Genomic DNA, 72,089 nt, shown 5'->3' with positions numbered 1-72,089 from the left:
CATATTACATTTATTTTTCAATAGTTGATTTTTTACCACTTATCATTTGGATGATCGAAAATCTCAACTTTTCTCAATTCTTGAACACATACATCTATCATCTGTGATATTACTTACCCGGTAATGATTGCTTCTCACCAAACACCTCCACTTCACACAGGTGTAGATAGTTGTTATGATCTTTCAGTTGTACGGCAACATAACGTCCGTTTAGTTGACATTGAAATGTGATCTTTTCTCCATACGTGTTTGCATTCCAGTCTATTTGATCTCCACATTGGACATTTTGGCTTATATCAGAATTGTCACCAATTAACACCACTGCTCCATCAATTCTTTCAGCTGAAATATATAAATGTACGTTCTTCAAGGAGTACTGCATATACAAATGTTATTGGACAAGGGTATAAGGCATCGTTATGGGTGTGTGCTTGATATAAAGTGATTTTTTTTTTAAATTCAGTAATTTTATTTACTTCACAACATGACATATACTGAATTATATGCATTGGAAAATTCAGAATATGCATTTATAACCTGGATAATGTCATGTACACAATTTCAATGAATTTCTGATTGGATCAACTGAACATATTTCATAATTAAGCAAATGTGTATTATGCACACAACAAAAATTAAGAAATATAAATATATTATATATATATTTGTCTGTGATTTACATTGTATACATTTGTATTTTAAACACGGGGCGAAAAATAAGTTCCGAAATAACATTATTTCATTTCTTGTAATATTATGTTTAACTGGTATATACTTACAACAACAATCTTGTCGATTGGTTATTACCACTTGAGATACAGTGTATGATTCTTCCAAATCTAGTTTCCACCAAGCGCCCTGTTCCTTTGCAGTATGGCTACAACTTTTATCACCGTATATGGAATCATCATTTCCATCATTAGCATAGTTAGCTGGTCCATCATAAGCAGTGCTGCTTTGGCTTGCCGTTCCTTTTAGTGCAATATTTTCTATTTAAATGCAACATAGTATAGAATTGGTTAAATCTTATAAGAATGTCACATTTAACCAAACATACGTCTTGTCATGTTTGTGCTATTCTTCATATTACATTTATTTTTCAATAGTTGATTTTTTACCACTTATCATTTGGATGATCGAAAATCTCAACTTTTCTCAATTCTTGAACACATACATCTATCATCTGTGATATTACTTACCCGGTAATGATTGCTTCTCACCAAACACCTCCACTTCACACAGGTGTAGATAGTTGTTATGATCTTTCAGTTGTACGGCAACATAACGTCCGTTTAGTTGACATTGAAATGTGATCTTTTCTCCATACGTGTTTGCATTCCAGTCTATTTGATCTCCACATTGGACATGTTGGCTTATATCAGAATTGTCACCAATTAACACCACTGCTCCATCAATTCTTTCAGCTGAAATATATAAATGTACGTTCTTCAAGGAGTACTGCATATACAAATGTTATTGGACAAGGGTATAAGGCATGGTTATGGGTGTGTGCTTGATATAAAGTGATTTTTTTTTTAAATTCAGTAATTTTATTTACTTCACAACATGACATATACTGAATTATATGCATTGGAAAATTCAGAATATGCATTCATAACCTGGATAATGTCATGTACACAATTTCAATGAATTTCTGATTGGATCAACTGAGCATATTTCATAATTAAGCAAATGTGTATCATGCACACAACAAAAATTAAGAAATATAAATATATTATATATATATTTGTCTGTGATTTACATTGTATACATTTGTATTGTAAACACGGGGCGAAAAATAAGTTCCGAAATAACATTTTTTCATTTCTTGTAATATTATGTTTAACTGGTATATACTTACAACAACAATCTTGTCGATTGGTTATTACCACTTGAGATACAGTGTATGATTCTTCCAAATCTAGTTTCCACCAAGCGCCCTGTTCCTTTGCAGTATGGCTACAACTTTTATCACCGTATATGGAATCATCATTTCCATTATTAGCATAGTTAGCTGGTCCGTCATAAGCAGTGCTGCTTTGGCTTGCCGTTCCTTTTAGTGCAATATTTTCTATTTAAATGCAACATAGTATAGAATTGGTTAAATCTTATAAGAATGTCACATTTAACCAAACATACGTCTTGTCATGTTTGTGCTATTCATCAAATTACATTTATTTTTCAATAGTTGATTTTTTACCACTTATCATTTGGATGATCGAAAATCTCAACTGTTCTCAATTCTTCAACACATACATCTATCATCTGTGATATTACTTACCCGGTAATGATTGCTTCTCACCAAACACCTCCACTTCACACAGGTGTAGATAGTTGTTATGATCTTTCAGTTGTACGGCAACATAACGTCCGTTTAGTTGACATTGAAATGTGATCTTTTCTCCATACGTGTTTGCATTCCAGTCTATTTGATCTCCACATTGGACATTTTGGCTTATATCAGAATTGTCACCAATTAACACCACTGCTCCATCAATTCTTTCAGCTGAAATATATAAATGTACGTTCTTCAAGGAGTACTGCATATACAAATGTTATTGAACAAGGGTATAATGTATGGGTATGGGTGTGTGCTTGATATAAAGTGATTTTTTTTTTAAATTCAGTAATTTTAATTACTTCACAACATGACATATACTGAATTATATGCATTGGAAAATTCAGAATATGCATTCATAACCTGGATAATGTCATGTACACAATTTCAATGAATTTCTGATTGGATCAACTGAGCATATTTCATAATTAAGCAAATGTGTATCATGCACACAACAAAAATTAAGAAATATAAATATATTATATATATATTTGTCTGTGATTTACATTGTATACATTTGTATTGTAAACACGGGGCGAAAAATAAGTTCCGAAATAACATTTTTTCATTTCTTGTAATATTATGTTTAACTGGTATATACTTACAACAACAATCTTGTCGATTGGTTATTACCACTTGAGATACAGTGTATGATTCTTCCAAATCTAGTTTCCACCAAGCGCCCTGTTCCTTTGCAGTATGGTTACAACTTTTATCACCGTATATGGAATCATCATTTCCATCATTAGCATAGTTAGCTGGTCCATCATAAGCAGTGCTGCTTTGGCTTGCCGTTCCTTTTAGTGCAATATTTTCTATTTAAATGCAACATAGTATAGAATTGGTTAAATCTTATAAGAATGTCACATTTAACCAAACATACGTCTTGTCATGTTTGTGCTATTCATCAAATTACATTTATTTTTCAATAGTTGATTTTTTACCACTTATCATTTGGATGATCGAAAATCTCAACTGTTTTCAATTCTTGAACACATACATCTATCATCTGTGATATTACTTACCCGGTAATGATTGCTTCTCACCAAACACCTCCACTTCACACAGGTGTAGATAGTTGTTATGATCTTTCAGTTGTACGGCAACATAACGTCCGTTTAGTTGACATTGAAATGTGATCTTTTCTCCATACGTGTTTGCATTCCAGTCTATTTGATCTCCACATTGGACATTTTGGCTTATATCAGAATTGTCACCAATTAACACCACTGCTCCATCAATTCTTTCAGCTGAAATATATAAATGTACGTTCTTCAAGGATTACTGCATATACAAATGTTATTGGACAAGGGTATAAGGCATGGTTATGGGTGTGTGCTTGATATAAAGTGATTTTTTTTAAATTCAGTAATTTTATTTACTTCACAACATGACATATACTGAATTATATGCATTGGAAAATTCAGAATATGCATTCATAACCTGGATAATGTCATGTACACAATTTTAATGAATTTCTGATTGGATCAACTGAACATATTTCATAATTAAGCAAATGTGTATCATGCACACATCAAAAATTAAGAAATATAAATATATTATATATATATTTGTCTGTGATTTACATTGTATACATTTGCATTTTAAACACGGGGCGAAAAATAAGTTCCGAAATAACATTATTTCATTTCTTGTAATATTATGTTTAACTGGTATATACTTACAACAACAATCTTGTCGATTGGTTATTACCACTTGAGATACAGTGTATGATTCTTCCAAATCTAGTTTCCACCAAGCGCCCTGTTCCTTTGCAGTATGGCTACAACTTTTATCACCGTATATGGAATCATCATTTCCATCATTAGCATAGTTAGCTGGTCCATCATAAGCAGTGCTGCTTTGGCTTGCCGTTCCTTTTAGTGCAATATTTTCTATTTAAATGCAACATAGTATAGAATTGGTTAAATCTTATAAGAATGTCACATTTAACCAAACATACGTCTTGTCATGTTTGTGCTATTCATCAAATTACATTTATTTTTCAATAGTTGATTTATTACCACTTATCATTTGGATGATCGAAAATCTCAACTGTTTTCAATTCTTGAACACATACATCTATCATCTGTGATATTACTTACCCGGTAATGATTGCTTCTCACCAAACACCTCCACTTCACACAGGTGTAGATAGTTGTTATGATCTTTCAGTTGTACGGCAACATAACGTCCGTTTAGTTGACATTGAAATGTGATCTTTTCTCCATACGTGTTTGCATTCCAGTCTATTTGATCTCCACATTGGACATTTTGGCTTATATCAGTATTGTCACCAATTAACACCACTGCTCCATCAATTCTTTCAGCTGAAATATATAAATGTACGTTCTTCAAGGAGTACTGCATATACAAATGTTATTGGACAAGGGTATATGGCATGGTTATGGGTGTGTGCTTGATATAAAGTGATTTTTTTTTAAATTCAGTAATTTTATTTACTTCACAACATGACATATACTGAATTATATGCATTGGAAAATTCAGAATATGCATTCATAACCTGGATAATGTCATGTACACAATTTCAATGAATTTCTGATTGGATCAACTGAACATATTTCATAATTAAGCAAATGTGTATCATGCACACAACAAAAATTAAGAAATATAAATATATTATATATATATTTGTCTGTGATTTACATTGTATACATTTGTATTTTAAACACGGGGCGAAAAATAAGTTCCGAAATAACATTATTTCATTTCTTGTAATATTATGTTTAACTGGTATAAACTTACAACAACAATCTTGTCGATTGGTTATTACCACTTGAGATACAGTGTATGATTCTTCCAAGTCTAGTTTCCACCAAGCGCCCTGTTCCTTTGCAGTATGGCTACAACTTTTATCACCGTATATGGAATCATCATTTCCATCATTAGCATAGTTAGCTGGTCCATCATAAGCAGTGCTGCTTTGGCTTGCCGTTCCTTTTAGTGCTATATTTTCTATTTAAATGCAACATAGTATAGAATTGGTTAAATCTTATAAGAATGTCACATTTAACCAAACATACGTCTTGTCATGTTTGTGCTATTCTTCATATTACATTTATTTTTCAATAGTTGATTTTTTACCACTTATCATTTGGATGATCGAAAATCTCAACTTTTCTCAATTCTTGAACACATACATCTATCATCTGTGATATTACTTACCCGGTAATGATTGCTTCTCACCAAACACCTCCACTTCACATAGGTGTAGATAGTTGTTATGATCTTTCAGTTGTACGGCAACATAACGTCCGTTTAGTTGACATTGAAATGTGATCTTTTCTCCATACGTGTTTGCATTCCAGTCTATTTGATCTCCACATTGGACATTTTGGCTTATATCAGAATTGTCACCAATTAACACCACTGCTCCATCAATTCTTTCAGCTGAAATATATAAATGTACGTTCTTCAAGGAGTACTGCATATACAAATGTTATTGGACAAGGGTATAATGCATGGGTATGGGTGTGTGCTTGATATAAAGTGATTTTTTTTTTAAATTCAGTAATTTTATTTACTTCACAACATGACATATACTGAATTATATGCATTGGAAAATTCAGAATATGCATTCATATCCTGGATAATGTCATGTACACAATTTCAATGAATTTCTGATTGGATCAACTGAACATATTTCATAATTAAGCAAATGTGTATCATGCACACAACAAAAATTAAGAAATATAAATATATTATATATATATTTGTCTGTGATTTACATTGTATACATCTGTATTTTAAACACGGGGCGAAAAATAAGTTCCGAAATAACATTATTTCATTTCTTGTAATATTATGTTTAACTGGTATATACTTACAACAACAATCTTGTCGATTGGTTATTACCACTTGAGATACAGTGTATGATTCTTCCAAATCTAGTTTCCACCAAGCGCCCTGTTCCTTTGCAGTATGGCTACAACTTTTATCACCGTATATGGAATCATCATTTCCATCATTAGCATAGTTAGCTGGTCCATCATAAGCAGTGCTGCTATGGCTTGCCGTTCCTTTTAGTGCAATATTTTCTATTTAAATGCAACATAGTATAGAATTGGTTAAATCTTATAAGAATGTCACATTTAACCAAACATACGTCTTGTCATGTTTGTGCTATTCATCAAATTACATTTATTTTTCAATAGTTGATTTATTACCACTTATCATTTGGATGATCGAAAATCTCAACTGTTTTCAATTCTTGAACACATACATCTATCATCTGTGATATTACTTACCCGGTAATGATTGCTTCTCACCAAACACCTCCACTTCACACAGGTGTAGATAGTTGTTATGATCTTTCAGTTGTACGGCAACATAACGTCCGTTTAGGTGACATTGAAATGTGATCTTTTCTCCATACGTGTTTGCATTCCAGTCTATTTGATCTCCACATTGGACATTTTGGCTTATATCAGAATTGTCACCAATTAACACCACTGCTCCATCAATTCTTTCAGCTGAAATATATAAATGTACGTTCTTCAAGGAGTACTGCATATACAAATGTTATTGAACAAGGGTATAATGCATGGGTATGGGTGTGTGGTTGATATAAAGTGATTTTTTTTTAAATTCAGTAATTTTATTTACTTCACAACATGACATATACTGAATTATATGCATTGGAAAATTCAGAATATGCATTTATAACCTGGATAATGTCATGTACACCATTTCAATGAATTTCTGATTGGATCAACTGAACATATTTCATAATTAAGCAAATGTGTATCATGCACACAACAAAAATTAAGAAATATAAATATATTATATATATATATATATTTGTCTGTGATTTACATTGTATACATCTGTATTTTAAACACGGGGCGAAAAATAAGTTCCGAAATAACATTATTTCATTTCTTGTAATATTATGTTTAACTGGTATATACTTACAACAACAATCTTGTCGATTGGTTATTACCACTTGAGATACAGTGTATGATTCTTCCAAATCTAGTTTCCACCAAGCGCCCTGTTCCTTTGCAGTATGGCTACAACTTTTATCACCGTATATGGAATCATCATTTCCATCATTAGCATAGTTAGCTGGTCCATCATAAGCAGTGCTGCTTTGGCTTGCCGTTCCTTTTAGTGCAATATTTTCTATTTAAATGCAACATAGTATAGAAATGGTTAAATCTTATAAGAATGTCACATTTAACCAAACATACGTCTTGTCATGTTTGTGCTATTCTTCATATTACATTTATTTTTCAATAGTTGATTTTTTACCACTTATCATTTGGATGATCGAAAATCTCAACTTTTCTCAATTCTTGAACACATACATCTATCATCTGTGATATTACTTACCCGGTAATGATTGCTTCTCACCAAACACCTCCACTTCACACAGGTGTAGATAGTTGTTATGATCTTTCAGTTGTACGGCAACATAACGTCCGTTTAGTTGACATTGAAATGTGATCTTTTCTCCATACGTGTTTGCATTCCAGTCTATTTGATCTCCACATTGGACATTTTGGCTTATATCAGAATTGTCACCAATTAACACCACTGCTCCATCAATTCTTTCAGCTGAAATATATAAATGTACGTTCTTCAAGGAGTACTGCATATATAAATGTTATTGGACAAGGGTATAAGGCATGGTTATGGGTGTGTGCTTGATATAAAGTGTTTTTTTTTAAATTCAGTAATTTTATTTACTTCACAACATGACATATACTGAATTATATGCATTGGAAAATTCAGAATATGCATTCATAACCTGGATAATGTCATGTACACAATTTTAATGAATTTCTGATTGGATCAACTGAACATATTTCATAATTAATCAAATGTGTATCATGCACACATCAAAAATTAAGAAATATAAATATATTATATATATATTTGTCTGTGATTTACATTGTATACATTTGCATTTTAAACACGGGGCGAAAAATAAGTTCCGAAATAACATTATTTCATTTCTTGTAATATTATGTTTAACTGGTATATACTTACAACAACAATCTTGTCGATTGGTTATTACCACTTGAGATACAGTGTATGATTCTTCCAAATCTAGTTTCCACCAAGCGCCCTGTTCCTTTGCAGTATGGCTACAACTTTTATCACCGTATATGGAATCATCATTTCCATCATTAGCATAGTTAGCTGGTCCATCATAAGCAGTGCTGCTTTGGCTTGCCGTTCCTTTTAGTGCAATATTTTCTATTTAAATGCAACATAGTATAGAATTGGTTAAATCTTATAAGAATGTCACATTTAACCAAACATACGTCTTGTCATGTTTGTGCTATTCATCAAATTACATTTATTTTTCAATAGTTGATTTATTACCACTTATCATTTGGATGATCGAAAATCTCAACTGTTTTCAATTCTTGAACACATACATCTATCATCTGTGATATTACTTACCCGGAAATGATTGCTTCTCACCAAACACCTCCACGTCACACAGGTGTAGATAGTTGTTATGATCTTTCAGTTGTACGGCAACATAACGTCCGTTTAGTTGACATTGAAATGTGATCTTTTCTCCATACGTGTTTGCATTCCAGTCTATTTGATCTCCACATTGGACATTTTGGCTTATATCAGAATTGTCACCAATTAACACCACTGCTCCATCAATTCTTTCAGCTGAAATATATAAATGTACGTTCTTCAAAGAGTACTGCATATACAAATGTTATTGGACAAGGGTATAAGGCATGGTTATGGGTGTGTGCTTGATATAAAGTGATTTTTTTTTAAATTCAGTAATTTTATTTACTTCACAACATGACATATACTGAATTATATGCATTGGAAAATTCAGAATATGCATTCATAACCTGGATAATGTCATGTACACAAATTCAATGAATTTCTGATTGGATCAACTGAACATATTTCATAATTAAGCAAATGTGTATCATGCACACAACAAAAATTAAGAAATATAAATATATTATATATATATATATTTGTCTGTGATTTACATTGTATACATCTGTATTTTAAACACGGGGCGAAAAATAAGTTCCGAAATAACATTATTTCATTTCTTGTAATATTATGTTTAACTGGTATATACTTACAACAACAATCTTGTCGATTGGTTATTACCACTTGAGATACATTGTATGATTCTTCCAAATCCAGTTTCCACCAAGCGCCCTGTTCCTTTGCAGTATGGCTACAACTTTTATCACCGTATATGGAATCATCATTTCCATCATTAGCATAGTTAGCTGGTCCATCATAAGCAGTGCTGCTTTGGCTTGCCGTTCCTTTTAGTGCAATATTTTCTATTTAAATGCAACATAGTATAGAATTGGTTAAATCTTATAAGAATGTCACATTTAACCAAACATACGTCTTGTCATGTTTGTGCTATTCATCAAATTACATTTATTTTTCAATAGTTGATTTTTTACCACTTATCATTTAGATGATCGAAAATCTCAACTGTTTTCAATTCTTGAACACATACATCTATCGTCTGTGATATTACTTACCCGGTAATGATTGCTTCTCACCAAACACCTCCACTTCACACAGGTGTAGATAGTTGTAATGATCTTTCAGTTGTACGGCAACATAACGTCCGTTTAGTTGACATTGAAATGTAATCTTTTCTCCATACGTGTTTGCATTCCAGTCTATTTGATCTCCACATTGGACATTTTGGCTTATATCAGAATTGTCACCAATTAACACCACTGCTCCATCAATTCTTTCAGCTGAAATATATAAATGTACGTTCTTCAAGGAGTACTGCATATACAAATGTTATTGAACAAGGGTATAAGGCATGGGTATGGGTGTGTGCTTGATATAAAGCGATTTTTTTTAATAAATTCAGTAATTTTATTTACTTCACAACATGACATATACTGAATTATATGCATTGGAAAATTCAGAATATGCATTCATAACCTGGATAATGTCATGTACACAATTTCAATGAATTTCTGATTGGATCAACTGAACATATTTCATAATTACGCAAATGTGTATCATATGCACACAACACAAATTTAGAGATATAAATATATTATATATATATTTATCTGTGATTTACATTGTATACATTTTTATTTTAAACACGGGGCGAAAAATAAGTTCCGAAATAACATTATTTCATTTTTAGTATTATTATGTTTAACTGGGATATACTTACAACAACAATCTTGTCGATTGGTTATTACCACTTGAGATACAGTGTATGATTCTTCCAAATCTAGTTTCCACCAAGCGCCCTGTTCCTTTGCAGTATGGCTACAACTTTTATCATCGTATATGGAATCATCAATTCCATCATTAGCATAGTTAGCTGGTCCATCATAACCAGTGCTGCTTTGGCTTGCCGTTCCTTTTAGTGCAATATTTTCTATTTAAATGCAACATAGTATAGAATTGGTTAAATCTTATAAGAATGTCACATTTAACCAAACATACATCTTGTCATGTTTGTGCTATTCTTCATATTACATTTATTTTTCAATAGTTGATTTTTTACCACTTATCATTTGGATGATCGAAAATCTCAACTGTTCTCAATTCTTGAACACATACATCTATCATCTGTGATATTACTTACCCGGTAATGATTGCTTCTCACCAAACACCTCCACTTCACACAGGTGTAGATAGTTGTTATGATCTTTCAGTTGTACGGCAACATAACGTCCGTTTAGTTGACATTGAAATGTGATCTTTTCTCCATACGTGTTTGCATTCCAGTCTATTTGACCTCCACATTGGACATTTTGGCTTATATCAGAATTGTCACCAATTAACACCACTGCTCCATCAATTCTTTCAGCTGATATATATAAATGTACGTTCTTCAAGGAGTACTGCATATACAAATGTTATTGGACAAGGGTATATGGCATGGTTATGGGTGTGTGCTTGATATAAAGTGATTTTTTTTTTAAATTCAGTAATTTTATTTACTTCACAACATGACATATACTGAATTATATGCATTGGAAAATTCAGAATATGCATTCATAACCTGTATAATGTCATGTACACAATTTCAATGAATTTCTGATTGGATCAACTGAACATATTTCATAATTAAGCAAATGTGTATTATGCACACAACAAAAATTAAAAAATATAAATATATTATATATATATTTGTCTGTGATTTACATTGTATACATTTGTATTTTAAACACGGGGCGAAAAATAAGTTCCGAAATAACATTATTTTATTTTTTGTATTATTATGTTTAAGTGGTATATACTTACAACAACAATCTTGTCGATTGGTTATTTCCACTTGAGATATAGAGTATGTTTCTCCCAAATCTAGTTTCCACCAAGCGCCCCTTTCCTTTGCAGTATGGCTGCAACTTTTATCACCATATATGGAATCATCATTCCCATTAATAGCATAGTTAGCTGGTCCATTATAAGCAGTGCTGCTTTGGCTTGCAGTTCCTTTTAGTGCAATATTTTCTATTTCAGTACAACATAGTATAGAATTGGTTAAATCTTATGACAATTTGGATGATCGAAAATCTGAGCTGTTCTCAATTCTTGAACACATACATCTATCATCTGTGATATTACTTACCCGGTAATGATTTCTTCTCACCAAAAACCTCCACTTCACACAGGTGTAGATAGTTGGTATGATCTTTCAGTTGTACGGCAACATAACGCCCGCTGAGCTGACAATCAAATCTGATCTTCTCTTCATATGTATTTGCGTTCCAGTCTATTTGATCTCCGCATTGATCATTTTGGCTTATATCAGAACTGCCACCAATTGACACCACAGCACCGTCAATTCTTTCAGCTGAAATATCGAATATGCATTTTTTAGAAATATTGCATGCATTCAGGGATATTGAATCAATAAATTCAATAAACTATAATGAAATGAACAACTCAAAGTCTGCGTTATTTAGACATGATATCACGATCACCATTTTATAAAAAAAGCAACACATTGATGAACACATTGCCCCAATTCAAGAAATATGGCATATAATATATTTCATTTTATTGTTAATTTCAAATAACATAAAAAGAATGAAATAATATGAGATAATATTATTGCGTTCCGTGTATTATTGTTTAACTGGTGTATACTTGCAACAACAGTCCTGTCTATTTGTTAATACCACTTGAGATATAGAGTATGTATCTCCCAAATCTAGTTTCCACCAAGCGCCCCCTTCCTTTGCAGTATGGCTGCAACTTTTATCACCATATATGGAATCATCATTTCCATCAATAGCATAGTTAGCTGTCCATTATAAGCAGTGCTGCTTTGACTTGCAGTTCCTTTTAGTGCAATATTTTCTAGAAAATATATATATAAGCATTATATGTTCGATTATTTGTTACTCACTACTTTTTATGTAAACTAAGTAGAAAATAGATTTTTCAATATGAGCAAGTCAAATAGCATTACCACCAAATTAGAAACGAGTTTAGAAAATGTACTGTTAACAGGTCAACTCCTGGTACCGGTGAGACAAGCTGTATGGGTAATTTTATCGAGCGCAGAGTCTGATAAAAAGGGATTCTCGCTGCTGCTTGCAATACAATACGTTGTTTCTGGTCCCCTGTGAATGTCTTCTTTACCATATATTCAATTCCATTAGTATTTGTAAAGTGAGCAGTAGCGTGGGACCAGTAAAGGACCATTGGGAGCAGAAAGATGTGCTCAAGGTACAAGCGTTGACTGACTATTGTCATTGGTGGAATGCTTCACACTAAGTCATTGAATGTGTTCTGAGAATCGCAGAACGGTAACTATATTGCGTGTACTAATTGTAACATTAAATAAGCTAATACTCAATATGGTAATTACAGTAAAAAATGTAAGAATTTGAATTGATTCATTATTAAGTAGTATAATAATGTAAAATTTCTGAATGTTGGTGTTGAAGTTACCGCCTACTGTGAATTATATATAACACAATTTGAGTAATTTTGAATGATCAGAACTATAATTAACAATGTGATTGACTTTACAGTAATCCAAAGTCACCTAAAATTTGGCAGCTGTGAGGGTGTTATTTGACTAATTCTTATATTTGGAAATGATAATCCTATACCATTCGAAAAAATATATAAATCGGATATTAACGGCGTAGTTCTTACGATAATACACAGGGAACAGCAACGGAGATAAGTACGTTGAACTGTTAATTAAAATAATGTAGAACTTGTTGTTCGATTTAAACAGGTTTTGGCGCATATTAAATTGCACGAATTAAAAACATGGCAGCCAAACATAATTGTCTTCCTCTCTACTATTATATATATATAGTTTTCGTCCGTATATTACTAGATAAATGAAAAAAACGGCCTTAGAATTTGCTATGTTGGTGTATTTTGAATATATGGATATTCAATGTAAAATAAATTGTTTCATTTGTTGGTGGCATGAAGCTACGATCAAACGTGTTCATCTATAGCATATGCGTATTTTTGAAAGAATTGATATTCTCATTTTAGCATTTGTTAATATATATATTCTGACATTCAATACTGTGTACTTTTGAACAAGCACATGTTTCATGAAAAAAGGCCAGTGTTAAGATACACGCTGCTTAGAGCATGTTTGGCAGTCATTAGACCGATAACCACTTGATTATACAAAGTACAAAACATTTTCAGTTGATCATTGTCCAGGTTTTGCATCTTTTTTCCCTCCTCCTCTTCTTCCATAAACTTGAATTGTTTTTTGGTAAACTACGTCAACTACAGAATGGCCGCAACCAATTTTAACAGAACAAATACGAACCTTCGAGATATGCAAAATTATCCTTACCTTTAGATTTTGCCAGCGATAACAAAACAGCTGTAACAGTTATCGAACATATCCACATCAGCGACATCGTCATACTCACTCAGTAGTGCACAGGTTTATTGAAAAGTAATACCTGGCTAGTATTCAATATAAACAGGCGTTTCGGGAAAAACACAGTAGTATCTGTATAGATATGGGCGTGACCAACAATCGCTTGTAATGCACATTTATATAGATGTTGTTTAATTTATTATCCCGATACTGACAGTGAGGTGACAATTGATATTAATGATTTATTACATGGGAACGCTCGCATCGGCCTATGGGCATGTTTACCTTAATTCCAAATTCATAACGAATTAGATTGAAATGGGATTCGCCTACTCGTGTATGCGTCCTAATTGTAATTTTGGTTACATGTGGTTCGTTTAAATGCGGAATATCCCAACTAGAAAGCTGTGACCACACTATTCAAAACAAAAATATCGGCGAATTTGGTTTGTGGTAATGATTTATCACATCTCACATCTCACTGCATGCCGTGAATATAACATAATGCTCGAAGAATGCTCTACGAATGTAGAAGAATATAATGTTTTTTTGTATCACTGGTCATTTTGTATTTTTTCAACTTTTAATCAGCACTTTGCAGTCCACCATTTTGACTCTCTAGAAAAGGATTATGGGTAAAGTGTGATATCATAGCTGTTGTTGTGAAAATTTCAGAAATGTTTTCATCTTGTTACTGTGCAACGACGCATATGCACAGCTGCTGTCCTGGTCCCTGATGTTCCCAAGCACAAAGATACATTATCCATCCGAACTAGTAAGCGAACGTGCCGGAATGGATATTAAATAAGATATAACGCTGTTTTTATGTTTAGGGTAATATTATATGAAGTAAATAAATACGACGGTGCAGCCACCACTGAAACGTCGCGTCTGTGAAGCCCGGGTGGTCTTCTCTGTGTGCGTTCATCGTTTGTGCGCTTGCGCTTATCGCGTGACCTGGTTTCAACAAACCGGAAAGTAGGACAGATTTTGAATATTTCGAATGCGCAGCATCGCAATGCACCAAACATCACAGTTTCCAACTCACTACGTCAAAATTCTCCTGAAATAAAATTTCCACCATCTTTCAACTTAGCAGCCTTTGAAAATTTGCACACTCTTCAGACTAAGCAAGATTAACGAGCATGCAAATTATCTTTGGCTATAGCGTAATATTTTCATATTTTTTTTCGGGTATTTTTGTCACGGTCATATTTAACTCTGTGAAACAAACGTACCATTGTCAGTCCAAAATCATCTGTTTCAACTGGAAATCCAAGTTTGTCAGCTGTTTTAAATAGTTCTTCTAAATGCCCTCATTTTCACCCACGCACATGCACTCCGCTATCTTTAAAAAAACGTTTAAAATATGTCGCTGACTTCTTCGGTGTTGCATGTCGTCCGGTGCTCTTTTGACTTTTTATATTTATGACCTACCCTCGCATTTTACTCGGTAGGTTATGCGCAAATAGAAAAACATCTCGTTTGACGGTAATTCGGGAATTAAAATAATGTTATACTCGTTACATTGATACTTGCTCATGTTTTACACATGTTTCACACCATTAACTGTGTAGTTCATCTGGGGTATTTCGATGTATTTTCGACAGCAGACAATGTATGTATAAAAACGCATGTCAATAAAATAATATATAAAATAAAATATTACGTACATCAAGTATAAATTTATTCTTAGCATGGGAGAACGGATGGGTGCGATGCACGTTAGATGTCTTCGATGTAATAAAATAATAAGCTATTGTCATTCGGGAAATATCACAACCATGTGATATTATTTAATAATGACAAAAACATGTTTTTGCACTTGAAGAAATACTCACATTCCAACGATTTAAAAATAAAAAGATAATCATCCTAAATTTGATTTTGTTATATAGACTTGTAAAAACTGTCAAGTTTATTGCACAGATGTAAGCAAAAGGCAGAAAAAGCAAATTATGTAGTCCAGCTAGACATGTCATTAAAATATAATTATGAAATTGTTGATGTAAAGTGCATATCTGGATGTGATTAAAGTGACCAAGTGACTTTCGCATAACTATGAAATGTTTGTAAGTTTTGGTGACGATTATTCTGTAAAGAAATTGCTGGAATTATTTCATCTGTTCGTAAATGGGGCGTTGTTGCTTTGATGATGGGTTATAAAAGACGGACATCGTATAATTTCATTCAGATTGGATGGCACCCTCTCGTGCCAATCCCCCCTGCTTTGTGCAGTGATGATAAATAACTTGAACTGTGCGTAGTTCGTCATTAGATATAAAGCTCATGGAATGAGTTAACAGTTTCCTCCTCAACACGCCTGAGCTGATTCTCGTTGCCATTGACAACACATACACAGAAATAGACATATCTGTAATGTTATATGTATACTAGAATTGAAATGAAGTGAAATCGGATACAAAATGTTCCTGTCTAGTTTTTCGTAGATGCTCAGCACACTGATCACCTAATCGACGAACTGTAGAACTAATACAAAGCTTCCCGCATTTATTCTATGAAATGCAAAAAAATAGCATTCCTGATAATACAACTAAAATCATTATAGACCAAAATATCCCTTTTGGACTAAATATCCGATTAGAGTCAGTAATAATATATTCTATTGTCGTGAGTGTTAAATGTATAATAACATCTAGTCAATTTCATATCGCTGACGTGTTATATTCTCATTTACATATTATTTCAAATATAGCATTTACGAGGGGATGTGACAACCCACCGATGTTAAAACTTAACAAGCACGCCAATGTTATCAGCGACACGTACACAGCAAATTTATTTGAAACCATGACTGTCAATATCTCTGTTATTTCCATTACCCAAATGAAATGACTTCATTAATACGATTTGTGTTTTCACATATTCCAATTAACATACCACAATAGCATACAATGGATAAACGATGGTTAACTATGACATCACGTATGGAGAAGAGATAATACTCGCTCCCAAAGCAATCGATGGCATAAATTTTACAATAATAAAACAACATACCAGGATATTCTAACGACACATACATTGGCGTGTGAAGGTAGATGTCAAGGAAGTTAGGGACGCCAGCAATATTAACTATAGATATTCATTTTGCATTTGCAGCAAAATACGTATTATTTGGCTATGAATAATTATACTCGATCACGACAAGCTTTTCGTGGGTTAAAGGCAGATGCAGATCTTGATATACAAACCCCGTCCATGAAACTCCTAGTTATTTCATAAATATGAAGTAAAGTGAATAACATGTATGAGATATGTATTTTGTACACCTAGTCGTATTGTTTTCGATTACATTCTGTATAATACAATAATGCTCTATCATATTAACGTATGACTTTTCACGGCTCGGAAAATTCTCAGTGACTAGCAAAACAAATAAAATGTAGCTGCATACGCTTAACTTCTACATGGCGGTATGCTGCTTATATGTCAACGTAGCATTCAGTTTACTTTTAAATTTTGAATTTGTTTTTGCTTTATTTAGTAAAAGGTTTTATTCACGAACAAATCAACAAAAAATTTTAACAAATGAAGCATCATTTTGCTTATCAGAAAACCAGCACTAAACTGTGCACTGCACTGGGAAAATTAAATAAAACGCAATACAACAACACATTTCTCGATAACAAGAACAATTTAACCTAACGCATATGCGATACACATCTCGTCAAATTACCTTGAAGAAATAAATAGAAGTACTAAACGTGTTGTTCGACCATGGTCATAATATAATATATTGACATGAGATTACGTGCGTGAAAAATTTATAAACAAAAATACCAAACGTTATAATAACGTTATCGCGATATCACCCAATGGATACATATAGTAACACAATTAGTATTCATAAAACTCATACTATAATCAAAGAAATTAAAGTAGATTAGAGAAATACGAGACATCCGTTTCAGTGACATTAATCTAATAAAGGGAAACCCCCATTCCCGTGGGTAACCGCACACATATGATTTATTGTACTAATACTTCCAATTCAGTGAACATGGAGTGCTTTTGTGATGTTTCTTTCCAAACACTTCCACTTCGCACAGGTGTAAATAGTTGTTATGATCTTTCAGTTGTACGGCAACATAACGCCCACTTAGCTCTCAATCAAATGTGATCTTCTCTTCATACGTGTTTGCGTTCTAACAAAAGCGTTCTCGGTAGTTTGACAGTGTTGTTTGGGAACACATCGAACGAGGCATTACTAGGGAGCGTCAAAAAGGAATCTTGCCCGACATGATGATCTTTGAGAAAATCGTCATACCTTCGAAACTTAATGAAATATTCCATGCTGCCTTTACATTCTCTCTTGCGCAGCACTTTCTCCACAACGTACAATGCATCATCATCCTTTACGATTTTCTGAAGTTCTTCGTAGAAAGTACCTTCTAACATTTCACCATTGTTATCTGAAATTTTGTAAACAGGTGGTTGCATGTTGAGGCGTTCAACTATCGTGAATACCTCTTCGGTCCAATTGGGCAAGCATCCTTACTTCAAAACTTGTTTAGTTTTACTGATTCTGATTCTGTCACCGAGTTTATAAATCTTCTTCTTCTTCTTCCACCCCTTTTTTCTCTGTGCTTTGATCACCGTACAATATGTCTATGACATTTTTCTGGTTCGCATAGGTAACAAGTGAGGGTTTGGTATTTATACTTCTGTGATGGGTATTGTTGTAAGAACGTACCATGTCGTCTAATACAGGCAGATAAGTCAAAGTGTTGACATCAACATTTTTTGTCCTTGATGGTTCTGTTGTACCTCTCCACACTGCTGGCGTTAGTCTCATTGCCTGTAGTAAAGAAGTTAATGTCTTCTTGAGGTAGTTTTGAAAAAGTGGTGAATTCAGATCCTCTGTCCGTGTGCAAAACGTCGGGGACGCCCCTTTTTGAGTATTTTCCGAAATACTCCGATCAAACTCGCCCCTCTCTTGTCTTTCAGAGGTACGACGAAAGCATATTTTGAAAAAAAAAAACGTTGATAGACGTCAATAAGAACTTGTATCCTCTGTTGTATCTGGATATCGAGGAGAGATCGCATAGATCGGCCTCCCACTGCTTGTCCACTTGGAAAACCACCACCCTCCTTCTGTTTACTCAACCACTCTTCACATCCGACTTGGTTATCTTTTTTCATCTCTTTGTTTTTTTTTACGGCAGCATAAAGGGAATTCAAACCCATGTAACTTCCAGGACTTTGGACATCGTAAAACAGTTCGTCTAGGACGGTGCCCGTATTCTTCGTCATTATTTATGGGTGTGGTTAATTTACAAGCGCAGAGGCAGTGGATACGTTCGATAAACAAAAGCAAATCGGGACAACGTGGTTCCATCACGACCGACTGCGCCAAAGTGAGATTGAGGGGTTGCGACAAGGTTCTATTTAATATGTCACCCAAGTGTGGCATCTGCAGATTGATTCTGGGCGCTGAGGTAAGCTTTCTCGGGCACAATTTCGATTGCATCAGGAGTCAGGAAATTCTTTCGAAATATGAGATTGCGCATGGAAGCGATCTAGTCGTGAAAGGGGTCAACTTTGGTGAGATTCATCAACATCGATCTAAATGCCAAACAACACTCCTCGAGTATGCGCATGTCGCTCCCACAGTACTTGAGCAGTTCTTTATGTAAATCATAAACAGAGTTCTTTTCTACTTCTCCATTGTACCATGTGTAGAATGCCTTTCTAGCCGCCTCTTTCATACCATCTGGGTCAAAATAACAAGCCCCGGGTATCAGTCCTCTGTAATTGTCTCCAGCGGTTCTCGTTGGGGAAAAAAGCCTATGTGTAACTTGTCTATGCCGAAGGTCCTAGGAAGTTTAGATAGAACCATGGGCAGGAAATTCAAGCTATCAATTAATTTGATATCTGCACGATGGATGTATAGTTGCATCACTTTTGAACCATTCATGATGACTTCCGGTAGTATATTGTGATCCTGGCAGTATTTCAGAATCATAATTCCATCGTACCCCTTTGAATTATGCGCGATAAAAATCATCCTATTATTCTTTTTTTCTAACAGAAATCTTCCAAGGTACGTGGACCATTGAACACTTTCTCCTTATTTGGTGGAATTCTCGCTATGCACAGATCTGGAATATGAGTGCAATGTTCGTCGGTCGTGCATTCAAAATCGTAAAAGACGTAGTTAACATGGCATCAGAGTCATCTTCCTCAAATTCTTCCAACGAATCGTCAGATTCTTGGTTCTTTATTCTATCGGTGGTTGAATGTAACACAGGTGGTCGTACGTCTGAAAAGACTTGTAGGTTTTGCCGTAAACTTCATTATATTTGTGAGTTTGTGACATTTTTCGCAACGTTTAACTGACTGGCAGAGAGTCTTTTTCCCATTAACCGACTTTTTATGCCTTTCGAAACATTCTTCGTTCTTGAGAAATCTGTGACAATTTCCGCATGTTTGCCACCATGTAACCATGCAGTCCTGTTGATTTCCACAACTCAAACACCCTGTCGAACACATGTGATCGTAACAGTGAAAAACAATAAAATAAAATAAAATAAAATAAACATACCTTACATGGTCTTTACGACCCCCTCATTGATATCCCGACATATATGGACGGTTAACAGGCTCTATTGGACTCGGAGGGTGGGTAGGCGTGTTCATTTCTCCATATAAAGGGTACAGACTTTTCATAGAGGACTTGGGTGTTGCAAACCCGGTTCTTACGTGTGAACTGGAGCCAGATATAATAAGAAATTTCAACTTCTGATTGAAATCTGGAGTAGCTATGCTGCTGTCTGAACTATGTAAAAAAATACAACATCGTATAAATAAATAAAAAAAAATAAAAAAATAAAATAAAATAAAATAAAATAAAATAAACATACCTTACATGGTCTTTACGACCCCCTCATTGATATCCCGACGTAGATGGACGGTTAACAGGCTCTATTGGACTCGGAGGGTGGGTAGGCGTGTTCATTTCTCCATGTATAGGGTACAGACTTTTCACAGAGGACTTAGGTGTTCCAAACCAGGTTCTTATGTGTGAACTGGAGCCAGATATAATAAGAAATTTCAACTTCTGATTGAACTCTGGAGTAGCTATGCTGCTGTCTGAACTATGTAAAAAAAATACAACATCGTATAAATAAATAAAAAAAATAATAATAATAAAAAAAAAAAAAAAAAATAAATAAATAAATAAATAAATAAATAAATAAATAAATAAATAAATAAATAAATAAATAAAACGAACAGTGTTTTGTGTCTATCACGTTATTTGTCAGGATCACCCTATTTCCCTTTGAATCATGCTCACCATTTGCTTAAATGCAGTAAAGTGATATTCACATAGTTTGTTATATTAGTATGGACATGGTTTACTGGTCTTAGGTTGCTGTAGTTGCTATCAAAACAAAAAATCAATTTTGTTATTTATTAATTTTAAAAAATAAAACTTATAATTAATGTTCATCTCTAAATTATACAAGTCATTTATTTTTTGTTTTCAATTTGGCACATTCGTACATATGTCTACGCTTTGACTATCATGAAAAAGTAAAACATGCAAAACTACATTTTATTCGTGACAACTATGTTGCTATAGTTACAGAGAGTTTGCCGATGCTTTGAAAACTCAAACTTTATTATAGCCCATACCATTATTAAACATAACTAAAATAAATCAAAAATCCTTGACTTTGTAGCGCAACTTACAGAGGGTAGTCATTATATTAAGCGCTTTATAGTCGTGACTAAATTATTTGCATATTTAAAAGTGTTATTATCTTTGCCAATTAATGATATTAAGACAATGTGTTCGAGATATCATTCCCTTAAATTCTCCCAAGTTAATGGAATAAATCATTTTTGAAACATGAATCCTTTTTATTTATGTTGATACATTTATCACAATTTGTGATAGACTCGTGTTAGTTCATAACCGGCACGTGACTTGCCAAAGGATGTTACTTGAAAGACAAACAGAGTAGTTACCAACTAATATCTAGTGTAGTTTCATAGAACATTCCAAGTTAGGTATGCGCAAGGCCCTCAGGGTCAAAGCCCTTAGTAGTTTAGGACACACTATAGGGACGACCATGAGGGCTCTGTTCATATTCGGATGCGATGACGTCATACGAGGATGGACGACGTCACAGTGGTGATCGGTGCATATATTAGCATAAATGATGACGTCACAATGGGAATTAGTGCATAAGTTAGCATAAATGAGCGACCATGGCCGTAAAGGGGTTAATTTGAATGAGGATGACGTCACAATGGGATATTGTGAAGACATTTGCATACATAAAATAGATTTGAATATGAGGTCGTAACAAGGTCATCGTGAATACAATTTGCATAAATTACCATCATTTTTTTTAATTATTTTTTAATTGGACGAATATGGACGTCACGAAAGATTTTTCAGAAAGTATCGTAGAGGGCGCACGCACACGCGCACATACACACACATGCTAATAAATACACAGCATTTTGAAAACTAACGGAGTTTATTACACAAAAGAAGAGTAAAACTACTAAGATTAGTTACATGGAATTTATATATATTTTTTTGGAATAGATTAAAAACTGAGTAATATATAAAAATGGTTGAAATACATAGAGTAACGTATTTGATTATGAAACTGACAAAAGATGGGTAAAACTACTAAGATCAAATACACGGAATATATTTTGTTTTTTAGTAAATAACCCGAAAATGAATAAAAAACTGAGTAACATATAAGAAGATAAAAATGACATTTTGAAATGGTTGAAATATTAAGAGTATACATTTTGTAACGCGATTAAGTATTCGATTATGAAACCGACAACAAATTGGTAAAACTACTAAGGTCATTTACGTGGAATATATTTTTTGTTTGTTTGTTTGTTTGTTTGTTTCAGTAAATAATCAAGAAATGAGTAAAAAAATTAGTAATATAAGAATGATATTATTAGGAGTATACATTTGTTCTAATGCAATAAAGTATTCAATTATAGTAAAACAATGAGAAAAAACGAGTAACATCAAAAAGTCAATACACACACACAAGCAAACTAGATTGAAAGAAATGGAATACTATACTATGAATGACTGCTAAAGTATTATTGGCATGCTTATTCTATATATGCTGTTGTATAATGTCAACGAGTTGGGAATCCATATCGCGTGTTGATAACGTAATTTCACAGCAGACTAAACACATTTCGGGGTTTGATTTAAATCGTCAAAACAGTACACGAGTATACCGCTTGGAAAATTTTCCAACCAAATGTGGGTGAATGCGTTGAAATGTTGTCCTAACACATGACAATTTTACCACTATCAATTTCAGACAAAGCTTGGTCAATGTTGAGACGAATTTCATTAATCTGACTATCTTCATCGGTGAATCCATAAGATAAACACAAATGTTGGCGTTGTGAGCCATGCTCTATAGCACACCCGAGGCAATTGGCTTGAATTATACAACGAACTTGTGTAGAGATGAATTCAGTGACGATTTTCTTTATAATAAGTTTATCCAATGGTTTCCTGTTGCCTGTGAAAAAATACATTTTACGCATAATAATGTTAATCACTGGTAAACGTTCAGCAGATTGAACTGTATTTACAGCAGTCTCAAAAGTATCAGATTGCAAACTCGCTCACGAATTAACTAAACAGCCTGGAATTCGATAGTCGCGTCCACTCTGGACTAATCTTTATAACAGTAGGGGTGAAGAGGGGTCAGGAAAATGAGCAACGAATATTTGGATTTTTGAAATGAGAATGAACATACCTAACAACATGGTTGATTTGCGGCATAATGTCATTTAATACTCTGAATTGGTTCATGGTTAATGATATGCCGCGCTTATTAGGGTAGCCATTATAGTACTCATGAAGATGTACATAAGTTTGTCTGCAAAAGGAATTCATGGTATACAACATGTCGGGGCACAGCAGATATGTGTAAATGCTCTCACATCTTTGAGTGATGACAGGACGCGTTACATGGTCGTCACAAGCTGATGGACGCATTGTACCACTGTCAGATGATTTAGGTGTAGGCAGCGCATTCATTATTTTGTGTCGTTTAATAGGACAAGTTAAACATCGGGCTGTGCTGTAGCTGTAGTAGACATACCGGTAGTTTGATCATATGTGAATGGAGTCGGGTTCTCTACGAGACTGCCTGAGAAATCATTTAGGTATGTGTTGAGCTGCTTAGGTATGTGTTGAGCCATGTTGCTTCTTTTATCCGCATCTCATTTAGGCCATTCTAATTCAGATCTCCAAAAAAATCAGAACTGTTTAGCTATCTCTCTCTATGTATGGAATCATTCACCTTAAGACCTCTGGATGCGTCATCTGCTGGGTTGGACGTTGTGCCCACGTATCTCCATTGTGACATATGAGACCCCTCGTGGTTATCTACAAAGATATGAAAGCGAGTACTTTCATTTGCCGAGTAGCAAATGGCAAACATGGTGTCTGTTCAGAAGAATGTTTCACTGAATTTGAAGTCTAGCTCTCTCTGTATCATTCTATTCATGCAAACTGAAATAGTGGCTGCAGACAGTTCCATGCAAGGAATAGTTACTTTCGTGAACTGTGCGATCATATCTCATTCAATAGGCGTAAATATGACACAGTGCCATAACCAAGTTCTCTGGCATCTGAGAAGTTGTGGATCTGGCAGGACATTACCTTACCAAAACTTGCAGGCTTGAAACACCTTGGTAATGAGATTGTATCCAGCTGTGGCAGGTCTGCTACCTATCTGTGCCATTTCTGCAGGTTTTTAAGTTCAATATCATCATCTCAACCAATACCATGATGACACATGTCTTGTAAAATTTTCTTGCCAGGTAATACAACTAGAGCAGCTATTCCTATATGATCGTAATAGAGTTTGCTACTGACAATCTACCTCTTCTAGTAGATGGATGCTTTTGAATATCTATCCCAAAAATTCGTGTACCAGATTCAACATTCCAGTGCACATGCTGAGTGGAGAGATCATCATAACTCAAATTCAACTGCTTCACAATTTTAGCTTGAATGTCCACATTAATTGATATCAAGACTGTATGACTGTTGGCAATCCACTTGATTAAGTTGTATCCTCCTTTGCAGCAGATACTAATCAGGTCTTGGACTACGGATATTGCTTCAGTCTCGGTGTCACAGCATTCGAGGCAGTCATCTACATAAAAGTTCTTTAAAACATTTAAAATTATTTACAGCTTGAATTCATCCTTATTAGCTGTAGCAGTCTTGCGTAGCGCTGTATTCGAACAACTTGGTGACGAACCGCATAAATGAACAATAATTCTATATACTTCAGGTTTGCTATCAAATTTACCACCAATAGAAACGCAGACAGTTGCTGTTATGTAGTGGAACCTTTATTTGTTGAAACATAGCCTCTACGTCTGCAATAAGTGCTACTTGTTCTTGCCTGACCTACAAAAGAACAACAGTCAGATCAGGTCCTTGTAGTAAAACATCGTTTAAGGATACACAACATTTGGCTGAACAATCAAAGACTACTCGTATCTTGTCTGGTTCTCAGGGTGGTACACCCAATGCCAGACTATAGCATCATCTCTTTCATGCACCTCCTGTGGAAGATAAACAGCATATTGCTTTTGAATAATATCAGAAATAGTCTTTGTGTAGTCAGTATGAAACTTGGGTTTTACCTTATTTTCCTTTTGAGTACTTCATGTTTCTGCATGACATAGTCTTTGTTATTTGGTAGTCTTGCATCGTCCTTAAATGGCAAACCAATCTCTTAGTGTCCATCCACATAGTGCATGGTGCTATCCACTTTCTCAAAAAACGCTCTGTCCTCTGTAAGTGTTTTCTCCTGTCATTGATAGAGTGTTAAGGAAAGTCTATGTTGATAGAACTTCTGACTTATTTATCCAATTATCTCTTGTATATCAAACTATTTTGAACTGCAAAATCTTATTGTCACCTTCCTCACAAATAACATTCCATGCCACCAATCCCAGGGGGGTCCTTTAAGCATGATGACTCTCATCTGGTCCTGTCAATATTTCTAGTGGAGTATATGCATCAGGTACTCCATTCCCAATAAGTAATCCCACATCCACATTCACGTTAGCCAGAGCACGCATGCGTGGCCATTTACTAACATCTTCTCCAGTAGGCATATGAGGATGCGAATTTTGTGTTTAGTGTAGACATTTGGTAGCTTCACAGTATTTTCAACATCCAAATCACTGACTTCAAAGCTTTTGACAATATAGGTGCTCATAGTATGAGTAACAACCATCGTGGCTAGAGTGAACTTTGTCCTATCATCATTTCGTACTATGTCTTATATCTCCAAAACTATACCACTATTCTTAGCCAATACCGGGGTTATCACCATGGTACACTCAATGTTGCTGGCCCATGTCTGATCACTCAATTCTTTGTTCACATTCGTACATGTGGCAGTGACCTTTTGGTTACCATATTTAGTGGGTGATGTGTCTTTGTTGACAACTTGCTTTGATGTACTGGCTTTAAACAGCCGCAACAAACTCCTTTATTTCTTAAGAAATTTAACTTGACATCGCGAGATTCTTTTGTTACCGCATTTATTCATAACATTGCTGGTAGTTTTGCAATAAGCACGCGGTTTTTCAAATGCCACTTGTATCTTAGTGTACTAGCCAGGGACTCTTGTCTCATTCTGTGCTTGGTCTCCTACTGAACCACTTTGAATTAGTCAACCACATTCAACTTTGGTCTCTGGTTTAACAATTGAGACATCAGTAGCAGAGCTTTCCCTTGTGTTCTTAGATTGTGTCTGTATCTTTGAACTTTTACATGAATTGCTATCATCATGCAAAGCTTTCCTTCCATATAATGGGTCGTTTGCCTGTTCAGACTCGGTGCACCATTTTTTTGAACGTGACTGGCTTCCCATTCTGCCTAGCATTATATGCTCGGCTTCTCTATTTCGCATTAAGGTAGTATGGAAGCTTCCCAACAAGTCTTTGTATGTGGCCATGGTATTCCATCGACTGCATGGCTTCAATGGTTTGTGTTGCATACTCATACTCACGCAGTTTTTTAGCATCATCTGCTTTGATAACTGCCCTGTTTTTTCGCTAGCAATCATTTGTACATCACAAGTTCTTTACATGCGACTGGATATCATTCTTCTGCATCGAGATAACTCTACTCTGTGACTATATTGTTTGCCTCCTCATAAGTGTACTGCTCGAGGTAATTTATTAGTTTCTAATTCAACCAGAACATTTTGCTGTGCATCTGACACCGCGATTTCGGTTTCTAAAACCAACACTTTTCCCTTATTTTGAATTGCATCTTTGCTTGTCCTTCTTTCATTTTATCTAGCTTGATCGTCTTGTCTCTTTGCATTCTCTGCTTCAATCCCAAGCTGCAATCGCCTGTCTTTCCCGTTCTAATGCTTGTTTTTGCTTCAACTTTGCTACTCTGGCTAACAGTTCAGCCTTTCTTTGGTCCTCTTTAGCTCTTACTATGGTCAATGAGTTCACGCGTGTTGAGGTACTGCTAGTATGCGATTTCTGTGAATAACTTGAAGGTGTCTTTCTAGTTTGAGAATCGCTGTCCTCTGGCATCACATTTGCATCACGCAGTTTTCGCGCTTCACACTCTTTACGTCTTATCCATGCCCTTGCACTTGCTCCTACACTTTCATAATGTACACATTGTGGTCTGAACCAATCCATGTTTATGTTGGTCCTCTGTTGATAGCAGTTGTTTGTATCGCAGGTAATGGGAAATTCCTTGTATAACACCATCCACTTTGTATAGGCTTGCCTTAATGATTTCGAGTCTGTCAGTGAGTCTCTCATCAAACACAAAATTGCAACAGTTTCCTAATTCAGCCGTTTACATATCTGGTTCGCTTAGCGAACATTACCTCCATCTTGTCAATTCGCAGTTGACTTATTCGTATTTACTAGTTGGACACCAGGTGTATTGCTGACTGGAATTACACTTCAGTAAAGTTAACATGTATGTCAAATAAGAACTAACCTGGAAACTCAACGGATGTTGATCAAATACGTAAATGTAAATGTAGCGTTTATAACCCGTATTCAAGAGCCCTTTGTCTTTTACTAGTAATGACAAATGTACATAGATGCATATTTCACACCGTCGTCAATGCGTGCTACTCACAATAATGAAATAAATGTAGTATAGTGTAGCTCAGTACAACCAAACTTTACAAATGAAGTACTAGTACACATATGATGAGCGATTGAAATAAATAAAAGAAACAATAAATATCTAACACACTATGGCATTATAAATCAACAATGCAATAAGTGGTAGACTGACAGCACCATCTAGTGGCGAAACAACTGACGTAATGCAGCAAAAATAAAAGCAAGAAACATATCACTAACATATCAAATGATCATTAGGCATGCGTAATCTGTGAAATATCATGAGCAAAGTTGATGTGAAATCATCATAGTAAAGTACTAAGTAAATATGATTTCAAAGCTAATGAACATTGCATGCTCCAACTTAAATACATGAATTATTACTTAAACACAATCAAATAATTCATGCTGTATTTGTAGATCTTCCCAAGCACAGTTGACCTCAGTATAGTCGTATTTCAGAAGTTCCGATGCTCATTTCTAATAATAATAATAATAATAATAATAATAATAATAATAATAATAATATGGAATGATTACGCGCGTAAGCGTCCTCTAATAATAAAAACAAACATGGCTGCCACCAGGGTTTGATCGGACTCCATACAAAGAAGTTTGCTGATTCTGTTCTAAACTTTTAGATTTCGGCATGTATCCATGGTAGGAAAAGATGTATAATAAAAAGGTTATTACGAAGATACCTCAAAGTATGCACTCCTCGTGATAACATTATATTATTATTATTATTATGAATAACTGATGCTCATTGAACACGATTCGACATAAAGTATTGGGTCAATAATTCCACGAGCTCTCGCCAGTAGATTGCAACTCTAACTATAGGTGGCGCTATACCATAAGTTAACAAATAGCACATTTATGTGAAATATAAGATAGGGCTATAGAGCCTAAGACAAAATTTCAGTGACAATACTAGGTAAATAATGCTAATAAAGCAGTAATTTGGCCATAACACCTGCGCTAAAAAAAACAGCTGTAACAGTTATCGAACATATCCACATCAGCGACATTGTCATACTCACTCAGTAGTGCACGGGTTTATTGAAAAGTAATACCCTGTTAGTATTCAATATAAACAGGCGTTTCGGGAAAAAAACATTATCTGTATAGGGATGTGCGTGAATAACAATCGCTTATAATACACCTCTATGGAAATATTGTTTAATTTATTATACCGTAACTGACAGTGACGTGTCAATTGCGGATGTTATGATATATTGTATGGAAAAACACGCATGGGTCTGAAGGCATTTTTACTATAATTGTAAATTCAGACCGCACTAGGTCGAGCGGGGCTTTGACTACTCGTGTGTGCGTCCTAATTATAATTTGAGTTACATGTGGTTCGTTTAAATGTGGAATATTACAATGAGGATTCACAACTAAAAATATTTGAGCAGACTAACAGTTCTAGACTGATACAATGTCATCCATCCTATTCAAAACAATAATATCGGTGATTTTGATTTGAAATTGAAAATCAAACCATACGTAGAAATATCGATCTTCATAAATTTGCAAATGATATCATCGTCTATGTCTGTGATGTAATGAATGAAATAAAAATTGTCATACACTTACCAATGAAGCGAGATGAAAACAGGCGATACGAACGCGTTGAATGGGCGACGCGAGAACGACGAATTGACAACTCACTTGTGATAGTTAGGCAACAAGAATGCGGGAATATGATTTATCACATCTCACTGATATTATAGCCACTGTTGTGAAAACATTGAGAAATGATTTCATCCTGTTGCTTGTTGCGATGTACGTTAGGTGTAACTATGCATGGTGGATTTCTGTTCGATGTGATAAAATAAATAATCCATGACCATTCGGACATTATCACAAACATGTGTTATTATTTAACAATGACAAAAACATGTTTCTGCACGGGAAGAAACATTCACTTTCCGACTGCCTAGGACAAAAAGAATTCAAGATCGTTGATAGTGACAAGTTACCTAACTAGTATGCATTTCGAGAAACCACAGTGTGTGTGCATGCGCAGTTTGAAATTAAACAATTTCGACCGCAATAAAATCACGCGTAAAACTCGGGCTCCAGCAAGATATTGTAGCGTCAAACTGGCTTTGGTTGAATTGTTTTGCAATATACATAATTGTAGAGCCTGTGTTTTCTATGAAGGTTTCGTTAAGATTATTCTGTAAAGAAATTGCTGAAATTATTTCACCTGTTCGTAAAAGTGGCGTTGTTGCTTTGACGATGGACAATGAACCACTGATATCGAAACGTGCCATTCGGACCGGATGGCGCCCTCTCGTGCCAAGCCCCCCTGCTTTGTGCAGTGATGATAAGTAACGAGAATCGAACTGTGCGGAGTTCAGCATTAGATAGTAAGCTCAACGAATAAGTTAAACATTTTTACATAGTTCCCTCCTCGACACGCCTGAGCTGATTCTCGTTGCCATTGACAACACATACACCAGAAATAGACATGTCTGTAATGTTATATGTACACTAGAATTAAAATGAAGTAAAACAGGATAAAATAGAATGCTCCTGTTTAGTTTGTCGTAGATGTTCAGCAAACCAATCACCTAATCGACAATCTGTAGAACTAATACAAAGTTTTCCGCATTTATTACATGAAATGCAAAAAAAAACAAAAAAAAAACAGCATTCTTGGTAATACAAATAAAAGCATTATTGACCAAAAAAATCTCCCTTGGGACCAAATATACGATTAGAGTCAGTAATAAAAGAAAAGTATTACACGGCGTTTTACGAACGGTTATATATTTTGAGTGTTAAAAGTATAATAACATCTAGTTCAATTTCAGATCGCTGACGTGATATATTCTCATTTACATATTATTTCAAATATAGCATCTACGAGAGGATGTGACAACCCACCGATGTTAAAATTGAACACGCACGCCAATGTTATCAGCGACACGTACACAGCAAATTCAATTGAAACCATGGCTTTCAATGTCTCTGTTAGTTCCATTATCCAAACCAAATGACTTCATTAATACGATTTGTGTTTTCACATATTCCAATTAACATATCACAATACCATACAATGGATAAACGATGGTTAACTATGACATCAAGTATGGAGATGAGCTAATACTCGCTTCCCAAAGCAATCGATGGCATAAATTTTACAATAATAAAACAACATACCAGGACATTTTAACGGCACGTACATCGGCGTCTGACGTTAGATATCAAGAAAGTTAGGAGCATGGTCACTATTTGCCAGCGGTATTAACTATACATATTCATTTTGCATTTGTCGCAAAATACGTATTATTTGGCTATTGATAACTATGATACATGTTGGATACTCGATCACGAGAAGCTTTTCGTGGGTTAAAGGCAGATGCAGATCTTGATCTATTATCCCCATTTATGAAATTCCTAGTTATTTCACAAACACGAATTAAAGTTAATGACATGTACAGGATATGTATTTTGTACACTTATTCTTATTGCTTTTGATTACATTCTGTGTACATGTAATACAATAATGACACCCAAGACGCTCTATCATATTAACGTATGACTTTTCACGGCTCGGAAAATTTTCAGTAACTAGCAAAACAAATAGAATGTAGCTGCACACGCTTAACTTCTACGTGGCGGTATGCTGCTAATGTGAACGAAGCATAAATTTAGAATTTGTTTTTGCTTTATTCAGTGAATCGTTTTATTCACAAAAAATCAACAAACATCTTGAACACTTGAACCATCGATTTGCTGATCAGAAAACCAGCACTAAACTGTGAACTGCACTGGGAAAACTAAGTAAAACGCAACACAGCGACATTTCCAGTAACAAGAACGATTTAATCTCACCCATATGAATGTGCGATACACAACTCGTCAAATTAGCTTGAAGAAATTAATAGGAGTACTAAACGTGTTGTTTGACCATGGTCATAATATAATATATTGACATGAGATTACGTGCGTGAAAAAATTATAAAAATTAGAAATGAAACAAAAATACCAAACGTTGTAATAACGTTATCGCGATAGCATCTAATGGATACATATAGTAACACAATTAGTATTCATAAAACTCATACTATAATCAACGAAATTAAAATAGATTAGACAAATACGAGACACCCATTTCAATGACATTAATTTTATAAAGGAAAACCCTCATTCCCGTGGATCACCGCACACATATGGTTTATTGTACTAATATTTCTAGTTCAGTGAACAAGGAGTGCTTTCATGATGTTTCTTTCCAAACACTTCCACTTCACACAGGTGTAAATAGTTGTTATGATCTTTCAGTTGTACGGCAACATAACGCCCACTTATCTGACAATCAAATGTGATCTTCTCTCCATATGTGTTTGCGTTCCAGTCAATTTGATCTCCACATTGGGCATTTTGGCTTATATCAGAACTTTCACCAATTGACACCACAGCTCCGTCAATTCTCTCAGCTGAAATATCGAATATGCATTTTTGTAGAAGTATTGCGTGTATTGAGGGGTATTAAGTCCCATAGGGCACGATTAATGCATGAAATATATTCAATAAACTATAATGGAATAAACAATGCAAAGTATGTGTTATTTATGTGTTATAGCATATGATATATTTAATTTTATGATTCAAATTGTGTAATTCAAACAACTTACAAAGAATAAAAATATGAGATAATATTATTGCGTTCCGTGTATTATTGTTTAACTGGTGTATACTTACAACAACAATCTTGTCGATTGGTTATTACCACTTGAGATATAGAGTATGTTTCTCCAAAATCTAGTTTCCACCAAGCGTCCTGTTCCTTTGCAGTATGGCTACAACTTAAATCACCATATATGGAATCATCATTTCCATCATTAGCATAGTTAGCTGGTCCATCATAAGCGGTGCTGCTTTGGCTTGCTGTTCCTTTGAGTGCAATATTTTCTATTTAAATTCAACATAATATAGAATTGGTTAAATCTTATAAGAATGTCACATTTTACCAAACATACGTCTTTTCATGTTTGTGCTATTCATCAAATTACATTTATTTTTCAATAGTTGATTTTTTACCACTTATCATTTGGATGATTGAAAATCTCAACTGTTCTCAATTCTTGAACACATACATCTATCATCTGTGATATTACTTACCCGGTAATGATTGCTTCTCACCAAACACCTCCACTTCACACAGGTGTAGATAGTTGTTATGATCTTTCAATTGTACGGCAACATAACGTCCGTTTAGCTGACAATCAAATGTGATCTTCTCTCCATACGTGTTTGCATTCCAGTCTATTTGATCTCCACATTGGGCATTTTGGCTTAAATCAGAATTGTCACCAATTAACACCACAGCGCCGTCAATTCTCTCAGCTGAAATATCGAATATGCATTTTTCTAGAAGTACTGCGTGTATTTAGGGATATTTGATTCCATAGAGCACGGTTGATGCATGACATAGATTCAATAAACTCAAAGTATGTGTTATTTAGATATGATACCATGGTCCCCATTTTTAAAAAAAGTAATTACATTTATTAACACATTTCCCTAATTCAAGAAATATGGCATATGCTATATTTCATTTTAGTATTCAAATTGTTTATTTCAAACAACTTACAAAAATTAAAATCTGAGATAATAGTATTACGTTCCGTGCATTATTGTTTAACTGGTATATACTTACAACAACAATCTTGTCGATTGGTTATTACCACTTCAGATATAGAGTATGTTTCTCCCAAATCTAGTTTCCACCAAGCGCCCTGTTCTTTTGCAGTATGGCTACAACTTTTATCACCATATATGGAATCAACATTTCCATCATTAGCATAGTTAGCTGGTCCATCATAAGCAGTGCTGCTTTGGCTTGCTGTTCCATTTAGTGCAACATTTTCTATACATTAGATATATAAATAATATCGTGTTTTACAATTTTCTATGCACTACTTTTTGATGAATTGAGTACGAATGTTTTTTTCTGGATTTAATATTAGGTTATTACGAGGATATCTCAAAGTATGCACGAATACAGTGCAGCTGGAATATCGACCGACGCACAGCGGGAGTCATTGTGCGGCGTTCTGTCTGAGTGCATACTTTGAGGTATCCTCGTAATAACATTATTATTCCAAAGATACACCATGGGAATGCCGAAATCCAGAATATTTAGAAAAGAATCAGCAAACGTCTATGTGTGGAGTACGGTCAAAGTCTGGCGGCAGTCATGTTTGTTTTTTATTATTAGATGACACTTACATGAGTAATCAATTCATATTTGGAATTCGCATTTCGTAATATGGTAGGATGAAAATACCCGGTAAAATACCGCAAAATTACGGCACGCTGTAACTTATGGCGTTACGGTGACAGATGTATAATTATAGAAATTATTATATTATGATCATGGTGTATTTTGAAAGCATCATCACCAAAACAAAGGTGCCTTCCAAATTGGTTCTCTGGAGCTACGTTTCGATTACTTGTAAGAATATACTACTCTATAGTGTTTAATATGGTTGTTGTGTATACGTTACCACTTATGAATTTCAAATCACCCCCCCATCATTTGATTCCAATGTAGTGAGTGTACTCTCCCACGCGAATGTGATATACATTCTGACAATTTTGTTTGGTAATAATAACTTCTTACTCTTTACCATAATATTTCTTTCCACACACCTCCACCTCGCACATATGTAAATAGTTATTATGATCTTTCAGTTGTACGGCAACATAACGTCCGTTTAGCTGACAATCAAATGTGATCTTCTCTCCATATGTGTTTGCGTTCCAGTCTATTTGATCTCCACATTGGGCATTTTGGCTTATATCAGAATTGTCACCAATTAACACCACGGCTCCATCAATTCTTTCAGCTGAAATATATAAATGTACGTTTTTCAAGCAGTACTGCATATACAAATTTTATTTAACAAGGGTATAAGGCATGGGTATGTATGTGTGCTTGATATGAAGTGATCTTTTTTTTAAATTCAGTAATTTTATTTTCTTCACAACATGACATATACTGAATTATATGCATTGGAAAATTCAGAATATGCATTCATAAACTGGATAATGTCATGTATACAATTTCAATGAATTTCTGAACATATGAACTGAACATATTTCATAATTAAGCAAATGTGTATCATGCACACAACAAAAATTAAGAAATATAAATATATATATATTTGTCTGTGATTTACATTGTTTACATTTGTATTTTAAACACGTGGCGAAAATATATTCCGAAATAACATTATTTCATTTTGTGTATTATTATGTATAACTGATATCTACTTACAACAACAATCTTGTCTATTTGTTATTACCACTTGAGATATAGAGTATGTTTCTCCCAAATCTAGTTTCCACCAAGCGCCCTGTTCCTTTGCAGTATGGCTACAACTTAAATCACCATATATGGAATCAACATTCCCATCATTAGCATAGTAGGCTGGTCCATCATAAGCAGTGCTGCTTTGGCTTGCTGTTCCTTTAAGTGCAACATTTTCTAGAAAATATGTATATATATATGCATTCGATTATTTGTTACTCACTACTTTTCTTGTGAACTGAGTACAAATTATATTTTTTCCCATGAGCAAGTCAAATAGAAATGCCACCAAAATACAGAACTACTGGTAGGGGTGAGAAAAGCAGAAGGGGTAGCTTGATCGAACCAAAGTATGATAAAATGTGTTTTTGCTGCTAACGGGCAATGAAGTATGTTGTGTCTGGTCTCGTATGAATGACTTCTTTACCATATATTCAATTCCATTAGTATGAACATTTGTGAAGTGAGCAGTAATGTGGGACCGGTAGTGGACCGTGAAGAGTGAAGAGATGCGTTTTGCCTCAGAAGCGCATTCTCCAAGCGTTGACTATTAGTGGCATGCTTCACACTAAGTCAATGAATATGTCTTGAGAATCGCAGCAACAGTACGCGTGTTACGTTTACTAATTGTAACTTTGAAAAAACCAATGCTCAATATGTCGATTGCAGTAGAAAATGTAAGAATTGTATTTGCTTAATTACTAAATAATATAATTATAGTATAAAACTTCTGAATGTTGGTGCCGAAAATTAACAATGGGAGTTAAAAATTATCGCGCACAGTGGATTATCCGGTATATACCACACAATGCACCTGTTCAACCCATTTTAAGAAAGTTTTGTCGGAATGATAATCCGACCAGTGGTATATTACTAGAATTACTAGAATGAATGAAAAACGACCTTAGAATTTGCTATTTTGATATATTTTGAATATTCAATGGAAAGAAATTGTTTCATATGTTGGTGGCATGGAGTTACGATCTCAAGTGTGTATCTACAGCATATTCGTATTTTCGATATAATTGATATTCGTATTTAGCATTTGTTAAAATTCAACAGCTTATGTACTCTGCTATTCAATACTGTGTGCTATTGCGCAATCGCGAATGTATCTATTTGCAAATATTACAATTCGTAATTAAAGCGCTAAACAAAATAAAACCAAAATATCGGACTTTTGCATAATTGAAGTACAACTCAATTGTTCAAAATGAGTCCGTTTTACCAGGGATTCTAATGCATAAAAGGGCACGAATACAGTTATCCAATTACACAATAAGAAAAAGTTGTCCGATCAAAAACCATTTTCGAACAAAATAACAAACTAAATAACATTTGTTTAATCTCTGACGACAAAACTTTGTAAATAAGTTGTATTTAGTATGATAACCACATGATTACGTAGAGTATAACAATTTGTCAGCTCTTCGTTGTCTGGGTTTTCCCTTCATTTTGTTTCCTCTTCTCTTCCTCCACAAACAATTGTTTTCTGGTGTACTACAACTATAGACGATGCTTATATTTTAAAAACGGCAGTTGTTGGCCGCAGCCTGTTTTCTTACTACATTTTAAACTTAGTGGGACAGTAGAATTACGAACGTTCCAGATATAGAAAAGTTTCCTTACCGTTTGCTGTTGCCTGCGCTAGCAAAACAGCTGTAACAGTTATCAACATCAGTGACATCGTCATACTCGGTAGTATTCAATATAAACAGACGTTTCGGGAAAACCCAGCAGTATCTGGACAGCGATGTGTGTGAGCAACAGTCGTTTGCGGTGCACTTTTATATTTTTAACTACAGTTTAATTTATCATACGGTGAATTGACTGACAATGACATGTTAATTAATTAATTAAGGATATTGAAGGTCAGTTATTAGAATAAACACACACGCACGCACGTACTTACACGTATGTATAATTAACTTCAATTGCACTATTTCTACTGGTATGTGCGTCTTAATTATAATTTGTTTTACTTGTGTTTCTTGAAAAATAGAATATCACAATTACTGGCGCACGCATAATGAAAACATGTGACACGGGAAAGATAAAGTTGCGGGTGCCATCAATCGGCAGTTTAACTATACCCTTTAACCTTGCATTTACGTGTTATTGAACCCTTGATCATTCTATTACAAGTTGGATTCTCGGTCCTCGTGCACGCAAAAACTAAGTAATAAAAAAAAATATTCTTATTTTTGTTAAAAAATAGTAATATTTTAGTTAAATGTAAGAAATGTAGCTACTTGTCATTATCGATTAAGGTTGCTACTATTGAATATAATGCGTTTACCATTACATTGACCCTCGAGTGCCTTCCGCATATCCAACTTGGAATATCCTTTAAAACTACACTAGATATAAGTTGGTGAACACTCTGTGCGTCTTTTTAGTAACATCCTTCGGCAAGACACGTACAGCTTACGAACTAACACGAGTCTATCACATATTGTGAAAAATGTATCGATCTAAATAAAAAAGATTCATGTTTCAACAATATTTTCTTCCATTAAATTGGGGGAATTGAAGTTAATAATATCCAGAAGGTATCTCGAACACATTGTCTTAATATCATTAATTGGCAAAGATAATAACACTTTTAAATGTGCAAATAATTTAGTCACGACCATAAAGTGCTTACTATATTGACTACCTTCTGTAAGTTGCGCTGCAAGCTCAAGGATGTTTATTTATTTTAGTTATGTTTAATAATGGTATGGGCTATAATAAAGTTTGAGTTTTCAAAGCATCGGCAAATTCTCTGTAACTATGGCAACATAGTTGTCTCGAATAAAATGTAGCTTTGCACGTTTTACTTTTTCATGACAGTCAAAGCGTAGACATATGTGCGAATGTGCCAAACTGAAAACAACAACGTAACTAGCGTGTATAATTTAGAGATCAACGTTAATTATAAGTTTTATTTTTAAAATTAACAAATAAAAAAATTGGAATTTTTTTGACAGCAACCTAAGACCGGTAAACCATGTCCCATACTAATATAACAAAATATGTGAATATTAGTCTACTACATTTAACAGAAAAGTCAGCATGATTCATAAGGAAATGGGATAATCCTCGCAAATAACGTGACAGACACACATCCATATTTATTTATTTATGTATTTATTTATTTATTTATTGGCTCGATAATTTCGAGTTTGTTCTACATGTTTTGGGTCAAGTGATATTTGTTTCCATTTACGTGTCAGTCAGAAATCACCACAGAGAAACAACGTAGCACAATCTAAAGCCACATAAATTGTTCACACAAGTATATTGTATCACGGAACTCCCGGGTTTTCACCACTGTGCATCAGCCTTTTGTATGTTTGCCGGGTTAAATTATTATTAACGGGTATTAGCATTAGCATAAAGACTAATTCTAGGTATACAGTATATCAACCTAAACATTAAACCTAATCATTATGCCAAGACACATATTTCTTTAAATTGAGTTCAATATTGTTTTTCAATTTGAGTTTTAAAGACAACCTGTATGCTTTAATATATGTTTACAGCGTATAACTAGAACCATGTTTTATTTACAATCGCTATGTTTACAAACATGTGAGGACTGAACAGCTACGACGCTGTTATGTGAATACGTGGAAATATGCAAATGTGTAAGCATTTTAATTTGGACGAGAACGTCGCTGGGCTGCCCGACGTGGCTGATGTGCAGTAATTACAGCTAATCGTCTCGGTCACGTCAGTAGATTTTCATTGGACAACTGCCCCTAGGGAGTTTACACTGCGTCAGCTCGCATAATTAATGTCTGATGACCTAGCAGTACAAATGATGGTTTCCATTAAGAATACTTTGTATTAAGAGCGAAGTATATTTCTGGGTGATGTCAATTACAGCGCGACTGCCACTCACAGTCGTCCCCGTGGGCCAGTCTATCTCATCGACTGACCAACTGCTCGCGTTCGCCGGGCTAAAAATAGTCGCCAGAAAAGTCACGAGATTTATCTTATGAGCATATGTAGTAGATTCAATACATGACTGACGTTTTGCGGGAGTATTTTGAATGGTGAACATTTCTCACCACTGCATACCATGCATATTTATTCATGATTATGTATGTCCTTGAATACCACATAGCAACAAAAATACTGAATTAAATTCACGTAATATCATATAATTCCTCCTATCGTTGCAGTTAATGTTCCTAACGAACATCCTCCACATTGGTGCGTAGTATGCGGTTAATATTACCCCCACGCACCGTATGGTCAACTACAACAAACATCATATATTCCCAAACGATGTTTGGGACTAAGTGTTATTTCGGATATTTCGAGGAATTAAAACGTGTCCGTGCCACCAACGTTCCTATACCGGACTAACCATTTTACGTCTTGATGATATTGTGAGGTTATTATGAGGATACTGTAATTTGCGGTATTCTCGTAAAAATCTTATTATTATACATTATCCTTTCCAATGATACACCATGGGAATGCCGAAATCCAAAAAGTTTAAAACAGAATCAGCGAACATTTTTGTGTGGAGTCCGGTCAATCCCAATCTGATTAAAATAAGATCCTAGTTTTGGCTATTTTTGTATATTTATTTTATTACCAAACGCTTCAGCGTGGTATTACGAGTTTGTTTTCAGGGGTGGGTGACACCAAGGTGGGAAATGGATGCACACATGGGGTTAATTCCTTGAATTGCAATATAGAGGGTTCAGGCTGAAATACAATAAATAGTGTTTTCATGTTTCGTCTGATATTTCTGTGGTATTTTGCTGCTGTAAGTAATGCACGATTTGTTCCGAAATTCAGTATGCTGTGTGCATTTCAGGGTTATTCGTTTTTTGCTGAAAACACCCCTATTTTATAATGGCAGAGTCGAATAGTTTCACTCCCACTGGGAAATCTGCATTGTTGCTTGAATGAGAGCTAATTAATCACATTTTCCAGACCGGCAAAAGAGTATGCAACAGTCAATTTTAACAGCCTGTCACATGATTTTACTCTGAATGTCAACATGAAAAGAGGCTAGTCCATTTTACGCAGGAGTAATTGGGAGTAGAATATGTGAGGGATAGTATCAACAGAGATGTGTATAGTGAAAAGTAATATCTATCCTTCTTGTGCATTTCTGTTTTTTAGTATATTGGTTTGATAATGTTGAACTTGCATGATTTGCAATGTGTTATTTTACGGAAACTCCCCTATTGATTGAATCCCGGGTTTGAACGAGAACGGCGCACCACGTGATTCGTTTGAATACAACGCTGAATGCAAAAACATGCCGTGCTACTGCGGTACTCCACTGACGGGGTAACTTACTAGTACTGCATGCTACAACTTCGCTTGTGGTGTTGCTTGTTAGCCATGGATTAAATGAATCTTGATTACCAGTTAAAATGTTGCTCATTTGGCGTTGGTAATCTTTATTTGGAACTGGGTAACGCCGCAACGTCGCCAGCAGAAACCTGCTGGTACTTCATACTATGATAAAACTCAGTAAACATACATCAAGTTCTCTCAATCGTAGTATTACATGTGATGTACACCTAATATGCCAAAAATGTTGCTGAACGATTTAAACTGGATAAAAATACTTAGGTTGCTAATGTAAACAAGCCGGTAAAAACAAGCAATATGTTTTCGGCTGTTACCATGGCAGGACATGAACGTGAAGCTAACGTCGGTTTATAACTAAAACCAGGCACCTTATACGAGGTTCGCAAAATAACATTCAGTCTTTAGAAGTCACTTTATTTTATTGCTAGGCCGTATTCAGCCGTTAAATATACTATTTCCAACCGTTTTGCGATAGTATTTTCTAGATTGGAGGCAGCATTTACATTTTATTCAAAGTTCAAAGTTGCGTTGGGATTACGTTAACAGTGTAACAGTGTCGGCGCCGGTGATCTTTTACCAGTGCGCAACGTAGCCAGAATAAAAGACATGATCATTTGGGCACTGCTATTACATGACTGGTAAGAGGTAATCAATTTGTGGCGAAAGTATTCAAAAAACAGCTTTTGGCTTTGCCATGGCAGCGGTGGGTCAGGATTGTTTTTCCAATTGGTGATGGTACGACCTGACTGTCAAGTATGAACAAAATCAGCCAGCCCAAAACAAATCACAGAAGAGTTAAAAAGCTATTTCTGGTGAACAGTTACTTTAACTTTGGGGTCAACTTTCTCATTAATGAAAAAAAATATCAAAAATTCAAATAGTAACTTTGTGCCCACACTCAAGCCGAGTACAATGAGCTATGTCTGAGGTGTTGCATCACAGGGAGTTGGACAAACTTATGTATTTTAATAAATTATTGAATAATAAAATGTTATATAACTTTTCTTTTACCCCCTCCCCTTCCTGGTATCTATTTCAAGTAATCACTATTTTTATTTTGTAAACACATTTCCGTCTGCTATTTTTGTCAGGTTCAAGTCGTTCACCAGCATTTTTGGCATGTTAGATGTACATCACATAGAATACTAGGATTGGGAGAACTTAATGTATGTTGACCAGCTGGAAACTGAGTTTTATAAATCTTGAAGGGCTTTCGGAAGATCCACCCGCAGCCTGGACCCGCAGTAAAATCAGCGATTACTATGGAGCCGCAACCATCAACATCGAGATACCAGGAGGTTTCTGCTGGCGACGTTGCGGCGTTACTCAGTTCCAAATAAAGATTACCAACGCCAAATGAGCAACATGTGACCGGTAACCAAGACTCAGTCTATCCACGACCAGCAAGCAACATAACAAACGAAGTTGTAGTGGGCAGCTCACGAGTCAGCGACGACCGATGTCAACGAAAGTCATTCCGTCAGTGGAGTACCGCACTTGCACGGCATGTTTGCCAATGCACAGATCTGTGGAGGAACTTTAAACTTTAACATAAACCGTGTATCGTAGTCGCCCAGTTTAAGTTTAAGTGGTCCCAACTAAAGGGCGACAGTCGTCGTGCTGCGTCCTGTTCGATATGGGACTCATAGCGACGTATACAGCGCGTGTAAAATACATTGTACATTGTTTATTTACATGAAGTTCGAACACGCGCTGCGCGACGACTGCCGCGCTTAAACATCCACGAGTTATTTATTCGGACAATGACTCAAATTAGACGTCTGATTATATAATTTTCACACGTACACTGACACGCGTTGCTAGGTCGCAGCACTGTCTTTGAGCATATTAATGGGCAATTGGGTTCCCCGACCTAAATTTCTAGCCCGGTTTGTTGCACGTTCTTTCTTTAATATGAAATAATCAAGTATGGGACATATGTAATAATAACAGAACCCCACACCCTCCCCGTGGCTTCGCTCGTGAAAGTACGGCAGCAGGATACACCGCATCACTCGTGAAAATAACTTCCATACGCAATGAAAGCCACGGGGAGGGTGAGGGGTTCTGTCATAATATTTCATTATCACTGAAAACATTTTTCCCCTGAAATAAGTTCCAGTGAAAATGCCATTTCCCTCACACTCTATTGAGACACAGCACAGTGAAATTGGATTCACATGTAATGCTTGAAAACATGTCAGCAAAAATAAATTAAGTGAAATTCTACGTGACTTCATAAGAGTCGGAAATGAACAAATTACACCCGACCCTACCACTCCATACACAATGTAAACTACACCCCAAAACATCCTTTCACCCACGGTTACTACCGTGTTTCACCAGTGTATTCTATTTTACTTCAGGAGAAATTGAAATAAACAAATTAATTATAATTTCAGCCTCTAGTTGAGGACTGATTAAATAAACTACCTCGTCTTTTTATGTCAACTTGAAGTTATTCATTGCCTACATCAGTGACTTCAAAATATATGTTTCAATCCCAGGAATTTCACTCGCTGTTAATTGCACGGGAGTACCAGTCTTTCATGAATTTCTATTGTCATGTCAATTTCTTGCGATTACTCGGAACATGAAGCTGTAACCACATACCGTCTAGGTGTTGTAACTAAAACCTGGTATAAGCACCGGTTAGGCAGTCTTGAACTATGCATGTGAAGCCACCTGAGAGGTATATTCAATCCTATCGATTTTTCATTGTTTGGTAACTATTTGCTGCAAATGCAACAAAAATCCATATAACAATATTACCCACACAGCATTCTACATTTTGGATGAATAAGCACTAATTATTTAATTGGAGCTGAACTTAAACTGCCATATCTTTCCCCCTTTTTTATTGAATTTTCACCAAATTTTTAACAAATGTACTTTATATCAATGCTTATCTAATGTCATTAGAGGGCAACATATAGACCATCTGTTACCATGGAAACAGGCCATATTCAAATTTAATTTCAAATCATCTGTCAGTGTCAATAAAGATAAACAAGTTTTACTTTCGTTTATGTTGCCTTCGTTTTTATTCCTATACAAATGCATTGAAAACGCCCTCATCGACCGGCTATGCGTTCTACCAAGCTTTGCTTATTTTTACGCTATAATAACACTTATGAAACAAAAAGCATTGACACAAATAAACAAATCTAAGATATAACATTATAGCATAATATACAGCTTATTTTTTGGCAACTTAGAAAAGAAGTATGCATGGAAAACATAACTGGGAACTGCCCGGAAAATTTGAAATCTCTGTGCCTGATCGATCTATTTTTATGCCAAAATAACCAATAAATCATCAAAATTCTACAGTTGTAAATGCTCTATCATGTACAATTCGTTTCACTTTGCATTTACGCTGCATTGTCAACATGTTAAAAACAAAATAAACGTATTTTGCCGTATATAAAAGTGAAGGAGTGAAACATTCTCTTCGTACATGAAAATGGAGTCCATGTAAACAAAGTACCGGGTTGGAGGTACCACTTTTAAAATGGGCTTGTTGTTTAAATTGATGTCACATTCACAAAACCTAGATTATTGTCTATTAAAATATACATTTTTTTTCAAATGAGTGATAGATATGCCAGAAAGTTGTAAGTCGATACGAAAATTGCCGTTAAACTTTTGTTTTTATTGCCGTTTCGCCAATTTTCGGCCGATTCTCACCTATCATCTCTCATTCTATAGCTGTCATCCTCTATTTGATTTCTGTGGCATTTTCAAAATCGTACGGTCCATGCCAACGCGGGAAAAACGCAGCAAACTTCTCTGGATTTAGAACACCGGGTTAAATTTGGAGGTCACGGAGGTTTCAAATTTTATCCTCCCGTGTTGTCAAAACGGCTACTCGCAATGGGTTGCAATTTTCAGAAAATGACCATAAGATATAAAGCTAGAATTCATGGTAATTTTTATTTGTTTTTGCTTTTAGTTTTGCTCACGTATTTTGTAGTTTTTGAAAGGGTGGCTGCCCACATCCACTTCTTCCGATGTCATAAACCAAGTGACTGAAATCCCTAATATTAGCTGTACACCACATGGAATACTACGATTGAGAGAACATGATGTATGTTGAATGAGCTTTATTATAGACCATCAACATCAAAGTACCAGGAGGTTTCTGCTGGCGACGTTGCGGAGTTACCCAGTTCCAAATAAAGATTACCAACGCCAAATGAGCGACATTTTTCCCGGTAATCAAGATTCATTCAATCCACGGCTAACAAGCAACATCACAAGCAAAGTTGTAGAGTGAAGCTCATCAACGACCGCTGTCGACGAAATTCATTCCGTCAGTGGAGTACCGCAGTTTTGACGGCATGTTTGCCAATGCACAATTCTGTGAAGGAACTTTTAAAATACGTATGACTGATTCGAAACATTCTATCGAGATCGGACGGTGCCCTATCGTGCCAACCCTTCACCATTGTATTCAATGAACCCGGGATTCAACTATTAGGGGCGTTTCAATAAAAAAAAACGCAAATCATGCAAATTTAGCATTTTTAAACCAGTATACTAAAAAAGAAATGCTCAGCGATGTAAAAGAAGGGTAGATATTACTTTTCAGTATACACATCTCTGTTTATACAATCCTCCACATATTCTATTCCCAATTATTCCTGCGTAAAATGGAATAGCCTTTTTCCATGTTGACATTCTGAGTAAAATCAATCGGCTGTTACAATTGGCTGTTACATACTCTTTCGCCGGTCTGGAAAATGTGTTTAATTAGCCCTCATTCAAGCGAAAATGCATATTTCCCAGTGGGAGTGAACCTAGTTCGAATCTGCCATTAAAAAATAGGGGTCTTTTCAGCAAAAAACAGATAACCCTTGAGTGCACACAATACATTGAATTTCAGAACAAATCTTGCATTAGTTACAGCAGCAGAATACCACAGAAATATCAGACGAAACATGAAAACACTATATATTGTATTTTGGCCTGAACCCTCTCAATTGCAATTCCAGGAATTACCCCCATATGTACAAACATTTTCCACCTTGGTATCACCCAACCCTGAAAACAAATTCTTGATACCACGCTGAAGCGTTTGGTAATTATCTAGAATGGAAGCAAAAAAACAAAATAAGTAAATCGTAGAACACGGTAAACAATGCAAACTGATTTTAAATTGTATAACGGTCACCGGCCCACGGCATCGACACAGAATATTGGAGTAAAACAATATTTCCTGATCAATTGCGATGTGTTCCAAATAACTAATATTTTATTCCAGTTCAAATCAGCTCAATTACTTTAATAAAGAGTTATTGTATAATATACAAAATACAATAGACGATTTTAGCACGATCGAAAACAAAACATCAAACGTCTACAGGGCAAGCAACTGGAAAAAGATACCGGTGTTCGGTCGAACCGGTGGGGAAAAAATCGTCACTCCCAGAATAACTGCGCAACATAACGACCTAAACTGGAACCATTCGAGCCACAATATAAATATAAGAATAAAAGATGACTTTCGTTGCATTTGACAATGATAAACTTACCGAAAAGCCGTGTTTTTCCCGCTCGTTTTTGTCGCTATCGTCGGTATAATCCGCCATTTTATTTCAGTGTGTTTGCCACGAGACTCTGCTCGGTGACGTCATCAGGTGCGCTATAGAACGAGGTCTGTGATTCGTTGACTAAAATCGTCGATGGTGGGTCTCGTTGAATTCTCGTTCTATAGGCAGAGGCTCAGATGTATGTAGGGCGGAATTTAAAAAAATCACAAACAATCAAAGTAAATTAATAAAATAAAAAGTCAGTAATAACATAGGTAATAACAAATTAAAATTAAAATAAGTTTATAGCCAAAATAATTAAAGCCCGTACACTACATCAGATTTTAATTAGATTGGGTCAATCGCTGGTGGCAGCCATGTTTCTTTTTATTATTAGAGGACGCTTACGCGCGTAATCATTCCATATTTGAAATTCGCATTTCCTAATATGGTAGGATGAAAATATCCCGTAAAATTACGGCACGCATCCCGGTTTGTTGCACGTTCTTTCTTTAATATGAAATAATCAAATATGGAACATATGTAATAATAACAGAACTCCACACCACGAGTGATGCGATGTATCCTGCGGCCATACTTTCACGAGGAAAGCATACGGAACGAAAGCCATTATGGTTTTTTTTTCAATTCCGTGCTCCGCAAAGCTAGGTATATGCGAAGGGCATTAGTAAATTATTGTTATGTATTCTACCTTTCGACAGTAACACATTTTCACAGAGGAGAGGGCGTCTTTCTACCATTTTTAGCTCTTGAATAAATTCATGATTAACTGACATATTCAATCGAAAGCACATATTTAAAGTTGTCACATGCTACATGCGACGTACTTTGCTTTAGTTCATTACAAGCAAGATTTTCCATTAACGAATATCGTGCATGACTGATGGAACGCAACATTAAAATGTTTGGGCAACTTTTTTTCTAATCATTGCATAACATTTTTAGAGAATTGGAAACCGAGGTTGTGGAAATATTTGTGTTGGACTTCCTTTCTCTGGGATTGGACTTGTAGTTTTGATAATATATTATATTGATTACATAGGGCGTCTTTTAATCTTAGGATATAATCATGGTTTACTTTTGGTTCAGTTCTATTTATTTATATTTATTATTGTAATAACCTTAAAGGTTGGTGTGAAATGTAACACTTATTTAAGTGATATGATACACAACGATTGTCAAACAAACACATTCAGTTGTCACAATGTGTCACCGCATTTTTAATTTCTCAAGACATTATCCATTTAGTAACCATAAACTTCAACTTCACACATGTGTAAATAGTTGTTATGATCTTTCAGTTGCACGGCGACATAACGCCCACTTAGCTGGCAATCAAATGTGATCTTCTCTCCATATGTGTTTGCGTTCCAGTCTATTTGATCTCCACATTGGTCATTTTGGCTTATATCAGAATTGTCACCAATTAACACCACTGCTCCATCAATTCTTTCAGCTGAAATATATAAACGTGCATTATTATAGGGGTATTACTTATGTTAAGGAAAATTTGACATCGTAGAATATGGATATAAATATACAATGAGGTCAGCTTGGAAGAACCTTTCAATGTAGCTACTATTGTTCGTTTGACACCAAATACACTGACAACAACCAAGTCTTCAACACATAAAAATTAGGTAAACATAAAAAGAACACACATTTTATTAATATGCGTAATATGTTATAATGTATTGAATATTTGTGTATTATTGTTGTATTAATTTGTATTAACTTACAACAACAGTCCTGTCGATTTGTTATCACCACTTGAGATATAGAGTATGTATCTCCCAAATCTAGTTTCCACCAAGCACTCTGTTCCTTTGCAGTATGGCTACAACTTTTATCACCATATATGGAATCATCATTTCCATCAATAGCATAGTTAGCTGGTCCATCATAAGCAGTGCTGCTTTGGCTTGCTGTTCCTTTTAGTGCAATATTTTCTGAAAGTGATATCACCATATAAATATATCATACTTTACCAATACAGAAAATGCAAATTCTTTTTAAAGGGGAGCAGAGGTGTGGCTTTTGACACTCTGTACATGAAATCTGAGATCTATGAATGGATTCTGTCGATAAAAATAACTTGTATGTGCTGCGAAATGCCCTAAATATCGGGTATAAAACGGGCTGTGAAGCAGACGACAAACTTCCGCTTTTCCTGGTGTCATTTCGCCTCTAGAGGGCCAGTCAAATGACGTCATCAGTGAACACTGATAATTAAACCCATTCATGCTAGTACGCCAATCCCATAGAAATGCTACTATGAAAGACCTTGTTAACTGACTACTTAAAAGTTGAAACATGGCGAATGTTGTGCGCATGAATGCCATAACGATTCATGTTAAGTTTTTCGAAATCCCAAATAAAAAATCACGTTGTTGGTTGCGAGAAATCGGCGGATGAACTAACCTGAAAGTGAAGACAGTACAGCGTTCTGGCTATAGTAAACAGTGAGTGAATAAATATTGTACGAGTTAAAACTAAATGAGAAATATGCTAATATCACTTGAACCACAGTACTCATTTTGCCCAACTTCCCAGATTTTAAACGATCGCTTAATTTCCGACCGCACTGTATTTTCCGACCGGAAAACGACCACATTTTTACCGTTTTTTTTTTTTCTCTCGCTCGTATATTGAAAACACCGACCGCTCGCCCAAACACTGGTCACCGGCACAGGAGTAGTCAAAATGTTTGGGGATATACAATAAGTGTTAACTATTATAAATTCTGAACGGCTCTTCAAATCTATAACACTCTGTATCGTTCGCGAACAACTTCATCTGTGTCTACTAGAGTCGGTACAATATTGTAAACAAATGCCATGATATCTCAGTCATATCGCTATTGTATACACTACCTTTTTTATTCTTGTTTGCACAAACGTTGAATAGCCGTCAAACATTCAAATATATTTAGTTTTTAACTATCTATAATTATATGCACGCACTTTGACCCTTTGACCTAGATTTGATTGGGATGGAATATTTTATTTTAAACAATATTCTGACGTTACTTACTGCCCCCAAAATGTTTCAACACAATTGCGGTATGACTGTCCGATTTACAAGTGTATTGGGCAATATATTAATAACCATTCTCACCAATCGCTAGCTTAGGAGCGAGTAGGAAACAAACAGCCGCAGGTCGCCCAGAAAGGACTGAGAAATTAAAAAGATTATATTTCCACAAAGTTAAATAAATCTGGCTGCATCAAAAGCTTGGAAACTTGTTATAATATTTTGCAAAAGACTGAGTGATCAACGACATCATTTTAGGATGCAATTGAATTTTAAGTACTTTCATTGCGTAACTTACTACGCGGCGATGCTGAAATCAAGTGTGTGTTGACAGAAGTTTGACCCCCACTGAACAGGCGCGTTGCCTTAGCAATCATTTTCTGTTATGCTCCGCGCGTCGATCTTGTAAAATTGTTATCAGTTCTGACGGTGCTGTACGGAAACTTGTATATTTTGAGGTCGTTTACTTAGTGCGCTGCTTTTCTAATTACGCAAATTTGTTTACAATGTTGTACCGGCTCTAACAATTTCAACATTGTAATATATCGGTTTCATAATAATTACGCAAAGTCAGTTATTTAATATTGGACACAGGTGAAGTTTCCTCCGCGAATGATACAATGTGGTATAGATTTGAAGAGTAGTTCGGAATTTAATAATAGTTAGTACCCGTTGTATCCCCAAACTGTACCACTCAAAACCACTATTTCGATCACTACTCTGCCAATGACCAGTGTTTGGGCGACCGGTCGGTGTTTTCAATGGGTCGGTGAGAGAAAAATTACGATGAAAATGCGGTCGTTTTCCGGTCGGAAAATACAGTGCGGTCGGAAATTAAGCGATAAGCGGTCGATTAAAAGTGGGAAGTTGGGTGAAATGATTACTGTAATGATATTAGCGTATTTCTAATTTATGTTTTAACTCAAACAATATTTATTTACTCACTGTTTACTATAGCTAGAGCGCTGTACGTGTCTTCATTTTCAGGTTAATTCTTCTGCCGTTTTCTCGCAACCAACAACGTGATTTTTTATTTGGAATTTCGAGAAACTTAACATGAATCGTTATGGCATTCATGCACACAACATTTCGCCATGTTTCAACTTTTAAGTAGTCAGTTAACAAGGTCTTTCATAGTAGCATTTCTATGGGATTGACATACTAGCATGAATGGGTTCAATTATCAGTGTTCACTGATGACGTCATTTGACTGGCCCTCTAGAGGCGAAATGACACCAGGAAAAGCGGAAGTTTGTCGACTGATTCACAGCCCGTTTTATACCCGATATTTAGGGCATTTCGCAGCACATACAAGTTGTTTTTATCGACAGAATTCATTCATAGATCTCAAATTTCATGTACAGAGTGTCAAAAGCCACACCTCTGCTCCCCTTTAATATTTAGAAACTGGAATTCACGAACAATGAGTAATCTATTCAAACCAAGTGTCATATATTAATTGAAAGCTTAATGTTTTGTTTTTTTTAAATAATTGAATAGACATAAACTATCTTCGCATCTAAATAAATGCTATCCATTGTAAATTCGGATACATATAATTTTTTCATCTGAGACATTATTGTACACCGCATTATTGCTCCTACCTGTTTCCTCCTGCAAACACACCTGCACATCACACTTATTTAAATCATTGTTAACATTCTCCAGTTGTATACCAACATAACGCCCACTCAGTTTACAATTAAAAGTGACCTTCTCTCCTTCCATATTTGAAAAACAATCAAGTTTTTCATCACATTGATCATTTTGGCTTATATCAAGATTGTCACCAATTGTCAATACAGCCCCGTCAATGCCATCTACTGTAATGCATAAAAAGTATTTTCTTTCAAGTATGCATTAGAAATAATAACAAGTCTTGCACTGAAATACTGATATATTTAATTTATTTTAACTAGGGGGGGAAATATAAATTATACACATTCAATAAGTCAAGGTGAGTGCAGTGACCTAAAACTTTCTACTTGCAACGTTACTGTGATAAAAACAAAGTGGACCAAGAACTAGCATGCAACGACCATAGATATTATTCGTGTAGTTGATATTGGTGAAATCGTCGCAAAGTTGATGAAAAAAATACAGACGCCGATAAGTGCCGTACGCTAGATTGCGTTTGTCGATTCCAGTTGACACAAATATAACTCTGTCGCTTGATCTTCACGTTTGGGACTTACTTCCAAACACGGGGAACCTATTCCACTATGACTCGCATAATTAAAACACGCTCTCGTTCAGAAAATTAAAATGGTGGTATGACATATTATTGATAGACACTTACAAAAACATTCCTGTTGATTTGTTATGACAACTTGCGATATATCGTATGTTGCTCCTAAATCTGCTTCCCAACCACTGCCCTGTATTTCTGGAGCATCTACGGCACCTTCGGACATATCACTTTCTGGTTGAAATTAAAGTGTATAATAACATCCACGGTTATATATACATATTGTATGTGACTACTCAAGTTTTACTGTAATTCGAAAAACGACATCATGCCAATTTGGTATTACAGATTCGACATTTCCCATACCATATTGAATGAACATGATATATGGTCTGTTTTATTTTGCCGAGTAATAACGTGTTTAATATTTTACCTGAATATATCATCCCATACACCTCCACTTCACACATGTGTAAATAGTTGTTATGATCTTTCAGTTGTACGGCAACATAACGCCCACTTAGCTGACAATCAAATGTGATCTTCTCCCCATATGTGTTTGCGTTCCAGTCTATTTGATCTCCACACTGGCCATTTTGGCTTATATCAGAACTGTCACCAATAAATACGACGGCACCATCAATTCTTTCAGCTAAAAAAAAAATAAATGAGTAATTTACCATGAGAAATAGATATATAAACATATATTAACTCGTAAATTGTAAAGGTGAACCTCAAATTACAACAGCTTAGAACGAAATTCTCACAATACAAAACATCGCATTGGTTCAACATTATGCGATGAAATGATCTAAGTAAGTGTTTATAGCACAATATATTATTATCCCGTTTTCTTAACTGAAATATAATCATACAGTTAGGAAGGAAGTCATTGTCCCTTTATATTTAACAAGGCTAGAACAAACTGTATATGTTCTGTAAGATTCAAAACGTAACATGGTGTACATACAAGATTCACATATCTTCCATATCAAATACATTTCATTATGTTGAAACGTCCTCTGTTTGTTTCGAAAATTATGCATCAGGATTAAACCCATGACTTCTAAATAAACATTGACCAGTAATATTGCAGACATAAACACCTTGACAAAGGAAAAGATCATGCTATGCCTTTTTTTTATTTATCATCAAATCAACTGAATGCGAGAACTATAGTTCACAAGAAGACGGTAAACTACAAGTTTCTGTCATACTTGAAGCAGAAGGGGCGTCATGCGCAGGTGAAACTGACCCACTTTGAACAATCTGTCTAATACGTCTTACATGCACACTGAAACAATCTTTTCAAAAAGGCTAATTCCTTCAGACCTAACATTTTATAATCTGCAATTCACTATTATGCCCAATTTGGTCATAATGTTGATGGTTATCTTAATGTTATTTCAGATACAACTCAAAAGACAATATAATACGAATGAGGACTCAGATATCTGTAAAATAACAACTGGACCAACTATTTAGTTTCACTATGGAAATTCGTGATGAGCATACCGGAACCTGGCAAATACTGTATAATACTTATATATCTATGTGCGTGCATTCCTGGAGTGGTAATTTACCTTTATCGGTTCTGAATTTTGATATCGATTGTACCCGACGCTCTAACATACTTACAACAACAATCCTGTCGATTTGTTATTACCACTTGAGATATAGAGTATGTTTCTCCCAAATCTAGTTTCCACCAAGCGTCCTGCTCTTTTCCAGTATGGCTACAACTTTTATCACCATATATGGAATCATCATTCCCATCAATAGCGTAATTAGCTGGTCCATCGTAAGCAGTGCTGATCTGGCTTGCAGTCCCTTTTTGTGCAACATTTTCTGGTTCAATTGAGATTATAAAAAAAAGCGATAAGCACATCATATTGCAACAAATTCAAATTAATTAAATTCCTTTTATTTACCGGTGCAATTCCAGAACATAAAGCGTGGAGTCAAAATTATGTCAGTTTGTTGAATTGTTTAGCTACATTACTAAGTACACTTCAATGAATTGAATTGAATCAAAGTAAACTAGTAGAAACAGCTTTAGTATTTTTACCGAGTTTTTCTCCCTCAGACGCCTCTTGCTTTTCCCCATACACTTCCACTTCACACATGTGTAAATAGTTGTTATGATCTTTCAGTTGTACACCAACATAACGCCCACTTAGCTGACAATCAAATGTGATCTTTTCTTCATACGTGTTTGCGTTCCAGTCTATTTGATCTCCACATTGGGCATTTTGACTTATATCAGGATTATCACCAATTAACACTACAGCTCCATCAATTCTCTCAGCTGAAATATAATATAGTGTCATTTAATAGGTTTGATGAGCATGCAAAGTAAAGGCGTGCTGTATATAGTATAGTGATTAACTTAAAATAACTGGCTAGGATAGAAACTGCAAAAACCAAACATTTGTTGTTAGCCTTATACCATGGCACACATATACGGTGAAAAAGTGCAAGTAAGTGTTCTTATCAATACGTATAGATGATCCAATGTAATTAAATATTAATTATTAAATAATTAAATAAATAAATCGATCGATCAAGAAATACATTAGCATTTAGATGTTAGCCACAGTGCCCAGGATACATTGCATTAAATTAAACTGATTTTCTTTGTGAATCACTAAATGTAAAACTATGAAAATGTGATACAATCGTGCTCACTCTATGGTAATTTTCTTTCCTAGCGGATATCTACTTACAACAGCAATCTTCACGATTGGTTATTACCACATGAGATACGGAGAATGTTTCTCCCAAATCTAGTTTCCACCAAGCGTCCTTCTCCTTTGCAGTATGGCTACAACTTTTATCACCATATATGGAATCATCATTCCCATCAATAGCATAGTTAGCTGGTCCATCATAAGCAGTACTGCTTTGGCTTGCTGTCCCCTTTAGTGCAATATTTTCTGTTTGAGTACAAAATATTAAAGAAAAGATTAGATCGTATAAAAATGTCATATTTTACCAAACACACGTAATGTCATGTGCTACTCTTCAAACTATGGAATGTTTTCAGTAGTTGATTTATTGACACGTAATTGTCTATTGGATGATGGGATACATGAACCGTACTTGATCTTGAACACATACTTCACCTCTCTGTGCTATTACATACCACGTAACGGTGGTTTCTCTCCAAAGACCTCAACTTCACACATGTGTAAATAGTTGGTATGATCTTTCAGTTGTACGGCAACATAACGCCCTCTTAGCTGACAATCAAATGTGATCTTCTCTTCATATGTGTTTGCATTCCAGTATATTTGATCGCCACATTGGTCATTTTGGGTTATATCAGAATGTTCACCAATTAACACCACAGCTCCATCAATTCTCTCAGCTGAAATATATACATATGTGTACTTAATGGCATAATCGTAAACGTTCCATGTAGTAATAAATGCACCATTGTAAATGAATAATAACATTTGAAGATATAAATTGTCAGGAACTCAAAGCATAAATTTAAATCTATATTTGGACAAGAGTTACACAGCAGCATCTTTCTGCTTAAATGATATACTCACAACAACAATCCTGTCTATTTGTTATTACCACCTGAGATATAGAGTATGTTTCTCCCAAATCTAGTTTCCACCAAGCGTCTTGTTCCTTTGCAGTATGGCTGCAACTTTTATCGCCATATATGGAATCATCATTTCCATCAATAGCATAGTTAGCTGGTCCATTATAAGCAGTGCTGCTTTGGCTTGCTGTCCCTTTTAGTGCAACATTTTCTGTTCGAGTACAAAATATGGAACACAGAATCACATAAAATAATAGGTCTTATTGAACTAATTTATTATTCTAATTTGTGCACGTAACTGTTGAAATAATTTTGATAATGAATAATCCCTGCAACAGGACCATTTCTATCTGAATACTCGAAACATAATGAATACTATATTACATTTTTCCAGATGTTAACATCGATGGTATTTACCTAGATGTATCCCCCCAAACACCTCGACTTCACAGATGTGTAGATAATTTTCATGATTTCGCAGTTGTACTCCGACATAACGCCCACTTAGCTGACAATCAAATGGGATTTTCTCTCCATATGTATTTGTACCCCAGTCTATTTGATCTCCACATTGGTCATTTTGCCTAATATCAGAATGTTCGCCAACTAACACCACACCTCCATTAATTCGATCAGCTGAAACATAGGGGAAATTTTCGGAGTGATATGTAAACATATATTGCTGTTTATATGGGGATGATAAACCTTTTAGAATGGATAGAAAACAATTACATGTAATGGAAAATAGTTTTCAGAGCACAATATTTTACAATCTTTACTTACAACAACAATCTTGTCGATTTGTAATTACCACTTTGGATATATCATACGTTGCTCCCAGATCGACTTTCCACCAACTGTTCATAGTCTTTGCAGTATGGCTACAACTTTTATCACCATATATGGAATCATCATTTCCATCAATAGCATAATTAGCTGGCCCGTCATAGGCGGTATTGATCTGACTTGCAGTTCCTTTTAGTGCGACATTTCCTAGGTAATATTATATATAAGCATGCTACGTTTAATATATAGATTTGTGTTCACTATTAGACAAATTTTATTTTTTTCTGTGATCATGCAGACACCGTGTTATCACTTTATTCAGTGTTTCCGGGATTGTAATTGTCTTGTCAGTGTTATATGCTATTGTAAAATGACATAATATTATCAAAAAATTAATTTAGTCAACATATTCTTTGCGTCTTCGCAAACAAGGGATATGCTTTGATATAAGTTATACATAAACTAAATATGTGAAGTATCTGGTGTATTTGCAGAGACCACTGTTCTACCTCTGCCAATTACAACGTTTTCGCTTTCCATCAATAAAGGAATAGGAAACAACAACGGAAAATGTACGCTGTTTTAGGTCAGTGGGCAAAATGTGTTCCATGAACACATGAACACATCACGGTGGGTTTAGAAGCAATGTTTAACACTTGTTTCTTACCTTCTGCCATGACCTGCATTTCACAAAAGTTGAGAAGGTCAGATCTATCTACCAGCTGTATACTGACGTAACGCCCAACGATAGGACTGCTACAATGGAAATGAATGTTCGCCTGACTGGTTTGACTTGATGTTATTTTTTCACCACATTGACTATTTTGTGATATATCATCCGACAAACCGATTCGGATTTCAGCACCCAAAACACGTGTTTCTGAAATGTAATAATGAACCTTGTGTGAATCGCTTGATAAATACTGCTAGTGTCAATGACCCGCGTACGACTGGATTTGCGTGATTTAACATGTGTGGGTGATAGCGCTCCGAACTACACTTCATGTTGGCTCATATTCGTCTCCGTTCTTCGTTATGCTGATGACAAGTTTGCCAGATGCTCATTGAACTTGACCAGTGATCTTCGAGGCGCCGCAATTCTTCGGTACAGTAACGGAATCACGTTCGGTGGTTTAAACGGTACTTTGCTCCTGGCGTGCTTTCATAAAACCGTTCACTTCGTCTTGTATTTCATTTCCTGGTACTGGTCCAAGAATTTCACCAAGTTGACCCTGTCCTATCCCTGTCCTATCAACAGAGACCACTGCCTAATATCTATTTCGTCTGCTGTACCCATTATCGTCTACAGGTTTTCAAGGGAGCCGGTTAACAGGATGCGTAAACATATCCACCCGCAGTGCCAAACTTAACACGATTGCATGAAAAACTGTGTTACTGCCTATTAGAAATGTACTATTTTACCAATAAGAGTTACTTTTAAACATTAAGATATAAACTCTGTATTCTTCATGTTATTGAAGGCATGGAATACAAATATAACAGACCGAATATGGGCGTTTGTGCCCGAGCGCACATTGGCGGATTTAGATGGGGGCCGAGGGGGCCGCGGCCACCCCTATTTTTAACAACCAACAGGGCTTCGCGCCATCGGCGTTCGCGAACTTGCCCTTAGGCCAACTTATCGCGCCCCCTCCCTATTCTAGAATCCTAGATCCGCCCCTGGCGCAGGTGATGATTTGACCGACGTTAGGAGGGCAAATGATCTCCTTGGGCGAGGTAACACTGCATCGTATGCGTTTTGTAATAATTTCAACGTGTGTGAAAAACATTCAACGCATTTTGGAAGAAATGTCTACGCGAATAGACATTTTTCTAAACGACGTGAAAAACATGTTGTTTATGTCAGTGATGTAACCATTTTTATACACCGGCAAGTGTTTGGCAGCGCGAGTAGCGAATCATCAAACGTGTTGCAGCTGATGATTTATTGCGTCAACGAAAGAGAACAACTGTTGTCTTCCTATAATTCCAGGCTGCAAAATTTAACGTATCGGGCCTGACAGTTTCAATGTGTTGTCGAGACGATGAAGTTACTTGAAGTTATTTTAAGCAGTGAAGTAAAGCAGGTTTGGTTTTGGCTTCTGAATGGTCAGGATTAACATTTGGTGGAAATTAGAGAATGATTTGTGGATTGGGAAACTATGTTGACCTCCTTAGTACTTCAAATTAAATTAAATTTAAACAGCCTGTGTATGAGTAGCAGACATGACAGCATATCGGAGAGTTTTTTTTCCGGGCTACGCCATCACAACACCTGTATAGGTACTAATTTATATAAATTACGTTACGAAATTATTAGTGTGAAACACTGGAATAAAACGTGACTTAGGTATTTAAAAGTTTGAAGCGCCCTCACCAACCAGACTGGATGTGTGGCGTAGAGAGTCGATCATTGTGCGGCGAGCTTTTTACCGGCAGAGTAGTTTTAGAGATTTTGTTTTGATTCTTAATTTAGCATAAAAATAGCTTAATAAATAACAAGTGCAATGTAACAAAATTGTAAATGCGTCATAGCTAAGTATCAAACTGATTTTTGCTTAGATATATTCTGACACAGTTGATTTGTGTAATAGTTAAATAAGTTTACAACTGTTATTTTAAAAATCTAATAACAGTATTTCCATGCATGTGTTTAACCAGTTTGAATGACCTTATATCAGACATTTTTAAAATTGTGGCGAAACACAACTAGCATACACTGTTTAAGACCAGTGCAACTGTTGTTGTTGTTAGGAGAAATTGCGAATATGTCTAAAATCAACTTACCACAGCAATCTTGGCGATTAGTAACTATTACTTCATGGACAAGGTAAGTCCCACCGAGATCGACTTTCCACCAGGCATTTTGTTCGTCATTGGTGCTGGTACAGCTGCCGCTATTCCAGTTTGTATTCGAATTACCATCCACAGCATTGCTTGCCGGGTACGATGCCGACCAATCGCTGCTTTGAGTTGCTGTTTTACCGATCGCTACGTTCTCTAGCGTTGCTTGTGACTCTGAAATGAACGCGGTTAGAGGAATTGAATGGTGACTAAAGTACGAGCATCGTTGCTCTCGAAAACAGTTCCTGTCAATTGGACGTGGCTTTGAATGTCTGCTGTTCTGAGGAGTAGGGGTGAGTGGAATCCGAGACAGTTGAACTATGTCGATACATTTAAGATGCGTTTTTGTCAATTAAATAAATATGGTTTGACAGTCGCTGGTCTGTGAAGCGGACAATATTATAGTAAAATTAACTAGCGTATATTATAACAATCCACAAAAGATATTTTCGGAAAGTTGTCCTGGTATGCAATAACTTACCCAATATGAAGGCAGCTACAGCAATAATATTACATATCCATGACATATACATTGTTTATCTTCGTCCGTAATGCACGCGTTTGTTTTCTATTGCAGGAAACCTGAATGTGTGTTTAGTTTTAGTTACGATCTTTTGAATTTAGTTCATCTATTCTTAGTTATTGACAAATGGTAATGATATTCGTATATCATCTTTTACACGCATAGATGTACCTGCATGTTTACATTCAAACTTTTGATGGATGCATTTTTTTATAATTAGCTGTCCTAGAAACCGTATTTAAAAGCAGCATTTTCTCAAGAAGACATGAAAATAAATAAATAATAAACCCCACGTGGCATTTATTTAAATATCGAATTTATATATTTTTATGCACGTGTTCTCATTCTGTTAGACTGACCTTATACGAGTCATTTTTTTTTTTGTTTAAACCGTGGCGAAAATGTATGATATGCAGATAGCACTTCCGGCAATGTCAGTTCAAAATGGGAAATTAAACCGTGTTTAAATATTTAAATTATTCATATCCTAAAATTAAACATATTTAGGAAAACAGTTCCATTTCTTCGACGCTCAAACTTCAGTAAGTTGAGACAATTTTAGCTCTCACCAGGCCAGTAACCATCGTCTCTATGTAGTTTTTACCACTTGAACTCGGTGCTCGGATCAATTTCCGATGTGTTTCCTGTTAACGACCTCAACTTACTTTATAGAAAGTCCTGGTACATACATTGTTTACGAGAGCGTGTGACAATAGGTTTATATTAACGCTAAACACGTGCGCAGTATGGTGTGAAGTACTAGTATTGCTCGTTTTGTGCCATGTATATTTCTACCAAACACACACACGCGATGTATATATTGAAGAAAATTAGCATATCTCCTACCGGTCAATACGAATTCTGGTACGTCCTAGTTCGCGGTCATTCACTTGCGACATTGATAGCATGAAATAGTATGGAAAATGTTAAAGCATGGTGTATAAGTGTGCGAAAAATCAAGGAAACACAAAAGCGAAATTAGTCACCGAGCAAAAACACGTGCGGCATATGGACTACACTATTTGCCTATACCTAAAATGTTTAAGTTGTAATATAGCACGTTTAGCAACTTTTAGCAAATGTCTGAATAACAGTTCATTTTTGTGCACTGTTTTACCGAGATAAGTTTATGTCACGGTCAGAGTTTGAACCGCCGGTGCTGGCACAGTCATTATTTCGGACTCAATTTCAAAACCACAGGTCTTTATGTTCTCGAGCCCGTGTCAGTATCCAGGTATACAAATATCATTTTGAAATTGTATGAACACTGTGAGAGAAAAGAGCATCACTAAAGAGTTCAGCAAGAAACACGAGGCTAGGATTTTGCTTATAAACTTTTTTTATATACAATTGTAAAAGTCGATCATCGGCTTTAATTCAAATTCAAAATTTCTATAGTGATTAGCTCAAGAGCCCATAAGAAGCGTGCATGCCTTAACGTGACATAGCAACTGCGACAAAATTCTAAAAAAAATGTATATTTATAAAACGTTTATAACTACCATAGTTTTATGTTCTTTGCTGTATTTATTGAATTATAAAATCATCGAAGAATGCAAATATGGGGCATTTCTATTGCTTATTGTCGCTGCAGGTCGGCGTCCCGCAAAGATTTCCGGAAGTTTGATCGAAACGGTTAATTCTAAATAATTATAAATGAAACTGTACAAATAAAATGGTCCTAATAACATTTTGTAATCAGTAATAAGTTCACGCTGCTTGTTCCTTTATCGGAGTGCGTTTCACGCGTGATTTTTTTGTTGGCGTTTGAAGACGTTCTATTTCAAGGTAGTTGAAACTTTAAATTACGCTGGAAATTTCGAGCTTTATCCGCTTTATCATATGTTAATTCTGCTGTTTCGAAGACTTAATTATGTATAACATTATTCTTTTACACACTGAAATATGTAGTTAAAAATGTTCCGTATATATAAACTATATGCTACGTGATAACTAGGACGACAGTTTTTACCATCCCTGCTCGCAGTGCCGGGGGAAAGTTCGTGAACGATGAAATCGATAGGTAAAAAGGTGTTTAGGTAAATTTTAAGATAAATGTTATACGTTTTACATAATCTCGTGACACTATTTTCGCGGATTCCTGTGGGACAATACGTTGCGGTTATAGAAAATAACCAAATGAAATGACAAGTTGCAATAAACTTCAAATTGTATCCTCGGGGGCGGAGCCACGTCATGGACGTTCTACGTTGCTAAGACGCTCACCACTGTACCACGTATTTCTATGGGCTTTGTGCGCGCTGCTGTGGAACGACGGTGGAGCCGGTGAAAACTCGAGAAAACAACACAAACTCAACTTAAAAGTAATCCTGAACAACCAAATTCATATGTGTTACATATGTAGGGCTAATCTTGTTACACTGTTCAGGGGACTCTTAACAACCATCGCAAAGTACCGTTTCCTGCGAGTTTTTGGTCTTTCTTTTCACCGCGAGGGTTGCCAGGCGGTAGAAAATACCCGGATGTCCGCCCCGAGGATTGCTAACAGAAAGCCTGCTGTCGCGAGAGGGCGCCGTCAATTTGGAGGGAACGTTTCGAAGTATTTTGCTTTTAAGCCATTGTCGAAGCAACATCGCCCCTTTTACGATTAGATGGAACCATTTCAGCTATTTCTGTACAGAATCATCATCATTGAAATATACGGTTCTAAAATTGATTGTATTGCAACATAATTCAACCGACAACTAGTTTGGTGCTACTAGCTTCTTCTCCAGTCGTGTGATTTCACTGCGTTCAAAATTGATCCTTTTCAAACTGCGCATGTACACGCACACAGATTTCTCGAAATACATTCTAATTAGGTGCCTTGTCATTAGTAAAAGTTGTTTAAAACATTATGCGCAATTTCTAGCAATAGACCGTGACTAGAGTGAAATACCAACGTGTCCCTGTATTCTCCATGAATGTCGTAACAGTTTGCTGATACTCAAAAAACGCTTTTTTTTCAGCTCCAACTCGTAATGATAAAATTTATAGCTGTCATGCTGGCTATCGGAAAACATTTCGGAACAGTTCCACTGAAAAGACGAGTTTTTCATTGCTCATGAATATAAATTTATGCAAATGAGACGATTCTTTTCAGACAATCCCGTCATGCACCCCACACATCGCACGTACTTTCATTGGGTAACATGTTCACGGCGGCACTGTCTACGCGTTTAGAGGATTTGTGAAATCAATAGATAGTCCAATATAGCGAAACACCAGCGTACAGAAGGATTATGACGTCATTGATACTTTGATCCTGTTTAAATGATATTTTTTTAAATAAATTCATTACGTCCTTATTTTCAATCTGTAACTCGTGTACAGTGTAATGACAACCACATCCTAGACTGTGATACCGGGATACAAATAGAACAGATCAGTTCACTGGCATGCCGTCGCTAGTATTAATTCCATGGTACAAGACGGCTTATAAACCTACACCAACCAGGGGCAAGTACTGATATTAAATCGGGTTCGCCTGCGAGCGTTTGTACATGATTGTGTTTCATTTCAACAGATGAACAGCATTCGTCTAGTGCTTGAACTTGTGTTATTAAGAGACCAAACAAAATACAGTGTCACCGTGGTAGACAACGGGTTGACTGTATTTATTGTTAGTGTTGAACAAATTTACGTGAAGCCTCGTCTTCGCCCGGGAAACTAGCGTACCTGTCAATGATACATGGGGTAAGTACGTGAACATATGTGACGTTTCGAGCAGCGCTGTCCTCCGAATGCATCGTCACACGTAGAATTGAATCTGACGTGTAACTAATACGCCGAATGCAATACCATTGTAGCCATACATATCCCCCAACACACTGTATGTATTTACTCATTGTATAGCAGTGAGCGAATAGTATAAAAACACACAGAATAATTAATATTGTGGGCGTGAAGGTTTTTCTTTCTCTTTTTTAAGAAAGTCTTTGGATATTTTATATATGTTTACGAATAGATATTCAATGCTATACAAGGACATATGTAAACATAAATAGGTGAACGGACATATGTTTTTTTTTAGATTAACGTGATATTACTGTATGTTATTTCTATGAGAAAATTATTACACGAATTTATGCAATTTATTTCAAACTCGGGCATAATTTTGAAAAATGGGAGGTATGGATCTATTTGCACTAATATGACAGTTTAGGTAATTTGCTCTATGCTAACACATGGAAGATATAACGTTCTATCCACATGCCATAGCCGCACTGGCATACTTTGCCGTATTCTCCTTATATTACACGTCTTTTTCTTGTTGTAATATTCATTTATTGTGAGATAACAGACTGTAGTGTCATCGAACAACGTGGTGCGCTGTGTGAACGTTTGCGTTCTGTGAAGTGATTTGATTTGACATATTACGTTGGTATGGCGTGTCACGGACAGATGAATTCAGATGTTTTCGGTGTCAGATGTATAATTATCAATTTTATTTTAAAATCACTCCCTGTGGTCCACATACTTGTACAGCTATCTTTATGATGTATATATGTGTTCCGTTATATCACACAGTTCAACTCATAGTTTCTATATTACACCTCGATAAACTTGTGATACATATGTGAGAACAGCCTGGATTCGAGAAGCTGATTGATTTAAGAACACCCCGTCAATGTTTTCCATGCCCAAGTCTGCCAATCACGACTTATCTAAATGTTGTTTAAACACACCTAACAATTAAAAACTAATTTTGAAAGATTTAAAATGAGACACCATACAAACGCAATAGTCTACTCTAGAATGCAAGGGGTGCATAAGGTCAGGAAATGCCTGGAAAGCATCTCTAAACATGCTGCGTCTTAAATAGCGGCTTGGCGGGACGCATGCAGCAGTATACACCAGTTGTATTTATTTCAGACTGCAAGGAGTTCCTAACCAGCCCCGCAGATATTCATTATACGACACACCCGGACATCTGCCTTCAATTTGCGCAATAGTTTATTTGATATATTGGTGGTCTATGTTATAGTCTCCATTTCGGCGAATCTGTTCAATTAAAGCTTAAAAGTACGTTTGTAACAAACAATTGCATAAAAAAGTACCTAATAAATTATCAGTACTAATAACTCATAACATATATAAAAACATAACAGCAGGTAATTCAATACCACTGATCATGCGAGGCTGGTGAGCAAGATTACTATGGTTACATACATTTGCATATTAATTATTGACGTGTATATATTTACATGTTGATTACATATTAATCTCGGCTGCATGACCTGCGGATTGTTTATTAGTGGGAAAACCATCACTTCATATTTCAGATTGATACGTTTATTTTGATTCTGGCAAGTGATTAGTCTTTTTGGCGGTGTCGCATGACGATAGACCGGCATCCCGTGGTTTATAGATATTAGTTCCTCAGGTGGAGTTAGAATTACAGCACGGACAGACTTACTTGCTATTATAGTTTGGAATACATGTAGGTGTAAACGTCCTCATCGGAGTTAAAAAAACACACGTTTGTTCAGTACGGGAATGCGACCAGCGCTGAGACTAGTGTTTTCATTTCCAACTTTCAAACTGAGTTGTGCCCCTGCGGCTTTTACGGGTGTTACTGTTGGAACAGCACCATTTCAATGCCCAAACCATAATCATTATTTGTTATTCTGACTAAACGATCTCATGAATATTCATGAGGTAACAACGATACATTATGAAATGTCCTGAGGTGATAAAGACAATGAATTAATTCCACGCTATTCGGTCACACTCAGTATGAAACTATCACGATCACGCGATTAGGAGTTGGAAAAGGTTACGCAGATTCGGAATTCCTCGATGACCCACAATGCAGCATTCCCACAATGAGTGATCACAATAAATGCCCCCCCCCCCCTTTTGTGCGTTTCCTGATCTCACCGTGGGCTGTGATATCTAATATCTCTAGACGACATTAGTACGCTGATATCCGAGGTCTGCCATCTAAAGTCTTATCAATAGTCACTCAAACCTCTCAAAAGAAGTATTATCACTATAGTAACCATATGAATCAATACTAGGTCTCTGATTGAGTAGGTAAGCATTGGTCTGACAATTCACTCTCATTATAATAAGTTGACAATTTTAATATTTAATGAATCTCCAGGCCGTTTTGCGATGTAACACTGATTACGAACGTGCAAAGTAATTTAAATATAATAATAATGTGATTGGCTATTTCGTTTTACGCTTCTACTAAATAGTAGGTTTAACTATATCTGTTGTAAATAGTTATAGTAGGTAGTGTTCGAGGTACGCAAAATCCGGCAATATGTACAATGGAAAATGAACAAAAGCTGTCCAAAAGATTCCCGATTTCACATAATCACAAACCAATAGTATCAGCGAGTGCAACATGTATCATCTGTGCAATATGTATCATCGATGTCGAGATAAAGACAGCGAGGATATATTTCTAGCAGGCAAATCGACAGAACTTGAATACATTTGACACGTATAATGTTCATATATAATCGTAACCTGAATATTGTTTAAATCTTCGTTGAATTTAAAAGTCGTCTGTTTCACAAGTAGTGTATTTACAGGTCTAAAAACATAAATTTAAATCTCTTGTGAGAGAGATCGCGGGTTGTTTTTTTAAAAGCACCCCAACGACTTCCACATCGGACCATATCCAGTACTTCAGTTTTTAGACGGTTGCAGGTTTTTGATTAAACATTTGCTTGCATTTTTACGGAAAAAAGATCGTTCACATATACACCTATGGATAGGATCATAGATGTGTTTCTACCACTTAATGTTATCATATGCTACACAATTGTAGATAGCCAAATTATAAATTCAGACATTAATCGTATTTTTAGAGCGTAAGATATTTCATTAACAGACCGTTTAGTTATACTGTCACGTACATTTTGTTTGATCTTGAATAACGACACTTTTATTAATAACAAAATATATTTTTCAATGTTTTAGTACATTGATTCCACATAAAAAAGAAGTTAATGTATTCATGACTGTATTGCAATGATATATTATGCCTAATTTGAATTTGTATCGCCTCTCCAATATGAAATATTAATTTAATAACTGCATAGTGACATAAAGTGTCATTTTTTATAGAAATTGTGTAACATATGGCTAAATTAATCGGATTGCGAAGTGAATGAAACGTTTGTGTTTTAATGGAAAGCAGCTTTCTCTGGTTGTCTAGTATTTGGTCTAAACATGCAATTGAACAGACTACGCAAGTTTTAAGGTGATATGAAGAATCGTTGGGTTTTAACCGCGGTAAAAGTATATCATGTATTTCTAATGTGCCGCTGCTATTGAACGGAACAACAATTACAACTTATATGCACTTAGTACTTGTTGTTACCGAAAGAACAGTTGATTTATTTTAAGGGCGTACAGGACGATACCATAGTTACAGTCCCCAAATGCAACTTTAACGTATTGACATGTGGTTAAATCCCACATGAATTGAATGCCGAATAAAATTCTAATGTCTTAATTGTTTTTACCAAATATTACACTTTAATTGACCAGATAGTGGCCCCATATAGTGTAAGATTCACTATGAAAAATATTAACTAGATGGTAGCATAAAAGTAATCTGTCTTTTACCCCCATGATGGTAGTAAAGTGCTCTCATATCCGGTATTCATGACCATATTAAAATTTTTGATCAAAACAACTCAAGGCTGATAATATAAACCGCGCCCTCCTGTGATGGGCGCGTCTTATACATCAAAATAACGGATATGGATGAAGAGACATTGTAGTTCAAATCGATAACTGTGTTTGGCTGTGCAGTGGTTCGTCATCTATAATACTGTAAAATGTCTGAAAAAATCCTCGCTTTAAACGCCTTTCGTGTCATCCATTTTTATCATTTGAGGGCGCAAATTATTGGCGTAATGGTAATGGTGTAATTTATTGGTTTCGAAAACCAGGGTCGCTCTTCAATTTGTTTGTAGAAGTATTAAATTTCGACAGTCAGTAACTTTATTGAGATATTTTGTTATGCCATAATACGTACGTTGAATAATTGATGTGGTGAATAGTTATTTTTAGTCGAGGTCATCGATTGCGAAATAAGTTCACTCCAAAATGCACTCATTAAGAAGAGTATGGGTATAGTCTGTGTTTAGGTTTAGACAATGTTAGCGACAGGGTGTTATGTTTGTTAAAGATATAGACGTAACTACTGATCCTTTCTCCCTTAAAATAATCCACCCATGTGATTACGTTGTTATTACACAGAGGGGGGGGGGGGCAATTAGTCTACCACATGTGGCCAACCAACGCAGCAAACATCTTTATAATCGTGTTGACAGCAATTACCCATTCAATCAGAAGCAAACATACCGTTTTATCACGTCGGTTATAGTGATGAATAACACCAGATTTGGCGTGAAATTAGGTCATCGGTCGGTATCCGCAAAAGACCGAGTTGTAACATATGTTGTATTTTAGGTTAAGCTTACAAATTACAAATTGGATTCGCTGTAAACACCACGGCAATAACTAGACTGTGTGCTGACGAGTAAATGAATGGTAAGTTAGTATTCTTCATATTAAGTAGTGGATATCGAAAGTTTTACGTCCATGTGTTATAATAATAGATTTATGAATATTTAAATTTTTTATTATGTCATGATAGTAATCTTTCGCATTAGTACAGTAGAAGGTGTTGTTTTATTAAGACGAGGTGAGCTATCGTCCGTAATTTCGGTGACCTAGGGGGTCTAATTCACAACAGGATGGACAATCTGGTAACAATACGAATTGTACAGTCGTACGTGCCAGGGTTGGGAATACGGTCATTACGTCGGCGAATGCTTTCAGGGATTTTGTTAGCTTACTGATACGAAAATTATTAGACTGTATAACGTTTAACCTTTATTCATTGAGATAGCCAACGTGTTTTTTTCTGAGTATCCAGGTGATTAACCTTATTTGCACTAAGCATGTCTGTCTATTTTTATGTTCGCACACTCAGCTTAAGTGATACAACTGTTGCGTGTCCCTGTGGATAAACACTTATCATGAGAACCACTCTCAAGAAAATATGTCTTGATCGACTAAGCTTTAAATATATTTAACAGTTTCATCTAATCAAAGCCTTTCAAATACAATCAGAAGTTGGGAAGCACATTTCCCCCACTCTAGTTGATCCCACTAAGTTTGTAATACAGACGGGCATAATTTGAAAAATACTATCGAAATGAATACGTACACGGCTACCGACTCTTCATTCATTCTGTTGACGTAGATATGTGTTCACCTTATACAGTATATTCATTTAAAACCCAACTTTATTGTTTTACTAATATATATATATATATATATATATATATATATATATATATATATATATATATATATATATATATATATATATATATATATATATATATATATATATATATATATATATATATATATATATATATATATATATATATATATATATATATATATATATATATATATATATATATATATATATATATATATATATATATATATATATATATATATATATATATATATATATTAAATTCAGCCGGAATGACACTCTCCATCGGTTGTTGAACACCCTCGACGTTAACGTGGGGGATCCGTTTCGACCCAGGTATGAAATGGCCATCTTGTCAAAGTGCCACAGCGGCTGGGCAAACAATCGGTGTGTTTGATGTCCTAACATTCACAATTTCACTGATTTATGCGTATACGTCATTGGTTCTTTATTTTCATTCACTTTATTATTTTCCCTTAGTCATATGGTCCCTTTTGAATGCTGCAAATTACTAGTAGCGATTTAATGCAAACATTGGATATGCGTGGCAGTGTTTACCCGAATGTTATTTGAATAGTGCATTAAAATATTAACATTAAATATCATACTTCAATAATTCGATAAATAACATCTGTTAATTTTTAATAAAAGATAAATGTATTACGGGACCATTCAAATAATCTATGTGTACATCAATAGGATATGATTGCAATTAATTTCGCAACGAGTCAAGCTGAATTCGCACACTAAGTGTGTCCGCAAACAGACGGCTAACAACACATGTATGTGTAGCGGAGACCCGCGGAATACTCGGGAAATAAATTATCTTGGAAATACTAATAAAAATTGATTTATAAGTACACACTACTTCTGTAATCTATTTCGTCGCAAATCGTAGCGTTGCTCAAGTTGTCAAACATCGTAACGTTAATACTACATTACATGGACTGACCAGAAAGACGCTATGTACATTTATGCACAGACATTACGACGGCGGATTCAACTTCGGCTGATCTGCACTGGCTCGGAAGATGAATTCTGATTGGCTAAAAAAAACAAAAAAACTTGTGGCGTTGAATGCACGTTCATTGTCAGTATTGTTATGCAAATTCAAACTAGCTAATCATTTACAACCTTCCGAGCCAGTGCAGATTAGCCCTTCAACTTACTAGATGGAAATTGCGAGAAAATATTCGCATTTAAGTGTGTCGATTCCTGTGGCATAGTAAAAGTAAAATATATACTGTAAAACATGTGTTTTTAGCTAGCATGCTATTTTACCTAATTTACCTTATCTGTAATTTCGCCAATTTAACAGAAAGTATTTTCTCGTCACTTTAGCTAAATTAAGATTCTATTAATTCATGCCAAGAGTCAAGTCCGCTAAAATTGCATGCAGCTATTTCAACGTGTTCTACAGTACATTGCCGTCCAACATACGTTAATCTGATAATCCTACTGAAGGTGTTCAGAGTTGGGACAATCCGAAATGCGAAACAGGGCACCCTATGGTAAAAATACGCTTTCACTAGTTTTCCCTCACATTGGCCTTATTTCATATTAATCATTATCTTAACGTGGGTTTCTTATCTTTTAGTTTATTTCAAAAAACGCGACTTTCTGCCACTGGCCAATTATCGTTAATAAATAAAAACGAAAATTAAACACGACACATAATATAATGTCATGATTTGTGTGTTTTATTGTCGCATATTGTACATGCGTTGGGAGCTATTTCGCAGACACTCAACTATAACCGATCTCTGCCAAACATCGTACAACAAAAATAGGTATCTAATTATTTTTTACGATGACCGGATTTAACCGACTGGCAGCCATTTTAGTCTTAACAATAATAAGTTTAATTCAAATACTTCTATGTATTTGAATGTATTGAGCCGAACAATATATAGTATCCACCGTTATCTATTCTAGTATTCTAACAAATATCGTAACTGCCTGAAACTCGTAAAGTTGTATTTCAATTACGTAATTGTATACTAATTAATTGGTCAGCTGACAAGCTCAAGAGAACAAACAATGTGAACTAGAACAGTTCTGATGTTTTCTTTCAGTTATTGTATATTTACTATATCCTTCTCAAATCTATATTGATCCACAGCTTTAGCATAATTGTACTATGCTGCCCTTCACATTTGTCGATCATATATTCCCATTTAACGCCGTAAATTTTATGCTAGATACCTAGGAGCATATTGTGCTTCGTTTTTCATCACTAACTTCAAACCAAGAAAAAAACAATAGCTATTACCTAACTAATACATTTTTACCAAATCACTTCTACTGACACCAACAATTATAATCGACATTATCGATTACGAGGAATAATTCTCGCATCCAAATAATAATTAAACGACGATATAAATCGATGAATTTCACTTTGTTGAAATTAAAATTATATTGCCAGCGAGTGAAATAGGACAAGTACCCATATCATATTTCATAATGTCGAACACATATAACCAAATATTTCATTAACAGTCTAATTGTGCGTAGCAACGCGCTCTAACACTCAGTCCTACTTATCTCGATTTCTAAGTGCACTCGTGTTTTTTTGATAGATTTAACGGAACTGACGCCACGAATTAGGATATCGTGTTCATTTATTACTATTCTTGACACGAGTTACTGCCACGATAATAATGTTTGTATGTCAAACGTGTGTTTGAGTACGAATTACTGCATTCCTACACTTTAAACTGTTGTTAATGGAAAAGAAGTTAATTCATATCCAAGTGATATTGTCTCCTGTTAACTAATTGAGTTACCATCGTTTAATTAAATCTTGAATAAAAAAAAATAATTAATTTATCCCCAGCAGATTTCCCGTGTTTGCTGTTTACTTAATTACATAAAGCAACCCACAATATAAGAAAAAGTAATTATATTTCCCGTTCTCTTCCGGTGTGTGTTTCATTTCCACGCCGAAACATATTGACTTTCACATAATTTTAAAAGGAATCTAGGAAATTATACTCGTTTTAGTAGAAGCATTTCAAGCGAAATAAAATAATGTTTTATCAGACAGACTGGCCCTGCGGAATATATACAGTCAAGTAATCTAGTTTTATCGCATACAATTTTAGACGTACCAACGTATATTATTCGTCAAAATTGACACAAGAGATCATGTACAACTGTTGCGCGCTGTTGTCTCAGAGTGGCTATAGCATGGCACAACGAAGCACACACATGAAAATACCTGTGCTATAAATGTACGACAATTAAATACCACCAACAATAAATTGGCTTGCTGTCCACGTAATCGATATATATTTGCCCCAGCAAATTGCCAACTCCAA

The 72,089-nt window shown here is 35.4% G+C and overlaps 2 protein-coding genes across 2 annotated transcripts; both read right to left on the bottom strand.

The window, feature by feature from the left end:
- Window positions 1-32,561: 32,561 nt before the first annotated feature.
- Window positions 32,562-55,463, bottom strand: LOC100377761 (uncharacterized). The gene is made up of 16 exons (XM_085504603.1): window positions 55,418-55,463; window positions 54,935-55,159; window positions 54,516-54,725; window positions 53,858-54,097; window positions 53,428-53,637; window positions 52,223-52,441; window positions 51,901-52,023; window positions 51,206-51,424; window positions 48,308-48,517; window positions 47,821-48,024; window positions 35,653-35,862; window positions 35,003-35,221; window positions 34,030-34,239; window positions 33,492-33,716; window positions 33,072-33,281; window positions 32,562-32,806 (listed from the first exon to the last, which is right to left on the bottom strand). The coding sequence occupies exons 1-16, from the start codon at window positions 55,461-55,463 to the stop codon at window positions 32,562-32,564; spliced, it is 3,225 nt and encodes a 1,074-aa protein (XP_085360729.1).
- Window positions 55,464-56,405: 942 nt separating this feature from the next.
- On the bottom strand, window positions 56,406-59,508 carry LOC146737913 (fucolectin-like). Its single transcript, XM_085504602.1, has 4 exons — window positions 59,457-59,508; window positions 58,919-59,149; window positions 56,799-57,011; window positions 56,406-56,491 (listed from the first exon to the last, which is right to left on the bottom strand). The coding sequence occupies exons 1-4, from the start codon at window positions 59,506-59,508 to the stop codon at window positions 56,406-56,408; spliced, it is 582 nt and encodes a 193-aa protein (XP_085360728.1).
- Between the last annotated feature and the right edge of the window lie 12,581 nt (window positions 59,509-72,089).

This window comes from Saccoglossus kowalevskii, chromosome 10 (assembly GCF_978046115.1).
Source record: "Saccoglossus kowalevskii chromosome 10, keSacKowa6.1, whole genome shotgun sequence".
NCBI classification, from domain to species: Eukaryota; Metazoa; Hemichordata; class Enteropneusta; family Harrimaniidae; genus Saccoglossus; species Saccoglossus kowalevskii.
Note: the sequence above shows the minus strand (reverse complement) of the source record. Positions and strands in the feature narration are given on the sequence as shown.

What these genes read in the sequence shown, in the direction of transcription:
- LOC100377761 (XM_085504603.1), bottom strand. Translation starts at nt 55,463, where the DNA reads ATGGCGATAAAAGTTGCAGCCATACTGCAAAGGAACAAGACGCTTG. An exon ending in GTGTGAAGTTGAAGTTTATG is followed by an intron (nt 35,863 to 47,820) that starts GTTACTAAATGG and finishes CATATTTTCTAG; the next exon opens with AAAATGTTGCACTTAAAGGA. An exon ending in CAATCGACAAGATTGTTGTT is followed by an intron (nt 32,807 to 33,071) that starts GTAAGTATACAC and finishes TCGATATTTCAG; the next exon opens with CTGAGAGAATTGACGGAGCT.
- LOC146737913 (XM_085504602.1), bottom strand. Translation starts at nt 59,508, where the DNA reads ATGTATATGTCATGGATATGTAATATTATTGCTGTAGCTGCCTTCATA. An exon ending in TGTAGCTGCCTTCATATTGG is followed by an intron (nt 59,150 to 59,456) that starts GTAAGTTATTGC and finishes CGTTCATTTCAG; the next exon opens with AGTCACAAGCAACGCTAGAG. An exon ending in TAATCGCCAAGATTGCTGTG is followed by an intron (nt 57,012 to 58,918) that starts GTAAGTTGATTT and finishes ATTACATTTCAG; the next exon opens with AAACACGTGTTTTGGGTGCT.